Consider the following 72,089-nt stretch of genomic DNA (forward strand, 5'->3'; position numbering starts at 1 on the left):
GAGTTCCGATGGTTCAGTTAGCTTCGGGAGGTGATTTATGACTTAGGGGTGTGATTGGAAGTGGTTTTGGAGGTCCGATGTAGAATTAGGCTTGAATTGGCGAAGTTAGTATTTTGGCGATTTCCGGTTGGTAGGTGAGATTTTGATCCGAGAGTCGGAATGAAATTCCGAGAGTTGCTGTAGCTTCGTTATGTCATTTGGGATGCGTGTGCAAAATTTCAGGTCATTCGGATGTGGTTTGGTTGGGTTTTTAATCAAAAGCGTGTTTCGGAAGTTTTTGGAAAACTTAGGCTTGAATTCGATGAGTTTTGGGTAATTTGATGTTGTTTGAGGTGTTTTGATGATTGGAACAAGTTTGATTGAGGTTATAGGGTGTGTTGGTGCTTTTGGTTGAGGTCCCGGGGGCCTCGGGCGTGTTTCGGGAGGTTAAACGGATCAATTTCATGTTTCGAGAACTTCAGAAATTGCAGGTTTCAGTTGCAGGCACTTTGGCCTTCGCGTTCGCGAAGGGGATCTCGTGTTCGCGAAGGGCCGGGGTTCGTGAGCTTCGCGTTCGCGAGGGTCCATGCCGCGTTCGCGAGGGTCCATGCCGCGTTCGCGAAGGTTTGTGTCAGGACTGCATCGCGTTCGCGAGTGTGTATACGCGAACGCATAGGAGGAACTGGGTCTAATGGTCAGTTAGTCATCGCGTTTGCGATGGGGCAAATGCGTTCACGAAGGTCAAGGCTGTGGAAGCATTGCGTTCGCGACTGGCATGTCGCGTACGCGTAAGGTAAAAAGCTGGTCAACGCAATTTTGTGCTACGCGTTCGCGAAGAAGGATTTTTAAGTGCTGGGCAGAATGTTTTAAAAAAAGCTATTCCGCGATTTTGAGGTTAAGAACCTCCATTGTTGAGCGATTTTGGAGCTTGGGAGAGCTAATTGAAGAGGGATTCAAGGGGAATCACCTGGAGGTAATATTTTTGAACCCAATACTCGTTTTTATTGTGAAATCTACCTAGAAATTCATGGAACTTAAGCTAATAATGGAAGAAACTAGGGCTTGGGATTTTGAAATTTGATTTGGGGATTTGATGGACCAATTGGGGTCGGAATTGAGAACTTTTGGTATGTATGAACTCGTGAGGAGATAAGGAGCCCGTTGATGTAAAAATTTCTGAGTTTCGAGAAGTGGGCCCGGGGCTCGGGTTTTGGTAATTTCGGGATTTGTGCCCGTTATTGATTGTTTTCGCTTGGGCTTTGTTCCCTTAGCATATTGTGATGTATTCGTTCTGTTTTTAGGTAGATTCGACGCGCGTGGAGGCCGATTTGAGGAGCAAAGGAGTCGCGAGCTAGGGATTTCGCTGGTTCGAGGTGAGTAATGACTGTAAATGATATTCTGAGGGTTTGAAACCCCGGATTTGCACATCGTAGTGCTATGTTAAGGTGACTTGCACGCCGGATAGCGAGCGTGGGGTAGAGCACCGTTGGGTATTGTGACTTGGTCCGTCCCGATTGATGATTTTACCGCGTATTTGACTGAAATTTATTTGTTATCTTCATGATTTGGGCTGATTGCCATATTTTGGCTTCGTGCCAACTATTTGAACCCTTCGGGGATGTTCATCACTATTTCCTCACTGTCTTGAATTATTACTTGAACTCAGTCCTGTTGATATCTACTGTTTTTACAACTCAGCCACTTCTACTCAAATTTGAAACTTAATTGATATTTCTAAATGATGTTTTGGGCTGAGAACTACTGTTTTACTAATGCCCGAGGGGCTTGTGATGATTTTTCGGACTGAGTGAGGCCGAGGGCCATATGTGAGGATATGCTGAGTGATATGAGGCCGACGGCCTGAGGTACATTTATATGCCACGAGGTGGCTTGAGTGATGTGAGGCCGACTGCAGAGTGATGTGAGGCGGAGTGCCGAGAGATGATGCCACGAGGTGGCTTGATATTGCGCTTGGGCCGTAAGGGGCCCCTCCCGGAGTCTGCACACCCCCAGTGCGCGTCGTCGACGATATATGGATCGGGATGCACACCAGAGCGGTTACTATATGATGATATTCTGAGAGTGATCTGAGAGAGAGAGAGAGAGCCCGAGGGATGAGAGTGTTATGAGAGTGAGCCCGAGGGGCTGGTACTGTTCTGAGATATTGCCCGAGGGGCGAACCTTTATGTGTTCATCTTTCATATTTACTTGTCATTTTACCTGTTATACTGTGGTACTTGTGCCCGAGGGGCCAATTTTCTGTACTTATCGGCATTAACTATTTTGCAATCATTGTGTAACTGTTGAAAAAGTCATCTTCAAAAGAGGTTTAAACTGAGCTAAGATATTTTCTAAAGATTTCACAGCTTCACTGCTTTTCTCAAAGGGTTTTACACTTTTTCTATACAGCATGATTGTTTGCTTTACGTGATTTCTTACTGCTCAGTTGTTATTTACCTTTATTACTCACTGAGTTGGAGCACTCACTTTATTCCCTGCACCTTGTGTGCAGATGCATGTATTTATACACCCGATAGCGGGGTTTTGGCTGATCGGAGGCAGTGTTGTCTGTTTTGGCGAGGTGGCTGCCATCATTTGCAGCACCGCATTTCATCCTTTGCTTATCAGTCCTACATTGTTTATTTCGCCCTTGTAGTTGTATTTATACTCTAATAGATGCTCGTGACTTGTGACACCACAGTTTGGGCTGTGTTTTGGTTGTATTCCGCACTTTATAAAGAAATCCTTGTTTAGACTGTGGTTCTTTAATCATGCTAAAACTGCTTATTGATATTAACTATTCTGAAATGGCAAATTGGGTTGGCTGGCTGATCTTGTCTTCATGAGAGGCGCCATCACGACCGGATCGGGGTTTGGGTCGTGACAAGTTGGTATCAGAGCCTAGGTTACTAGGTCTCACGAGTCATGAGCAGGTTTAGTAGAGTCTTGCGGATCAGTACAGAGACGTCTGTATTTATCCTCGAGAGGCTGCAGAACCTTTAGGAAAACTTCATATTTTTTAAATTCTTATCGTGCGTCCTTGATTCAGCTTGGAATATAACTCTTTGAATTCCTTCCAAGCATTCGTATGAATGCGCGCATGAGCTCAGTATCAGATGTGCCTTGGTGGCTTTTGATTCCCCGATCGAGGGGCGAGATGTGATCTCTATGAGTTGATGTTTGGCCAATCTGGAGGATTTGAGGCCAGATCCTTGCCTATGGCTTGAGCATCGAGGTGCTGATTGTGTGAGCAAGCGTTCTGAACTTATATGTTCAGTATTGTCCCTATTAGAGGAGGGAGTGTAGGTTGGGTAACTATGGGACGAGTATGTTGTGACTGCAAGATGTATTATATGAATTGGAAGCGGCGAGTTATGGGTGTGCGAAGAATCTTTTCATGTTTCCCCAGTTGATGGTGAAGTAAATTTCATGTTGCGGTATCAGTCCAGACTCAGGAAGATCAAGTGACTGCGTAATACTTGTGACAGTGGAAGGTATACAGAAATGTTAGTTGGAGGCAAAGCAGGTGGGTTATCTCCTGCGCAGTGACCTAAGGTTGTGTGATCCTTACGATGTCTATTAGAAGATCTCATTTGCAAGTGTAGAAAATGTGTTGAAATCTAAATTGGGTCTTCTAGAGAGTGAGCTTGACTGTTGCAAGGATGAATGCGAGATTTGCAGAAGATTTAAAGTACCAGATGGTCTGTGTTTCACGAGCTTATGAAGGATTGAGTCTAATCTCACTATGATATTATGGCAGCAATAGAGTATATGCGTTATGAGTTATTGGGTTTGTTTTGATTTATGGCTTCGAGGAATTGGGTCTGATGGTCAGTTAGTCATCGCATTTGCGATGGAGCAAACGCATTCGCGAAGGTCAAGGCTGTGGAACCATTGCGTTCGCGACTGGCATGTCGCGTACGCGTAAGGTAAAAAGTTGGTCAACGCAATTTTTTGCTACGCGTTCGCGAAGAAGGATTTTTAAGTGCTGGGCGGAATGTTTTAAGAAAAGCTATTCCGCGATTTTGAGGTTAAGAACCTCCATTGTTGAGCGATTTTGGAGCTTGGGAGAGCTAATTGAAGAGGGATTCAAGGGGAATCACCTGAAGGTAATAATTTTGAACCCAATACTCGTTTTTATTGTGAAATCTACCTAGAAATTCATGGAACTTAACCTAAAAATGGAAGAAACTAGGGCTTGGGATTTTGAAATTTGATTTGGGGATTTGAAGGACCAATTAGGGTCGGAATTGAGAACTTTTGGTATGTATGAACTCGTGAGGAGATAAGGAACCCGATGATGTGAAAATTTACGAGTTTCGAGAAGTGGGCCCGGGGCTCGGGTTTTGGTAATTTTGGGATTTGTGCCCGTTACTGTTCTGAGATATTGCCCGAGGGGCGAACCTTTATGTGTTCATCTTTCATATTTACTTGTCATTTTACCTGTTATACGGTGGTATATGTGCCCGAGGGGCAGATTTTCTGTACTTATCGGCATTAACTGTTTTGCAATCATAGCGTAACTGTTGAAAAAGTCATCTTCAAAAGAGGTTTAAACTGAGCTAAGATATTTTCTAAAGATTTCACAGCTTCACTGCTTTTCTCAAAGGGTTTTACACTGCTTCTATACATCATGATGGTTTGCTTTACGTGATTTCTTACTGCTCAGTTGTTATTTACCTTTATTACTCACTGAGTTGGAGTACTCACTTTACTCCCTGCACCTTGTGTGCAGATGCAGGTATTTGTACACCCGATAGCGGGGTTTTGGCTGATCGGAGGCACTGTTGTCTGTTTTAGCGAGGTGGCTGCCAGCGTTCGCAGCACCGCATTTCATCCTTTGCTTATCAGTCCTACTTTGTTTATTTCGGCCTTGTAGTTGTATTTATACTCTAATAGATGCTCGTGACTTGTGACACCCCGGTTTGGGCTGTGTTTCAGTTGTATTCTGCACTTTATAAAGAAATGCTTGTTTAGACTGTGGTTATTTAATCATGCTAAAACTGCTTATTGATATTAACTATTCTGAAATGGAAAATTGGGTTGGTTGGCTGGCCTTGTCTTCACGAGAGGTGCCATCACGACCGGATCGGGGTTTGGGTCGTGACAAGTATTTCGAAGCCAAGGGGACAGAATTCACACCAGGTTGGCCATGGTAACCAAAGCTTTAATGGAGGGAATTGAGGGACAAACATACACTATTGTTCTGATGATTGTCGCAGAAACATACAGGGCTCTGGATCGTTGCAAGAAAGGGTTCAAACATTTTGAGGGTTGTAACTTGCTGCTGCAGAATTGGTTGTTAGAACATCTTTAGAGGGGTCAATACCGCCAAGAGTTTCCACGGAGACCATGGAATGATCACATAGCTTTCCACCATCCGAAAAGAATGACCTTTATCCCAGATAGGTTTGCACAGCCGGAGAATGCTACAAAATGGGCACAGTTTTTAAGCAATTTGAACGAGGACAAGGTTCATTGGATGTTGGAGTGGTTCCCTACTAATGAATTCATCATCAGATCCAGGGATGTTCCGCATTTGGTGTTGATTGGTTTAAGGGGAATACATCCCTATGTTCCTATCAGGGTCATGAGACAAGATGGTAGAAAACAAGTCATACCACGAGTCTCCAAAATGAGTCATTACAGAGCCGATTTTCAGGATGATGCCATTCCATACAAATGTGAGGCCCAGCACATGTGGCATTTGAAGATTATCGTCGAAAAGGACACCATCGAGCCAGATCGATATCACGTAGGTCATGTGTACTTCTACCCATCATGGTTAGAAGATAACATAGTAGGAATAGTCGAGCCAGGGGTTGGTCAAGGGAACATGGTCATAGATGAGGCTACTAAAGCACATGTGAAGTATGAGAGGCTACGCAAAAGACTTCTTGAATCCAAAGCTAGGAACTTGGAACAACACAAGTTAGACATGAATTCAATTAACGAGTGGAGGGAAATAGCTACGAGGTCGACAAAAAGGTTAGAGTATTTGGAGCAGGGTCTAATGGAACTAGAAGGGAAGATGAGTAAAAGGGTCGTAGACTGTCAGAATGCAGAGGGCATCGAAGGAGGACACCTAGCGAGGGCGTACTTGCTGTTGGACATGCACGACCTCGGGAATCTGATCGACGGAGCCAAAAAGGTCAAATATGGAGAAGGTCCCTCTAGGACCAAGTAGATTAGGTTTATCTGTTTTTTGAATCGTTTTGGAGTTCGAATGTAATAAGGCAAATGCCATTAGTAACTCATTTATTTATTTTCGTTTATAGGTTCGTCTTATTTATTACATTAATGAAATGAGGCATTTATCGGCATTAAATCTCTCCAAATTTACTTGTCGTTAGGCTTACCTCGGGCACGATGAGGTTCCCCAAATTAGGACGCGAATTTACATTCTTGCAAAACGTGTTTAAATACTGCAAATACTTTTCAAAATCCTTACTGACTTGTTTACCTTTTGCATTTTTCTTTATTTTGATTATTCCCATCCCATGAGGTTGGTTCGCACATACTGGCATCGTCAGCATATCACACCAGATCCAGAGGCCCTCCACCTCCTTCTCCTCCAAGCAATCCGAAAAGCAAATAAAAAGCTAAGATGGATGATATGAGTGGTGTTAGGAAAGACAATGCTACACATGCTGAGAATATTGAAACTTCATACGGTCAGAGTACTCCGACACATAATGATTTAGTCCTACGATTGGAACAGAAGATACTAGAAATGCGAGGGGAGGTTGAGCAGGTCCGCAATTTGGCAAACCTCTCCCTCACCCCAAACGTCCCCAATCTTAACCGACAAAATACTCAAAACCCAGCACCTCCTCAAAATACACCAAACCAACGTCCACAAAATCCTCCCGCACCCCATCAATACGCAACACCTCCCCAAAATCCTAATCTTCCACCAATACCAACACCCCTTCAACACCAGCATCTCCCGACTCAATACCACAAAGCACTTAACATACTCCTCAGAATACACCAAAACCTATCCCTGATCCGAAAAATTCAACTAACGATCACCACTACACTCAAACCCTCGGCACCTACCAAAACAATCCTATATACATAGAAACCTTACCCCACTCGCTCAACCAATCTCATACACACCAGAATCCGTCGAGAAGGACCTGCTCATTAAGAATATGGCGGAGGAGCTCAAGAAGCTCACAAGCCGAGTCCAGGGTGTTGAAGGAGGCAAAGGAATTGAGGGTCTAAATTATGAAGATCTACGCATTCAACCAGACGTAGAACTGCCAGAGGGTTACAAACCTCCCAAGTTCGAGATGTTCGACGGAACAAGTGACCCAAAGGTACATTTGAGGACGTACTATGACAAGCTCGTGGGAGTTAGGAAAGACGAAAGAATTCGCATGAAGCCATTCATGAGGAGTCTCACTGGAGACGCCCTATCTTGGTATATCAGTCAAAATCCCAAGAGGTGGGTTAATTGGGTATGCATGGCATCGGACTTCATGGACCGATTCAGGTATAATACAGAGAATGCACCGGACATCTTCTACATACAGAACCTCAAGAAGAAACCAACGATCACTTTCTGCGAGTATGCTACTCGATGGAGGTCAGAAGCTACAAAGGTTAGGCCAGCATTGGAAGAAGAGCATATGAACAAATTCTTCGTCTGGGCCCGGGATCCATAATACTATGAAAGGTTAATGGTCATCAAAAATCACAAATTCTCCGACATCATCAAATCGGGGAAAGGATTGAAGAAGGGATCAAGAGCGGGATGGTAACTAATTTTGAGGCATTGCAGGCTACGAACAAAGCATTACAGTCAGATGGTATATCAAAGAAGAAAGAAGTAGGGCACTGATGGTAGCCCAATGTCCAAAATCCCCACTCACATACCAAACACCTCCACCTACATACCAACCTTCACCTCCAAGATATCCTCAACCCGCTACCGCCTATCACACTTATAACACCCAGCCAGCGTATTACCATTCACCTCCAACCAGTCAAAACTATCAAAAACCCAGACCCAATTTCGATCGCAGGCCGCCCAGACAATACACCCCTATTGCTCAGCCCGTCGACCAACTATATGAAAGACTAAAGGCTGCCGGATATGTCACCCATATTCCCGCTTTCGCAATGGAAAACTCCTCCCAATGGATTAACCCGAACAAAACATGTGCGTACCATTCCAGCATAAAGGGGCACACTATTGATGAATGCCACACTCTGAAAGAAAAGATTCAGACCCTGATTGATGCCAAAGTCATACAAGCAAAGGAAGTCGCGCCCAATGTCCGCAACAATCCCCTCCTAAATCATAGGAGTGAAGGAGTAAATATGATAGAAAATGATGAAGAACGGGATCCTAAAAGATCAATTGGGCTTATTCGGGAAGGTGACGACCCTTAGAAGCCTGCAGTCATACTCACTCCTATTGTGGTTCAGATGTAACTACAAGTCGAAGTTGAAGTAGCCGCATCAGCCGCGTTTGAAATCCAAGTGACAACACCTGCGACTACACTTGCTCCATTTGAAGTAGAAATAGCCACACCCTTCACTGTGACGGTAGTATCCACACCACCCTCCAGTTCCAACGCCATACCTTGGGATTATGTTGCCGAAGCTAGGAGAAAAGGAAAAGCAAAAATGGAAGACTCTGGTGCTGCACAGGGGATGACCAGAACTGGAAGGATCTATACACCTAAAAATTTGGGAGGAACAAGAAGGGAAGCTGTTGCCAAACAACCCATCATTGAAACTGGTCCAGATGATCTATAGAGGAAAGTACAGGCAAGAGAATACTCTGTTGTTGATCATCTGAACAAAACCCCTACTCAAATTTCCATTCTGTCGCTGCTACAGAATTCTGAGACGCATAAGAATGCGTTAATGAAAGTGTTGAATGAAGCTTATGTGCCCAACAACATCACCAGCGGAGAAATGGCCAACATGGTAGGGCAAGTACTGGAAAGCCACAAGATCACCTTTCACGAAGTTGAATTACCACCTGAAGGACTAAGTCACAACAGAGCACTGCACATCACAGTACATTTTGAGGACAAATTCATCGCAAGAGTCCTAATAAATAGGGGTTCAAGCCTCAACATTTGTCAATTGACTACTCTGAAAAGGTTGGGTAAAGATTTCCATGAAATACGAGCAGGGAGTATGAATGTGAAAGCATTTGACGGGTCCCAAAGGGCCACAATTAGGGAAATTAACCTTTGTTTGCAAATGAGCCTGACCTGGTTTGATGTTGAGTTTCAGGTATTGGACATATCTGCTACGTATAATCTTTTACTGGGACGACCGTGGATATACGTTGGTGGAGCTATAGCTTCTACGCTACACCAGGCCGTGAAGTTCGAATGAAATCATCAGGAGGTAATCATTCATGGAGACGGAAGTAATCCCATTTACACCAGTCAAATCGTCCCGGTTATCGAGAATAGAAGAAAGTTAGGTGGAGAAACTTATCACCGCATCGAGCGTGTCAATGCAATTGAGAAAGATAAATGGTGGAGCAGCAAAATAGAAAGCATACTGGCATGGTCATGGTATGAACCCGGTAAAGGTCTCGGTAAGAATCTCTAGGGTATCACTAAGCCAATACAACCAAAGCGTCATGGTACCACCTTTGAACTGGGGTATCAGCACACCTGGCATGAGTATGATGATTAGTCGCCACCATGGCATGGTCCCTATTACCCTCTTGAGCAGCCAGTATCGCATCTGAGTTAGACCTTTCATCAGGCCGATACAATATGGGGATCTGAAGAAGAGGAAGCTTTGGCTGGGCAAAGGAACCTGTTTCTAGAAGACGAACATATGGATTGCAATGCAATAGTTGAGGAGGAGGAGGAGGAGGAGGAAGAAGAAGACCTTACCATTCAGACGATGGAGAGGGGAGCATTACTCAGGAACTGGACCGCCACAACATCAAGGGCCAGACGAGTCCCGGAGTAGCATGGCTACTAATGTTATTTGAAAAAACAAGTCTTTTGTGCATTTAGTTTTGAAAACACCTTTCTTTCAGTATTTTGTTTTGGAAAACATTGTTTTGAAGTCATCTAGACGATATTTTGTTTAACCCTGCAGCATTTATCAAATAATTTGATGTTTTATTATCGTTATCTTTCATATTTTTCTTCTACAGCATTACTATTTCTTACCTTGATGAACCAACTACTGATACATGTAATGAGACAATGCAACATAAAGATAGTGACTCGCAAGAAGAAGAAGATGAGATACCTAAGGAAATTGTCAGAGAAGTTGAGAATTTTGAGAATAAGCCTAAGTCCAATCTGGACGAAACCAAGATGGTCAATTTGGGAGATTCTGAAACCATCAAAGAAACTCGCATAAGTATTCACCTGTCACCATCAGAGAAGAAAGAATACACTTGTTTCCTGAAAGAATATGACGATATTTTTGCATAGTCATATGATGACATGACCGGTCTGAGCAAATCCATAGTGGCTCATAAGTTGCCTACCAATCCAATGTGTCCGCCGGTGAAGCAGAAACTCAGAAAGTTCAAACCCGACATGAGCCTAAAAATCAAGGAGGAAGTCACTAAGCAGATCAAAGCCAAAGTCCTCAGGGTAGTTGAGTACCCAACCTGGCTAGCCAACATTGTACCGGTCCCGAAGAAAGAAGGAAAGTCAGGGTATGTGTTGACTATCGGGATTTAAACAGAGCAAGTCCAAGGACGATTTCCCACTACCGAACATACACATTCTGATCAAAAATTGCGCCAAGAATGAACTCCAATCCTTTGAAGATTGCTACGCGGGTTATCATCAGAACTGGATGGACGAAGAAGAAGCATAGAAAATAACTTTCATTACACCATGGGGAGTGTATTGCTATAAAATGATGCCATTCGGTCTGAAGAATGCTGGGGCCACCTATATAAGAGCCATGACAACCATCTTTCATGATATGATACACAAGGAAATAGAGTTATATGTTGACGACGTCATCATCAAATCCAAAAAAGCCACATATCACATAGCAGACTTGAGGAAGTTCTTTGACCGGCTACGGAAGTACAATTTAAAACTGAACCCCGCAAAATGTGCATTCGGGGTTCTTGCTGGAAAATTGCTGGGATTCATTGTCAGCCACCGAGGAATTGAGTTGGACTCGTCAAAGGTTAAAGCTATCGAAGAGTTACCACCACCGAAGAGCAAGAAGGACGCGATGAGTTTCCTAGGACGCCTCAATTATATTAGCCGCTTCATAGCACAGTCCACAGTGATATGTGAACCAATCTTCAAAATGTTGAAGAAGGATGCTGCAACCAGTTGGACCAAGGATTGTCAGAAGGCTTTTGACATAATCAAGGAATACCTGTCCACACTGCCAGTCCTAGTCCTGCCGGAACTAGGGAGACCTTTGCTACTCTATTTGTCCGTACTAGATAGGCCTTTTGGTTGTGTTTTGGGACAACATGACGAGACGGGAATAAGGGAGCAAGCCATATATTACTTGAGCAAGAAGTTCACACCTTATGAAGCACGGTACTCTCTGCTAGAACGCACTTGCTGTGATTTGACATGGACAGCTCAGAAATTGAGGCATTACTTATGTGCCTATACCACATACCTCATATCAAGGATGGATCGTCTAAAGTACAACTTTCAGAAGCCTATGTCTACCGGGAAGTTAGCCAAGTGGCAAATATTGCTGAGTGAGTTCGATATCATCTATGTAACTCAGAAGGCAGTCAAAGGACAAGCTTTGGCAGATCATCTTGCCGAAAATCCTGTAGGAGGAGAATATGAACCACTCAAAACATATTTTCCTGACGAAGAAGTGTCATTCGTAGGAGAGGGCATTGCTGAAGCCTACGACGGCTGGAGAATGTTTTTCGATGCAGTTGCAAACTTCAAAGGGGTGGGTATTGGAGCAGTTTTGGTGTCAGAGACAGGTCAGCATTATCCGGCATCCGCAAAGCTTAGGTTTCTATGCACCAACAATATGGCAGAATATGAGGCTTGCATCATGGGGCTCAACTTGGCCATCGACATGAATATACAAGAGTTGTTGGTAATTGGTGATTCGGATCTTCTAGTACATCAGGTTCAAGGAGAATGGGCTACGAAAAACACCAAGATATTACCATACATGTATCATGTGCAAGAAATGATAAAGAGGTTCACGAAGATAGAATTCAAACATGTTCCAAGAATCCAGAACGAGTTCGCAGACGCACTGGCTACTTTGTCTTCCATGATACAGCATCCGGATAAGAACTTCATCGTTCCTATTCCGGTAAGGATCCACAGTCAGCCAGCTTATTGTGCTCATGTTGAAGAAGAAACGGACGGAAATCCATGGTTCCACGACATCAAGGAATATTTGGCGAAAGAAGGATACCCAGAGCAGGCAAACCAAACTCAAAAACGCACACTGCGCAGGCTGTCCAATCATTTCTTCCAAATCGGAGGAATTTTGTATAGGAGAACACCTGATCTAGGACTATTAAGGTGTGTTGACACCAAAGAAGCTTCCAAATTGCTCGAGGAAATACATGTCGGAACCTGAGGCCCACATATGAACGGTTTCGTTCTAGCCAAGAAAATACTCAGGGCCGGATAATTTTGGATGACTATGGAGATAGATTGAATCTAGTATGTCTAGAAATTCCACCAATGCCAGGTACATGCAGATATGATACGGGTACCGCCAAACGAACTCAATGCAACAAGTGCACCTAGGCCTTTTACTGCTCGGGGAATGGATGGCATTGGTCCGATCGAACCCACTGCTTCGAACAGGCACAGGTTCATTTTAGTGGCCATCGATTACTTCACAAAATTGGTAGAGGCTGCATCTTACAAAGCTGTAACCAAGAAAGTCATCGCAGATTTTGTCAGGGACCGTATTGTTTGTCAATTCGGGGTTCCCGAGTCCATCATCACTGACAATGCCATCAATCTCAACAGTGATATTATGAAAGCCATGTGTGAAACTTTCAAAATCAAGCACAAAAACTCCACAGCATACAGGCCTCAAATGAACGAAGCCGTGGAAGCTTCCAACAAGAATATCAAGAAGATATTAAGGAAAATGGTAGAAAATCACAAGCAATGGCACGAGAAGTTACCATTTGTCTTATTGGGATACCGTACCACAGTCCGCACATCAACCGGTACAACTCCCTATCTGCTTGTTTATGGTACCGAAGCTGTCATTCCCGCCGAGGTAGAAATTCCTTCTTTAAGGATCATACAAAAAGCTGAACTCAGTGATGCAGTATGGATAAGGAACCGCTATGAGAAATTAGCCCTCATAGATGGAAAAAGGATGAATGCAGTATGTCATGGTCAGATTTATCAGAATAGAATGTCCAAAGCTTTCAACAAAAGGGTCAAACCAAGACAGTTCACACCGGGGCAGCTGGTGTTGAAGCGGATCTTTCCACATCAAGATGAAGCCAAAGGGAAATTTTCACCTAATTGGCAAGGTCCTTACATGGTTCACAGGGTACTAACAGGAGGAGCACTCATACTTGCAGAAATGGCCGGAGAAATTTGGCCAAAGCCTATCAATTCGGACGCAGACAAGAGATATTATATTAACATTGTTCACGCTTCTTCATCTGATGTAACTGAACTACGCTTGACCTGATTCCCGTTTAAGAGGGGATACGTAGGCAGCCCTGTGGGTTCAGTCACATCTCAATAAAATTTTCTTTTTCCCCACAACCAGAAATTGGGGCAAAATTTTGAGGAGGACCCTCAAAATTCCGGATCAAGTCCAGCCAACGTCATCATGTGTAAGACGGTTAGAGAGTCGGTTAAGTAACTGGGGCTGAATTTTGAGAAGGATTCTCAAAATTCCAGAGCAGGTCCAACAAACTTCGTCACATGCAGAATGGCCGAAGGATCGCTTACTAAACTAGGGCAGAATTTTGAGGAGGACCCTCAAAATTCCGCAATGTCTCTAAAGTGTCGCGGTCGTTAGTTCATCTAATGTACTTAATATTGCATACTATTATGGTTTTAAATAACTACGTTCATCAAATGCACGCATATTTTTCACGAAAACTTTATTTTTGTGAAACAACCAGATGTTACCCAGGGCAACTCAAACAAAATTTCCAGAGCAAAGCAAAGCGAAACAAGCGGACAAGGTCACGAACCAACCTCCCCCGCAAAACTCACGATCTTTCTTTGGATGCAGGAACAAGGAATAACCACAAGTACGTGTTCCTCAAAATCATTATCTTCATAATAACCGGACCGCCAAGCGCAAATATATCTATAGCTAAGAAATATTCTGCTCCTTTTTACTATTTGTCCATTGCATGAGACTAAGCTCTATCTCAATTCTTGCATGAGGCTAAGCGCTGCCTCCCTATTTGCATAAGGCTAAGCATTGCCTTCTCTTTGCATGGGACTAAGACTTGTCTCAATTCTTGCATGAGGCTAAGTCCTGCCTCATCAATTTCGTAAGGCAAAACTCTGCCTTCCCATCGCATGAGACTAAGCATTGTCTCCAATACTTGCATGAGGCTAAGACCTGCCTCCCCAATTGCATAAGGCTAAGCTCTGCCTTCCCATTGCATGAGACTAAGCATTGTCTCCAATTTTTGCATGAGACTAAGCCCTGCCTCCCTATTTCCATAAGGCTAAGCATTGCCTTCTCTTTGCATGAGACTAAGCTCTGTCTCAATTCTTGTATGAGGCTAAGCCCTGCCTCCCCAACTGCATAAGGCTAAGCTCTGCTTTCCCATTGCATGAGACTAAGCATTGTCTCCTCCATTTGCATGAGGCTAAGCCCTGCCTCCCTATTTGCATAANTACCCGTCGCCCTTACCCCTAAGTTCGACTAAGTAACGGTACCTTAACGTCGTACTTCGTCGTCCCTTACCGGTTACGTCACGTTGACGTAACGTAACGGTCTAGTTCGTACTTCCTACTTAGTTACGCAGTTCGACGTACGTAACCGTCCCGCCCTACCTTAGTTTCGACTAACGTAACGACGTAACGCCTACGCTTCCTCCAGTCGACATGACGTACACGTCCGTGTCCTTCCTTCNCACAGTGTAAGGTACGCTATCGCCCCCATACTGCATAAGGCTAAGCTCTGCTTTTCCTTGTCTAATGACTGGACGTTACCCTATCTGAAACCCAGCACTATTTTACCTTTTCCGGGGCTAAAATCTGTCCCGATCCTATACAAGACTAAGCTCTATCTTGTTTTGCTCATATGCATCACCATGTCTCTGTCCGAAGGCGTCATAGTCCGAAGGCATCATCCTCATAGCTTGAAGACACAATGCATAGCCTGAGGATCTCTCAATATTACACATCATTATTCAAAGACATCATGGTTCGGAGGCACCATTCTCATGGCCTGAGAACATCATTTCATGGCCTGCGAATCCCTAATCTCACGATTCATGGCCCAGGATGTCATGGTCTAAGGACATCATCCTCACCGTCCAAAGACAACCTTCATGGTCCAAAGAGAATTTGCATCATGTTTAATTTCTCGCAATAATCCATGTATATATATTTGCACGCATCGTGTTTTAAGTTTTGCAGGTAATTCAGAAGTTAACCGTTCTTCAAACAGGAGCAACCTTCGCTCCGGTTTCCGCTCATACCATTCATACCCAGTCTTTATTCCGAACGTAACTGACTCCCATCAGTTACTCGCCTTTATTCCATGACCGTTAGAATATCTACCTTGTGATACATCCGTTACATTTCAGATCCACATTCATAACTCCGCATAAATCCATTTGATAATATCCTTCCCAAAAGAACCCTTTCCGAAAACACACGACTATTCCTATAACAATTTCATTGGTTTCATTCACCGTTGGGTCCAGAACTATACACGGCCTGATTCCTGTAAAACCAGGGATATGTAAGCAACTCATAGACCAGGGTTCGGCCTACATTTTTCCAAAAAACATCCCATTCGGTCAAAATCGGGCATTATTTCTTTACCCGATAACTCTTTCATCCTTCCAGGGTAAAGAGGGCCAGATGTTGATACCCAATTTTTTCCTCATATATATATATATATATATATATATATATATATATATATATATAGTGTGTGTGTGTGTGTGTGTGTATATATACATATATATATATATATATATATATATATATATATATATATAGTGCATATTCATTATCATTTGATATACAGGCGTGCACAAGTATTTTTGATAATTTTCCATAATTTTTAAAGACTTTAAATCAATTTGTTTCAACATTTTATTATATAAATATCCAATAATTACCCTACAAATTATTTTTTTGTGATGAGTTAATCATCTAAACTTATCATTTATACCATCATAATGTTTGAGTACTTTTCAGTGCATTTTTATAATTACATTTACATTCTACAAGGCTAAATTGCACACTTTACAATAATAGCCCATATGCATGTATAATTACATTATTTATACAGAAAATGACTTTTTATATTTTTATAATGTTAAGCAATTATTTTAGATCATTTTCATGCACAAGAGATATTTTTGTTATTTGTTAATTATTTTTTATAAATTATTTATTGGTTAAATTGGGTATTTAAAATATAGCCCTCTAAAACCCCAATTTCGGGCCTATACTCTACCCACTTACCCCAGACCAAAATACCAAGCCCAACACCTTCACACCAGCCCAATAGCTTCTGAGCCCAAACCAAACAACCCCTTATTAAAACCCGGTCGATACCCATTTTATACGACCCGCCCCGTTTACCTTTAATCCCAGCCGCTGATCTTTCAAGATCGACGACTCCCGTTCACCCTTCCCTTTTAATTAACCATTCCTAACTCTAATCCCTCATTTTTTCTACCATATGCCATCCTTAAACTCCTAAATGATCTAATCCTTTTCTGAAACCCTAGCGTCGTAATCCCGTTTTCCATTCGATTCCAACTCAGAGAAGGAATCCATAGACGATTTCCTTACCTTATTTGTCGTCTCCTATTACTGGTTAGCCGATTATGGTATTACATAATCACTTGCCTAACATGACAAGTGGATCTATCTTGCTTTGAACCAAATCTAGTTCGAACCTTCACTTCTTTCCATCTATGTTCATTCTTCGTCTCTTTATGGTACAAATCTCTAAGATTCTTTTGATTCTGTGTTTACCCTTAAAATTAGAGTTCAAATCTGTTATGACCTGTTTAATTTTTGTTCTTATTTTTGTTAAAATATCACCACATGTCTATTTTCTTTCCGATTTTTCTGTTAAAAGTTTTGTTTAATTTATTTTCTCTAAAATTAGGGCTTAGATCTTTTAGGACCTGTCCTGTCACGACCCGGATTTTCCGCCTTCGGGAGTCGTGATGGCGCCTACTATTGAGAGCTAGGCAAGCCAATTTTAATTACCTTTCCATTTATAGCATAATTCCTTTTAACAATTTTTCGGCAATAATACAAAAGTAACGAAATTAAATAATAAGCGGAAGTCTCAATATTATAGAAAATTGAATAAAAATGCGGAAAATCCCAACAAAAGCCTCCACCCAAGATTGGTGTCACGGTTTCACAGACGGTCTAAGAATACTACACATAAAGGTCTGAAAGAAATAAACTCGACACTGTCTCTAGAAATATATGAAAGAAACGGGAATATAGATGAAAGGAGACGCCAGGGCCTGCGAACGTCTGCAAGGCTACCTCGGGTCTCGCTGGACTAAAAGATAAGGCAGCTTCATATCCAACTCATCTCGTTGCAGGCGTGCAACCCGATCCCATTTCTCAATATCTCGTGGTAGGCGTACCACCCGCTCCCATTTCAATATCACTCGTGGTAGGCGTACCACCCGCTCCCATTTCCATTAAATCAACAGTTCCTCCAAAAGAAATTTACTCTAACAAACGCAACAATTAATACGAGTTCATAAGACAACAGGTACACGAAAATTATGATTCACTAAGGAAAACAATTAAGGACAAGTAGCAATTAATTATTGATTATAAGGGGGTAATCAGGCAATTTAGTAATTAATATGTTGAATGTCAAGTAGCAATTAAGTCACATAATCATGAAGCAATTAAGGCATAAATTCAAGACATAACGTTGCGCAAGGACACCATAGTTCAATAATAACAAATGACAAGATAAAGGGAAATGTCAACGTAAAGAATCACAGAAATATTGGAATAAGACAAGTAATGCACTTGAACTAATAACAACAAGAAATCATAACAAACTGCAATAAGTGCACGGCATCACCCTTCGTGCTTTTACTCTAATCCTCACCAAGCAATAATATCATAAAATGTGCACGGCATGACCCTTCGTGCTTTTACTCTCATCCTCACCAAGCAATAATATCATAAAATATGCACGGCATCACCCTTCGTGCTTTTACTCTCTTTCCTCACATATGATCAACAGAATTGGCACGGAATGGTACATCGTGCGGCACGACATCACCCTTCGTGCTTTACTCTCTTTTCATAGTTCACATTATCACTCGAGCCAATGCTCCAAAGTTTTACTTATCTCATATACCTTCACAATTTGTGTTTCAACTCGAGCCAACGCTCCACGAAGTTCAAAAATCACAATTTCTTTCACAAGATCTTTAAAACATATAGAAGTCATCAATTAAACCTGGATGATATAACGAAATCCCAACTATTCGCGAGGACTCACGGTCATGCTAGATACCAATGTATAGATACTCGTGACCATGCCTATACATCATACTCGATAATTAGCAAGTTACAATTAAGACTCAACTCCTATTCCCTCAAGCTAGGGTTAAACCAAACACTTACCTCGATGCCTTGAACTCAACTCAAGCCTCAACTATGGCTTTATCCGGTGATTCCACCTCCAATCCGCTCGAATCTAGTCACAAATTACTTAATTGCTTTAATAAACATTAAATGAATCAATTTGAATGCGTAAAAATGAGTTTCCCAAAGTTTTTCCCAAAAATTCCAAAATCGCCCCCGGGCCCACGTGGTCAAAACCCGAGGTTCGAACCAAAACCCGGTTACCCATTCCCCCACGAACTCAAATATGTAATTTTGTTTTGAAATCGGACCTCAGATTGAGGTCCAAATCCCCAATTTTTGAAAAACCTAGGTTCTATCCAAAACCCCCAATTTCACCCATGAAAATCTTTGATTTTAAGGAGAAAACATGTTAAATGATGTTAATGAATGAAAGAACTGAGTAGAAATTGACTTACAAATGATTTGGGATGAAACTTGTTCTTGAAAAATTGCCTAAGGAGTTGTATTTTGAAAGTAGGGTGAAAAATGGCCTAAAATTCGACTAATTATGAAAATTGCTGGGCTGCAGATATGGGAATTGCGAACTGGGTTCGCAATTGCAGGCATGGGAAATGCGACATTTCTGTTCGCATTTGCGAACTCAGGCCTATCAGGGGCCCTTCGCATTTGCGAATAAAGTTTCGCATTTGCGAGCCCTTGACCTTCGCATTTGCGAGGCATGGCTTCGCATTTGCGAACATTGGAAGGCCTGGGCTGGTTTTGCATTTGCGAACCAGCCTTCACATTTGCGTGAGCTGGGCCTTCGCATTTGCGAATGCTGGCTTCGCAAATAGCGAAGCCTGCAGATCAAAGATACCAGATTTTTCAAAAAAAATGCAAAAATGCAATCCGACACCTATCCAAAACTCATCCGAGCCCTCGGGGCTCCAAACCAAATATGCACAACCTCAATAACATCCTACGGACTTACTCGTGCGATCAAATCGCCAAAATAATATCAAAAACAACGGATCAAGCCTCAAAACTCATAATTTCTTCCAAATTTTCATAAAATATCAATTTTCCATTTTAAGTCCGAAACACGTCAAACGACGTCCGTTTTCAACCAAAATTTACAGAAAGCGCTTAAACCATATATAAGACTTGTACCGGGCGCCGGAACCAAAATACGAACCTGATACCATGGTCTTTTAATCAAATTTCATTTTCATTTTCCTTAATCATTTCCAGAAAATAATTTCACACAAAAATTCATTTCTCGGGCTTGGGACCTCGGAATTCGATTCCTGGCATACGCCCAAGTCCCATAATTTCCTACGGACCCTCCGGGACAGTCAAATCATGGGTCCGGGTCCGTTTACCCAAAATGTTGACCGATGTCAAATTTATCCAATTTAATATCAAAATTTAGCATTTTTCTCACAGAATTCATATTTAAGCTTTCCGGCTACGTGCCCGGACTGCACATGAAAATCGAGGCAACCCCAAATGAGGTTTGGCCTCAGAAGCACAGAATGAGTAAGGAAACAAGTGATGACCATTCGGGTCGTCACATGTCCTAGTTCTATTTTGTTGAGTTTCTCCTTTAATGTTCCCTTATGTTCGTCTATATGCACTCTATTACGATTTTGGTGAATTTGCTGACCAGCTTATTTGCCCTAAAATTAGGGCTCGAACCTATTATGATTCTTATTTCTTGTTAAATACTTTTCCATAGCTGTCTATATGCATGTTATCTTCCTTTGATTATTCTGACTGATTTTACTTACCCTAAAATTAGGGTTCCGATTCTTATTTCACTATTCTTACTGATTCTGTCTATCTGTTCTTGCCTTAATTATTTCCTGAGAATCTTTAATTCCCAACCTTGTTTGATTATTGTTATACGCATCTATGCACTTGTTACTTATGGTTTACCTTAAATAAAGTTCTGAGTTTTCTTCCCTTAATTGACTATTAGATGTTTCCTTGATTGACTATTGCCATATTTATGTGCTTAGTCCAGTGCTATTTAAACCTTCCCCCTTTCCCTTTAGGAGACTCAAGCTCTCAATATTCTCACTAAGAAATCTAGGGCTTAGTTCTATAATCTTTCTGCTCTTTCTTTTTTACTACTGGTCTTGGCCGGCTTAAAGCCAAGGCCAAATATTCTGGACTCTCGACTCTGTGGTATAACTTTGGTTTGCTTGCTTAACTGGTGAGTGACTATCCTTTGTCATTTAATCGCTGTATATCCTTGAACTAGTTGTACAATCCTGCATGTTTAAAGTGCATTCTGAGCACGATTCTGCCTGTCTATATGATTCTCTTTTAGTCCTACAGATAATACTATTAGTTCTGAGATTGGTTGTTTTGAATAATATGAATCCTCTTAAGAAAATATGCTCAATCTTCCTCCTGTGTGTTCTGAACCTATTCCGAATTTGAGTACCTCTAGGATAATGTTAGAAGGTTAAGTAGTCAATTAGTCTTAAGCCTTTGAACTTGTTTTGTTACTAGGATTTCTTTTGTTCTGTCGTTTATATGTTTTGATAATTTGCTTTCTAACATGTTTAGAATTCATGTGAGTGTTCCGACTATTTGGTTTTTTCACGTTTTAATAAGGATGTCCTAAATACTAGCATTAAACACTTAGCTTAACTAGACTGTTTTCCAGATTTCAACTTATATGGGCTGTGTGTTTGAGCATGAACCTTGCTTGTTTTCATAATGTAATCCTGCCTACAAGTTCTGTGGTCTAAACTTTGTTCTCTTCTGAAATAAAAAAAAAACTGTTTTAAAACTGTCTCTACCTCTTTTGAATGTTGTCACACTTTTAAAAAAAAACACCCAACCTTAGTCCTTTAGGGTCTGTCCTCAACCACCCCAGTGCAAGCACTACTCAGGGTCCATATGAGACTCTCGTGAACTCCGACGCACTGGAAACTGGTTCCCAATCTCTGCTGAATCATTTCTGAATATGTGATTCTGGTGTGAGCATTGCCCTGGGTCCCTGAGGCCCTTGGGAACTTTGACACATTGGAAACCTGGTTCTATATGTGATATGGGTGAATCACTCGTATTTGGCTATGTTGTACCTGTGAAATAAGCTTCGAAGTTCATTGGTTTGAAGGCCTGGTTCCTAGGTTTATTTGGGCCTAATGAAGGTTCCCTATAGTGTATTTTTATTACTGTTATGTAATTCATTCATTATCTAGTCTGTAATAACATTGTAATTAACATATTCTGGGGTATTTAGTAGAATTGGGGGATTTCTTATTTCCTTTTGTTAAACTAGGTAGAAATCCTGCCTATAGGGATTCATCTATGCTATTAATTCTGCTCATTTGTCAAAACTGTTAAGTTCTACAATGTGTTTTAGAAACCCTGCCAATAAGACTTTCATTGCTAATGTCAATCTGCTTAAACCCGTATGAGTTTTATATGGTTTGTACATTAGCAATCCTGCCTAATAGATGCATCAATATGTGTTAGCAATCATGCCTATAGGACCCCAATGTTTGATTCAATTGTTTGCTGGAAATGTGTACAATTTCTGCCCTTGTGCTGCTTAGATATCATGCCTGTAGGATTTAAATCAATTCAGTAATAGATATCATGCCTATGGGATAAAAATCAGTTTCAAACCTAGAGATCGTGCCTATAGGATTTAAGTCAGTTCAGTAATTAGAAAGCATGCCTATAGGATTAAAGGGAAATACAAGGTTGTGAAACATGTCTATGAAGCTAAAATCAGTGTGCATCTAGAAATCATGCCTATAGGGTTAAAACCAGTTCGACATTAGATATCATGCCTATAGGATTCTATTAATTGGTTCTGAATACAATCGCCACTGTCAATCACTTAGACAATATGCCTATAGGACTTAATAATAATTCTGGATTCTGTAAGCGTGATGCATTACTGTCTGAGGTACCCAGACGATATTCATTAAAATCAGTAGGCAAATAATAGATTCTAATACTCGCCTTAATGAAACTATTTCTATATAACACCGCTCGCCTATTTCTCACATGGATATCCTGCCTATAGGACTTTAAGATGGATAAAGATTGTCAATTAATTGCGTGCATTTACTGTTTATGTGCAGAGGTCATCATGAGCCCATATTTGCTTTGTATTTGTAAGTCCTAACTGTTTTGCTTGTCGCCTAGTCTTTTACATGTTTTGAGCAACCTAGGCTTAGTCTAGAACTATCCCAAATAGAGGTCCTAATACATCCAGGGCCATAGGTAAGGGACGGGTAGTACAGGCATAGGAAACGCACTAAAATCAACTAGAGTGCTTTAAGTAACAACTTAAAGATAGTAATTGGGTAGCAGGAGATGATAGTCTGTGCCCGCCGAATAATATGAGCAACACCTCATCTCGAAGGAGTTACGAAGTATTATTTATGTTGCACGAGGTGATCCTTTAGGCTAAAAACTTTAGGACCCCCCATCAGGTAATTCTCTAGCTTCTTTATTAGACTAATTCATAAACTAAGTTCGGCCGGGACCCACTGTTGTGGACCTCGAGGGGTGCCTAATACCTTCCCCTCAAGGTAATTTCGAGCCCTTACCCGATCTCTGGTGATGCGAACTGGTATGATATGAGTTATCTGCTCTAGGTGCGTTAATGCACCTTAATCCGTTAGGTGGCAACTCTAACCAATTCCTTTTCCCTACCCTCTCAAAAGGAGTTATTAAAATGTCGAAACCCGATTTCGCGAGAAAAAGGGGACGTGACATTATGTTGCGTTGTCTCATTACATGTCACAGTCGTGGGTTCATCGGGGTAAGTAATAATAATGTTGTAGAGAGAAAACGTAAAGAATACTAATAAATACTAAAAATAGCAATGCATTAAATAAAGTTGAAAGCGTCAAACAAGTATGGCTCGATGACTCGAGCAATTATTTCAAAACAAAATACGTTCCAAACAAGATACTGAAAATGTCTTAGATGCTCATAAAATTGCTAAAACAAATAATTGATTCTAATTGCCAGGCTACCCAGGAACTCGACGGGCCCGGGATGGTGCATCAGTCCAATTCTTGAGAACAGCTCCTTCAACCACAATCTGAATGGTAATGTCTTCCTCCTCCTCCTCCTCCTCCTCCTCCTCCTCCTCCTTAACTATCACACTGCAATCCATGTCTTCATCATCCAGAAACAGCTTCCTTATGCCAGCTAAGGCTTCATCCTCCTTAGACCCTCACATCATGTCAGCTTGATGAAATGTCTGGTGCAAATGTGGTACCGGTTGTTCCAACGGATAATAAGGACCTCGCCATGGCGGTGACCAATTTTGGTATTCATGCCAAGTATATTCATACCCAAGCCCAAAGTTGTACCATGACGCTTTGGTTGCACTGGTTTGGTCATCCCTTGGAGATTCTTGTCAAGACCCTTGCCAGGCTCATACCTTGTCCATAGCAATATGCTTTCTATTTTGTTGCTCCACCATTTGTCTTTTTCAATTGAGTTGACGCGCTCAATGCGGTGGTATGTTTCTCCACCCAACTTCTTCCTGTTCTCGATGACTGGAACGGTCTGACTGATATAAATGGGATTACTCCCATCTCCATGGATGATCACCTCCTGATGGTTCCATTCAAATTTCATAGCTTGATGCAGATTAGAAGCCACCGCCCCAGCGACATGTATCCAGGGCCGTTCTAACAGTAGGTTATAGGTAGCAGATATATCCAGCATTTGAAATTCAACATCAAACCAGGTTGGACCCATCTGTGGGCAGAGGTTGATTGTCACGCCCCAAATTTGAGGGACATGACCGGCGCCCAACCGGGTAGCCCCAACCAAGCGAACCTAGGTGCCTTTCCTAACCCCCATGTTACCCCATGTTTTCCTTACTCGATTATTCAAGGAATTTGCCAAATAATTATATAAGAACACTTTTTAATTTACAAAACACATACATACTTACATAATAGTAATGAAATCACCAACTCGTTACCAATGTATGAAAACACGGATCTACACAAGTTTCTAACCCACATCTACTGTCTACGGAGCCTCTAAAAGTACAACAGGATAATATAGTATTTGCCGGTAACAAGGCTCCGGCTATACCTTACACAAAATCAAAAAAATAAGACTCCGAAAACAAGCGGCCTGAGCCACGCAGGGCCCCGAGAGGAAAGGGGCTCACCAAAAGCTGATGGAGGACGAAGGGGAGCTACGATCGGTGGGCTGGAGTACCCGTTACGGATCCACCTACAATCATAACACGAATGTAGCGCCCCCGGCAAAAGAGACGCCAGTACATTTGAATTGTACTGGTATGTATAACAAACTTTACCCTGAGTAACCTCAAACCATACACGAATAACAAACAATAGAGGGAAACAACAATTGAATACATACAAGGAAAAACAATCAAGGCAAACAAGTTGACAATCTCTCCTTTTCCCCATCATCATTTCCACATTTTCAATTTCTCAATGTTCTCATGTTTCATTTCCTCGATCACTTTCCACCCTTATTACCTCGGCCACCCTTATCACCACAACCCATACCTTAATACTTCGTGTTACGACGCGCAACCCGATCCCACCGAGCAATCACAATTCACAAACAATAGCACAACAACAACAATTTACAAGGAGAACAACAACAAGTTTCAGGAATAACAACAACAAATCCCACTAACAACAGCAACACATCTCAAAGAACAACAACACAACTCACACAGAGTTTATATGACTATCAATGCCATTTCCATCTTTTTTAACAGCCCGTTGTGCCATTTAAATCATAGCAATAATTTTCCACAGCTAGCCACAAAGGATGTTACCACAGTTATTTCAATATCACCAATTTCGATTCCTTTCCATCATTTATTCCACAGTTCTTACCACATAACACATTCGCAATTACAACTTGGTTTATTGCCATTTACTTGCACAACCAAATCGGACGTCTTAACCAACAACGTTTAAGGCACAACATTGACATGAATTCACAAATGGTTTACACAAGAAAACACATACTACTCACAAGAGTTTAACTTCACAACTAATCCATGAAGATATCACATACCAAGTATTTGGACACCAAGCATGGCGATTTTACAAAGGTTAAAGTTAGCCATACATACCTGGAGTTGAATCCCTTTTTAATTTCTACTTCCAATTCACCAAAAATCTAGCAACGGCAATATAGCGCACAAATTAATACATATAGCTTAGAATTCAAGGTTCAAAATCACTACTCGAACATATTTAGGTTATTAACCCCTTCTTTGTACAAGTCTTTGCTCCCACCCAATTACTCCCACTAGGTTTATGGTTTTAATGGACATGCATGTATGATTTCAACCATTACAATCAAGAACCAATGCATGAGACTCCCCCCCCCCCCCCACCTTAGTTTAAACCAGAAATTCAATGAAAAATGGTTAGGGATTTTACCTGCAAGAAGAAGGGGGATGAAGATAAGCTTGAGATTTCCCGGCCCGGATAGTTTTGAAGAATCAAATTTTGGAGAAGATGACTTTCTCTTTCAAGACCCTCACTTCCTCTCTCTTATTTTGTGCAGAAGGTCGTTAAAGAATGAGGGGATGGGTGTTTTTATTACAAAGGGGTCGGGTTTTAAAATTTAGAAAAATAGAAGCCGGGCAAGATCTGCGGTCGCATTCTGTGATCGCAGAATCGAAATGCGGTCCGCAGAGTGGACCGCAAAATTGCCCCAAACTACCCATAGATTTCCGACTGAGAGCGTCGGCCACCACGTTCGCCTTCCCTGGATGGTACAAAATGCTCATATCATAATCCTTGAGTAATTCTAACCACCGTCGCTGCCTTCAATTCAATTCCTTCTGCTTGAACAAATGCTGAGACTCTTGTGGTCTGAGAACACATCCACATGGACCCCATAAAGATAATGCCGCCATATTTTCAAAGCAAACACAACTGCCGCAAGCTCCAAATCATGCGTCGGATAATTCTTCTCGTGATTCTTGAGCTGCCTCGAGGCATATGCTATAACTTTCCCATGTTGCATCAACACACACCCCAAACCAACCCTAGAGGCATCCCAATAAACCACAAATCCTTCCGTGCCTTCCGGCAAGGTCAATATTGGTGCCGAGGTCAACCTTGACTTCAGTTCCTGAAAACTTTTCTCACAAGCGTCGGACCATTGGAACTTAACTGCTTTCTGCGTCAACTTAGTCAATGGGGAGGCGAGGGCAGAGAATCCCTCCACAAACCTCCGATAATACCCTGCTAAACCCAAGAAGCTATGAATCTCCGTCGGGGTCGTGGGTCTAGGCCAATCTTTTGCTGCTGCAATCTTCTGGGGGTCTGTATGAATCCCTTCACTAGAAACAACATGACCCAAAAAGGCAACGGACTCCAACCAAAACTCACATTTTGAAAATTTAGCATACAACCGGTGCTGATGAAGAGTCTGCAGAACTGCCCTGAGGTGACCGGCATGATCCTCCCGGCTTAGTGAATAAACAAGGATGTCGACACCACAACATACTAGGTTTTGAGCCAAAAATTTTACGGGGCCTCACATTGATTTCTCCGATTGTGGCCCTTTGAGATCTGTCACATTCATGCTTCCTGCTCGTATCTCGTGCAGGACTTTACCCAGCCTATTTAGAGTAGTTAGTGGGCATATGTTGAGACTCGAACCTCCATCTATTAGGACCCTGCCGATGAATTTATCCTCAAATTATACTGTGATATGTAGTGCCCTGTTGTGACTTAGTCCTTCTGGTGGCAGCTCATCTTCATGAAAAGTGATTTTGTGGCTCTCCAGTACTTTCCCAACCATGTTGGCAATTTCCTCACTAGTGATATTGGTGGGTACATAGGCTTCACGCAGCACCTTTATCAGGGTGTTCCTGTGTGTCTCGAAATTTTGCAGCAGTGATGAAATGGATATCTATGTAGGAGTTTTGTTCAAATGGTCGACCATAGAGTATTCTCTCGCTTGCACTTTTCTCCAAAGGTTGTTAGGGCCAGTCTCAATGACAGGCGGCTTGGATGCAGTTTCTTTGCTTGTTCCTCCCAAGTGCTCAGGTGTATAAACCCTACCGATTCTAGTCATGCCTTGTGATGCACTTGTTTCTTCCATTTCTTCTTTTCCTTTACTTCTTGCTTCCGCAACATAATCACATGGTAGAGCATCAGACTTATAAGATGGCGTAGGTTCCACCATCACGGTGAAGGGTGTGGTTACCTCAACTTCAAACTATGTTGGTGCGGTTACCTCAACTTCAATCGGTGCCTGTGTTTGTACTACAATGGGCGTGAGGGTGACTTGAGATGTTTTGGTTCATCCCCCTCCTGAATGAGTCCAATTGACCCTTCCGGATCCCATTCTTCATCGGTCTCTATCACATTTACTCCCTCAGCTCTGTGATCCGGGAGAGGATTGTTATGAACATTGGGTGCAGCCTCCTTTACCTGTATGACTTTAGTGTCGATTAATGTCTTGACCTTGTCCTTGAAAGTGCGACACTCATCAATGGTGTGACCTTTCATGCATGAGTGATAGGCACATGTCTTGTTTGGGTTAATCCACTGAGAAGAGTTTTCCATAGCAACACGGGAATGGGAGTGACATAACCGGCAGCATTTAGTCTCTCGTATAGTTGGTCTATGGGTTCAGCAATCGGAGTGTATTGTCTGGGTGGTCTGCGGTCGAAATTTTGTCTTGGTTTTTGGTAATTTTGGCGGGCTGGTGGTAGTGAGTGGTAATATGCGGGTTGGGTGTTATAAGTATGGTAGGTGGCAGAAGGTTGTTGGTATATGAGGGGTGAAGGCTGGTATGTGGGTGGAAGTTTTTGGTATGTGAGTGGAGACTTTGGACCTTGGGCTACCATTACAGCACCACTTATTTCTTCTTAGAGATACCACCTGACTACAAAGCTTAATTTGTGTCCTGGAGTGCTTCGAAATTTGTCACCATTCCGCTCTTGATCCATTCTTCTATTCTTTCTCCCAGCTTGATGATGTCAAAGAATTTATGGTTTTCAATAACCTTCAGCCTTTCATAGTATTGCGTATCTTGGGCTCTAACGAAGAACTTATTCATCTGTTCTTCTTCATCTGGTGCATTTTCTGTGTTGAACCTGAATCGATCCATGAAGTCTGACGCCATGCTTACCCAACAAATCTACTTTTTTGGGTCCTGACTAATATACTAAAACAACGCATCTCCCATGAGGCTTCGCATGAATAGTTTCATGCGGATTTGTTCATTTTTACCCACTCCTACAAGTTTGTCATAATATGTCCTCGGATGCACTTTCGGATCACCAGTTCCGTCAAACATTTCGAACTTGGGAGGTTTGTAACCCTCCGGCAGTTCCAGATCTGGTTGAATGCACAAGTCCTCATAGTTTAAAACTTCAATGCCTTTACAACCTTCGACACTTTGAACTCTGCCAGTGAGCTTCTTGAGTTCCTCTGCCATGTTCTTAATGAGCAGGTCTTTCTCGGTTGTTTCAAGTATATATAGTGTTTGTTGAGGGGTGTGGGTGAAGGTTTCCACATATATTGGATTGCTTTGATGAACTCCGAGAATCTGGGCATAAGGGTGGTCATTGGTTGAATTTTGGGTATCAGGAGTAGGTTCTGGTACATTCTGGGGAGTGTGATAAGTAGTGGTTTGTGGCTATTGAGTTGTATGATGATGGTGTTGTTGAGGAGTAGGTACCGGTGGAGGGTTATGGTTCTGAGGAGGTGTGGTGTATTGATGTGGTGTGGGAGGATTCGGCGGTGGATTTTGGTTCTGTGTGTTTTGGGGAGGTGCCGGGTTTTAGGTATTTTGTTGGTTGATATCGGGGACGTTTAGAATGAGGGTAAGGTTTACCAAGTTCCGGACCTGCTCAAGCTCTCCTTGTAGCTCTAGTTTTCTGTTCCAAGCATAGGACCAATTCGTTCTGCGCTGGAGTACTTCGACCATCCGAAATTTCAACTTTTTCTGCATTGTCTTTCCTGATACCACTTAAATCATTCATTTTTCCTTTCCCCGTACTTCTGCCTTTAGGATCAATTGGTGGAGGAGGAGGTGGAGGACCCCTGGATCTAGTGTGATATGCGGATGATGCTAGTATGCACGAACTAACCTTAGGGAATGGGAATAATCAATGAAAGAAAAACAAAAGGTAACCAAGTCAGTAAGGGATATTGAAAGAATGCTTGAAATATTGAACATGCTTTGCAAAATTATGTAATAAATTCATGTCCTAATTTGGGGGACCTGTTGTGCCCGAGGTAGGCCTAAGCAACACATAGACTTGGAGAAACTTTATGCTAATAATTGCGTCATTTCAATAATATGAAAATAAATCAAATCCTTACTAAAATGACAATAATAAGAAAGACTAATGGAATTTGCCTTATTATAATCGAAATTTAAAACTAAGCTAGAAAGCGGTAAAGAACATCATTTCCTAATCTACTTGGTCCCAGAAGGACCTTCCCCGTGCTTGGCTATCTTGACTACATCGGTAAGGTTCCCCAGTTCGCACATATCCAACAATAGGTAAGCCTTTGCTAGATGCCCTCCTTCGCTGACATCCGCGCTCTGACAATCTGAAATCCTTTTTCTCATTTTCCCCTCAAACTCCATCAGTCCTATGTCCAGATATTCCAATCTCTCTATTGATTTAGTGGCAATTTCCCTCCATTCGTAGATTGCTTCCATATCCACTTTGTGTTTTTCCATATGCCTATCTTCAGACTCGAAGATCCTCTTACACAACCTCCTGTACTTGACCTGTGCTTCAACAGCGTCATCTATGATCTTGTTTTTGAGATTAATTCCCGACTTGACGTCTCCTGCTATATCGTTCATCAACCATGATGGGTAGAAGTACACATGGCCGGCATGATACCTGTCTAGTTCAATAGTATCCTTTTCCACGATGACCTTCTGGTTCCACATATGTTGTGCCTCGAACTTGAATGGAATAATGTCCCCTTAAAATCTGCTTTGTGCTGAACCATGTTGGAAACCCGAGGTATAACCTACTTTCTTCCCGCTTGTCTCATTACCCTTATAGGAGCATAAGGATAGATACCCCTTAACCCGATCAATACCAGATGTAGTCTCTCTTGATCTGATGATAAACTCACTGCTAGGAAACCATTCGAACATCCAATGTACCTGCTCGTCTGTCAGGTTGCTGAAGAAACGCACCCAACTTACAACATTTCTAGGTTATGCAAACCTGTATGGGATAAATGTCATTTTCTTTGGGTGATGGTAAGCTATGTAGTCATTCAACGGTCGACGCAAAAACTCTTGGCGATATTCTCCCCTCTAAAAATGTTCTAACAACCAGACTTGTAGTAACAGATTACAACCTTCGAAGTGCCCGAATCCTTATTTACAGCGATCTAGAGAGTGGTACATCTCAGCTAAGATCATGGGGATAATAGTATTGTTTTGTCTCTCGATGCCTTCCATTAGAGTCCCGGCGACCATGGCTAGGCGAGTATCGATCCTTCCCCCTTTCATTGGAAATATCAATAACCCCAAGAAGCAGATGATGAACACAAAAACCCAATGGTGTGTCTAACCCAAAGATGTAATGGTGAGTTCCTCATGATGAAGACGATATGACTTACTGTGCCCGTAACGCTCATAAAGGAGTCCAAACAGGATGTAGGACTTATTCAAACAAAAAAAGACATCATTTTTCTTAAAACCTAACATTTTTAGAAAACCGCGAGGGGTGCGATTTTCTGGCAATAATAACCATGCATTATCCCATGGCAGGTTAGCGAAACCTCCTATTTCCTCTAAGAGAGGAGTCATTTCTATGTCACCAAAGCGGAAGACGGCCCTTTTCTCATCCCAAAATATAGTAGCGGCCTCGATCAATGCCCTATTTGGTCGGATGTCTAGCAAAGACGGCAAATTACCAATAACCCTTCTCACGTGATTCTTGTCACTAGGTGCAAGATTTTCCACCAATCAAGTAGCAAAGGTGGGATGTTTTGGACCATGCCGAACCTGGGGACTTCGTGCTTCATTTTCTGCAAACAAATAAGGTTAGCCCTTTCCCCCTCCACATTCGACTATTTACACAATAATGATCAACATATCGACATATTTTCTCCAAGTAATGCACATAACATGATGGTGTCCATTGGGGTTATGGAAATCCCGTCGAACTTTGGACTAGGATTATCATAGCGGCCTATCACGTTAACAACGTTTTAACCAGTACTAGGTTTAATATGATGCATGTACATTTGATATTGTAGTAAGGTTTCTAGAATGTCCTAGACTGGTACTCTCAAGTGGACAACTTGAGAGGGAAAGGCACGGGACCGTCGACTGCACCGGTGATCGACTAGTCTACAGCAAATAAGCCTTTCTGATTTTAAAAGGGTGATTTTGAAGAGCGCCGACACTCATCAAGCGCCACTATGTATAATTGGCACGAGTGGAGTATGATGTGGACCATGCTTTATGCAGAGATAATAACATTGCCAAGTATTTGCATGATAAACATGTAAAATGATAAATACAATATTAAGGTAAAACATGAAAAACATAAAAGAAAGACAAAGGAAGAAGTTAGTTCGTGGAATAATGAGAAAATGTAATAAAGCAAGTAAGGGAGTAGGGATGGGAGAGGCATGATGTAGCAGTCTTTAAACAATATGAAAAGCAGCAAATAAGGGTGAATAGGGAAAGGGATGTTCATCTAATAGCAAATTTAACAAATAAGATGTAAAAGGGATGCGCATTTTTTATAACAAAGAAAATAATCCACATAAGCTAAGTGCACTATGGTAAGAGCCTAAGTGAAAAATTCCCAGCAGAGTCGCGATGCTGTCGCGCCCCATTTTCTCATGAAAGCGGGTTTCGGCGTCGTGACAACTCCTTTTGGATGGGAGATAGAGTGGTAAAGGAGAAGAGTAGCCACCTAACAATTTTAAGGTGCGTTAGGGCACCTATTATGCAGATAACTCTATTTGACTAGTCAAAGCCACCAAAAATCGGGTAAGGGCTCAAATTACCTCAAACAGAAGGTGTTAGGCACTCTTCGAGGTCCACAACTGTGGGTCTCGGCTGACCGTAAGATTATGTGGATTACAATTAGGCTAAGTGATCAAATAAACAAAGGGAATATAAAGTTCAAGGAATTTAATTACAACATGATTAGTACAGATCTTAGTACGAATATACGGATACAACTATTTAAATTTAATAGCAACATATAAAGGAAGGGGGTCCTAAGTTTTTTAGCCTAAAGGATCAACCCGTGCAACATAAATAATACTTCGCAACTCCCTTGAGGTAGGGAATTGCCCACATTATCCAGCGGGCACAGACTATCATCTCCTGCTACCCGATTACTATGTTAAAGTTGTTTACTTAAATCGCGCTAATTCAATTCTAATCGTGCTCTATGCGTGTACTACCCATCCCATGCATATGGTCTAGGACGTATTGGACCTCTATTTGGGTGGTTCTAGACCTTACTTAGGCTGCTCAGAAATGTTAAAACAAGGTGACATACAAAAACACGTTGGACTTCAAATATGGACAATTAAGGGCTCAAATTGGCCTCCACACTTAAGCAACAAATGCACGCGAGGCAAGTTTTCATGTCATGCAATTCAAAATTAAGAACATAAGCCCTATAGACATGATTTCTATGTGACTATGCATTAAAACATACAAGCAGTTTTAGAGGTTGGGCGCTGTTTAACTCCAAATAATTATACGATTGTTGCATGCTGACTTGAGATTGCAGATTTCTAGTTATTTAACCTATAGGTGTTGTGTCTAGGTGATTTATGCAGTAAGTGATGCTGAAATCTATTGGAGAAAAACCCAGAATTATTCATGATTTTCTGACAGTAGCATAAACGAGCAGCAAACAACGTTCAACATTTTTAGGCGATTAGTAACACCCTATAGATAGGATCTCTAACAATCGGTGATTGGAACCGATTCTATTGTTATACTTTAACCTTATAGGCATGTTTTCTAGGTGAACAGTGTGATGTTGTAGCGAATGAAATGATTAAAATCCTATAGGCATGATTTCTAGTGGATGTGCTGCAGCGATACAAATTGAAGGAAAGTTTAATGATATCTATTTCCTATGGGCAGGTTTTCTAATAACATGTAGCAACAGGGATAATTGAAGCATTTGAACTCATGCTTTGCAGTAGACAAGTAGTGTGAGTGTGTGCTTCTCTTAATGACATAATTTCTACAGTGCACATAGAGATTGAATGGCATATATAGCAAGTAAATCATCAAATCCTATAGGCATGTTTTCTACCTTTGCATGCAAACATTAGAATTTACCCATTCCCATTTTTACTAGCACTCCAATTGTTTATTACAAAGTTATTACAAGCCCAATAATGAATATGATTACAAATATTATACAAATAATGATAGTAGGCCCACAGCAGGCCCAAAAGAAATACCCAGCACTGTCTGGGCCCTTAGCAATTCTCACATAGCATACCCAGATTTCCAACAAGGAGCCATGTTCATCAACACAACCCAGAATCCATAGAGAGCTCAAAGACAAATCACAAAACCATAGATTAACCATATTGTCAAGCATTGAATCACTTAAACCAACCAGCTTAGATATTCGGCAAATAATAGGAAGAAAGGATTGAGTGTCGGGAATAGTTCAAGTCTCAGTAGTAGAGGGAATGACTAAAGGACCCCAAATCCTAGGGTGTCAGAGTTCACAAGAGTCTCAAATGGACCGCGAGAAGTGCTCACACTAGGAGGTTAGTAATAAGAGCCTTGGTGGCCTTGGCTTTCAGCCAGCCAAGAATGAGAGGTTCAGTATAGCATAGGCAACAAATGAGGGAGAGTGGATAATGGTTGAGGGAAAGAAGTTGAGAGGATAATCTTATAACTTAAAGTAGACATAGACAGCCATGTATGAAAAGAGTTAGGGGAGAAACAAGTTTGCAGGATAGACAAAGATTATCATGTACAGATGCACAATACTAGACAAGTTGAACCCTAAAAGGTCTAAATTATGCTAAGAATATATCCCAGTGTCATAAGATAGACATATTAATTCTCATCAAGAACAAAGCAGCATTTAGACATGATAGGGGAACACACATTGTGGCCAGTCAAGTAATCATTGAAGGAACAGGGAATCCAATTAGCCAAAGACATATTACAAGGGAAGCAAATTCCTAGTTCATAGAAGAGGTCTTAACACATATTAGAACACATTGCATATGCAAGACAACCATTGCAGAGATTCAGAACAGAGTGGAATATAAACTCATGTCAAATAACAAACGTAGGCATTCCAGTATTGACCAGTAGACTAATTTACTAAAGAAGGTCCAAGTTATGCCAGGGATTCATCCTAATATCATGAAACAAAACAGTTCAAACATGGTAGGGAAAACAAGTTGAGATAATTGTTCTAAAATTTCAAGCAACCACTAAAGGGGTATGGAATCAGGTGAGCATGCTGATTGACACAATAGCAGAGAAAAAAATCAGAGTTAACAGTGAAAATCTTAACTCAGGTTATTACATATGTGAGGAATTCATCACAGAGAGGACAAAGCAGGTAAGCATACTCATGAGCATTCAGGCACCAATACATTTAGCTAAACGAGCATAGGGGGGTCAGATTATCCAAATTAGACATAGACAATCTCAGAGCTAGCAACATTAAGGGAAGTTAAATGCTAAAGAGACTTAAAATGAGTGTAAAGTTAACAGAGATGTGCATAAAAGTAGCCCAGAAACACATTAAGTCCTAGATTTTAGAAGCAAGGACACATGCAAATCAGAGACACATAAAATTAAATTGCAAAAGGTCAAGCGACTTACCAGTTAAACATACAACAATAAAGAACAAAATTCCACAAGAACCCGGAATCTCAATGCGTCAAAGTTTCCAAGAGTTTCAAAAGAACCCAGGGCAATGCTCGCACCAAGAGAAAGTTCGAATAATAGAATCTCAGTGGCCTTGGCTTTTAGCCGGCCAAAAACAAAGTACAGAACAAGAGAATGAGGGAATCACAGAACCAAGCTCCAATTTTAGTGAAAGTATATCGATTCAGGTCTTAAACAAAAAGGGGAATGGGAAGGGGTTTATACAGTGACATAAATTGTACAAGTAAACAAGGAAACATTGTAAAGTCAAACATAAATAAGGAATTAATCACATGCAGAATCAATAAATATCGGATTAGGGGAAAATAGGTAAACCCTAGTTGACTGAAATCAAAATTAGCCAGAAATCTTGGCTAATCGGACCCATATAGCCTGGTCATGATGTATATGGACTACATACTGTCCAAATTCAAGCGATTGAAGTTGCATGGACGGATTCCAAGAGAAAGTACTTGCCATGTTTAGGCAAGTACTAGGTGATACCATAGTTTTGTAGAAAATAACAAGATAGCACACAAAAGGTAAGGAAATCGTGGAAAGAATCCATGGTTGAGACGGATTTGGAGAGATTTGAAAGGGCGGCTAGGGTTTATGTGGAGAGGAGAAGAGAGAATTTTAGGGCGGCGGGTTAAAGATAATGAGAGGATTAGGGTTGGGGTGGGTAATTAAAATGAGGGGAATAAATGAGGGTCGTTGATCTTGAAAGATCAACGGCTAGGATTTAAAATGAACGGGGCAGGTTAATTAAAACGGACACAGACTGGGTCTTATAAAGGGATCGTTTGACTTTGGGCTGGGGTTACTGGGCTAAGGTATTGGGCCATTTTAGTCAAAAAATTGGTATAAAATTGGGCCAGCCTTTTAAACACACATAATTTATTATATAAATGATTAGTGAATGAATAAAAAATATTTTTATGCACTAAAATGATTTAAAATAATGATTTAGCATTATAAAAATATAAAATGCTATTTGAAAAGGTAATACAATTAAGGAGTATTTGTATATGAATATAGGCTATTATTGCAAAATTATGCAAATAGCTCTAAAATGCTAACGTAATTATATAAACAAATGAGGTGAAAGTATTATGAGACATATATGAGGATACAAAATAGTAATTTTGGATGATTATGTCATCACAAATAATTTAAAGGGATAATTACTAAATATTTATGTAATTTAAATGCAAGAAAATTAATTTTAAAGCTCTAAAAGTTATGAAAAATTATAAAGAGTGCTTGTATAGATGTGTAAGCTAAATAATGATGCAAAAATAATATTTTGAAAGTATATATATTGTTTGAAAAAATATGAGGGCAAAATTGGGTATCAACACTCAATCTGTCCATATGTGCCATAATCATAACAATCCAAGATACTAATTTATCGTAAAGGAGACATGCTCACAATTCATCAATAAGGTACACAAGAACAGACTAATAAAATGTGGATGTATGCTCAAGATGTGAAACATAACTATGACTAAATCAATTAAAGCAAGAATTCCACATTACCGCATCTTGGCTAATTAGGAGATAATAATTCGAAAAATAGTCTCTAGAATGATAGGATAAGTTCACGTAGTCATACAAATGATTAAACATATATCATATAAAGTACACAATCCAAACAAGGCAAATTAGAAGTCTAAAGTTTAATGTTGTTATGAATCATACATAGCACCCGCATATACGCTCATCACCTTGCATATATGTCATTTTTCACATATTACAATTAGACAAATAAGGTCAAATTCTAAGAGTTATTTCTTCACACAAGATTATGCAAGGTACATACCTTAACAAGCCCAAATAAACCTTCGAAAATCGCCTTTCCCCTAGAAATCACCTCCAACTGGCTTGAATCTAACCAAAAATAACTCAATAATGTCAAACAAATCTATAGAAATTAATTCCAAATGATAAAACTTTAATCTTTATTCAATTTTCAAAAGGTCAACAAAATCAACACGGGCTCACATGGTCAAAGCCCAAGTCAAGTAGTATATCCCAACTACCCATAACCCTACGAGTCCAAATATGTATTTAGATTCTAAAATAAAGTCCAAATAATAACTCAAAACCTCAATTTTACTCTCTTAAGTAGTAGTAAACTCCCCCCCCCCCCCAAATTACCTCAAAATTTCGTGTTTGGGTGTTAACAATCCATGTGGATTCTTGCCCAAAAATGAGTAGAAACTTGCCCCAAAGTCTTATATGAAAATCTCCAAGCAAAATAGGCCCTCTCCAAATCTAAGATTCAAAATATGAAAGAATGGGCTAAAATCCCGAAATTCAACACTCAAATGCAATGCCTAGGGTTACTCTTCGCGAATGCGGCATGGGCCTTGCGTTCGCAAAGCATAAGATCTGCCTCTGCCCAAAACGCACATCGTAAACAAGACATAGTCATCGCGATCATGAAGGCCAAACAACCCAACTTTCTGTGAACGCGACCAAACCCTCGCGAAGGGAAAGACCAAATCCCCGAGCTCCCACTCTACATTATGAACGCGACCCTCCTGGTGCGAACACAAAGAACCAATATGCCAGCCATCGCGAACGCGACCACCCAGGCATGAACGCAAAGAAAAAATCCTCCCCAGCACTAAATCCTTCATTGCGAGCGCGAGGCTCTTCTTGCGTATGCGATGAACACCAAAACCAGCAAAATCAGCCAACTCCAATCATGCTTCGGATGGTCAGAAACCCATCCAAGTCATCCAAGACCCCGTCCAGTCATACCAACAAGTCCATAAGTACTATCCAAACCTATCAAAATTCTGCAAACATATGCAATAATATCATATCAGTGAATCAAATATCAAAACACAAGTTGACCTTCCCTTAAGTTCAACAACTTCCAAACTTTTAATCAAGCGTCCGATTCAAGCCTAACCAATCCGGATTACATTCAAACTTTGCAAACAAGTTTCAAATAATAAAACAAACAAATTCCAAGTTCTGGAGCAACAACCTAAATCCAATAACATCAAACTCAACTCCCTATCAAACTTAGGAACACTCCAAACCTTCTAATTGCCAGCTTTCACCAAATAGAGCCAAAACATCCTAGAAACCTCCAAATCCAAGTACGAACATACGCCTAAGTCCAAAATCATCATACGAACCTAATGGAACCATCAAATCATAAATTCAAGATCATTTATATAAAAGTCAAATCTTGGTCAACTCTTACAACTTAAGCTTCCAACAATAGAACTAAGTGTTCCAATTTACTCCTAAACCTCCCTGAAAATAAGACAACAATGTTTGCAAGTCACAAAATTACAAAAAAGCATACGAGAAATATCAAATAGGAAAATAGTGCTCAAATACACAAAACAACCAGTTGAGTCGTTACAAGCGAGGTCTGGAGCGAGCTCCACGGTGCCTTCGTCGATTTTTGCTTTCATAATCATTTCTTACAACAACAACAAGAACAACAACAACCCAATAAAATCCCACATGTGAGGGGTCTGGGGAGGATAGTGTATACGCAGACCTTATCCCTATCCTGATGGAGTAGAGAGGCTATTTCCAATAGACCCTCGGGTCAAGAAAACGAAACATACAAAAAGAGACAATATATCAGTACCATCAACAGAAACCATAGATATAATAACAACATCATTAGAACCAGAAAATAGATGAATCATAATAAATAACCAGTAAATAAGGCCCGGTGCTATGAAAATGGAAGAGTAATGTGAACACAATATTAACCACTAGCAGTCTTAGACAAACCCTATCAGACTAGCCTCACACCCGGTACGAAGTAGAAAAATGCTCAACTATCTCCTAACCTACTACCCTAATGCTCGACCTCCACACCTTCCTATCAGAGGCCATGTCCTCGGAAATCTGAAGCCTCGCCATGTCCTGCTACTTTCATCTTCTGTATATGTGAGTTCTTAAGTGGCTAACACTTCACCCCATACAACATGGCCGGTCTAACCTCCGCTCTATAAAACTTACCTTTGAGTATCAATGGCACTTCTTTATCACACAGGACTCCAGATGCTAACCTCTATTTCATCCATCCCACATCTATATGGTGTGTGACGTCCTCGTCGATCTCCCCGTCCTCCTGGATAACAGACCCAAGGTACTTGGCACTGCCTCCTTTGGGGATGACCTGTGTTCCAAGCCTTACGTCCCTGCCTGCTTCCCTCAACTTGGCGCTAAACTTGCACTTTAGGTATTTTGTCTTAATCTCGCTCAACTTGAAACCCTTAGACTTAACGGCCTGTCTCTAAATCTCCAATATCTCGTCAACACCACCTCGATTCTCATCAATCAAAAATATATCATCAGCGAATAACATACACCATGGCACCTCCCATTGAATATGTTGTGTTAGTGTGTCCATCACCAAGGCAAATAAGAACGGGCTGAGCGTAGATCCTTGATGTAACCCCAAAATAATCGGGAAATGCTCCAAGTCGCCTCCCACTATCCTAACCCAAGTCTTAGCTCCGTCATACATGTCCTTGATCGCTCTAATGTAAGCTAATGGCACATCTTTTGCCTTGCAGCATCTCCAGAGAACCTCCCTAGGGACCTTGTCATACGCTTTCTCTAGGTCAATAAACACCATGTGCAGATCCTTCTTCCTATCTCTGTATTGTTCCACCAACCTCCTAATAAGCTGGATAGCTTCTATGGTTAAACGACCTGGCATGAACCCAAACCGACCGTCAGTTATAGACACTGTCCTCCTCACCCTGACTTCCACCACCCTCTCCCAAACTTTCATGGTATGACTTAGTAACTTGACACCCCTATAGTTGTTACAACTCCGGATTTTTCCTTTGTTCTTGTACAACGGTACCACCGTACTCTACCTCCACTCATCGAGTATCCTCTTCGTCCTGAAAATAGCATTAAATAGCCCAGTCAACCACTCCAAGCCTGCTTTACCCACTCACCTCCAAACTTCTATCGGAATTTCGTTTGGCCCGATTGCTCTATCTTCACTCATCTTACATATAGCCCCCACGACCTCCTCGACCTTAATGCGCCTATAATACCTAAAGTCCCGGTGACTATCTGAGTGCCCTAAATTACCTAGCACAATATCCCGGTCTCCCTCTTCGTTCAGAAGTCTATGAAAATAAGTCTGCCATCTCCGTTAATCTTAGCCTCCCCCGTCAATACTCTATCATCCTCATCTTTGATTCACCTCACTTGATCTAGATCCCAAGCCTTCCTCTCTCTCACCTTAGCAAGCCAAAATATCTTCTTATCCACAAATTTGTCCTCCAGTTCCTCGTACAGACGACCGAACGCTGCATTCTTAGCCTCCGTGACCGCTAAATTCGCCTTCTTCCTCGCTACCTTATACCTCTCTCTGTTCTCTCTCCTCTCATCTTCGATTATGCACCCTACTAACTTCAGCTACGCTGCCTTCTTTGCTTGCACTCCGCCTTGCACCATTTTATGCCACCACCAGTAACCTTTGTGCCCACAAGAGAAACCCTTCGAGACTCCTAACACCTGTCTCGCCGCCTCTCTTACATAGTTCGTCGTTGTCGTCTACATAGCGCGCGCGTTCCCACTATTCCATCAGGCTCCCAGAGCCAATAAACTCCTATCCAACTCCTGAGCTTTATCCTTAGTCAAGGCTCCTGATCATCGATCATCCTCAAACAAACCTCTTCTTCCTCCCTATCATGATACCGACGTCCATCACTAAGAGCCTATGCTGCGTCGAGAAGATCTCACCCCGGACAACCATGAAATCCTTTCAGAACTCTCTATAGCACCTCCTGAGGAGTAGATAATCAATCTGAGTCTTCGCCACTGTGAGCAGGTAATTTTTTCCCCACAGAAAAAATTCCTACTAAATCCACAAAAAATAGTTTTTTCCTAATTGTTTTTGAATTTATAGAATTTTAGGATTTTTCTTTTAAATTGCTTGTTTGCATTTAGCTACATTTTCATGCATATTTAATACTTTAAAATCACAAAAAAAATTATAAAAATTATTACATTTTAATTTCATGTCATCTTAGGTTTAATTTGCATTTTTAGGAATTAGTTACATTTTTAGGAATTAGTCACTTTTTAATTGTTAGAATTAATACGTCAAAATCAAACAAAATATCTTTTCAAATTTTACATGTATTTGTTAATAGATAAATAGAATTAATTTTGCTAATTAGATTTAACTTAGGTTTTAATTAGGTAGAATTTACAATCACAATTAAATTACAAGAAAGGAAAAGGTTTTTTTGAGCTTCAAAGATTGGCCCAATAGCCCTATTACCCACACTCCAGTCCAAATATTTTACCCCAATATCCATTACCTACCATTAAAATAACCCTAGGTCTATTTCCCCGAAGAAGAATCAGATCCCTTCCCCATTTTTGAAGACCTTATCGCCGTTTTCCCTTTTTCTGGTCCCTCATCTCTCGCTCAGCAACGGGCAGGAGAAGAACGAATCCCCCTCCCTAAAAACCTTAGCAGCCACCCCCATCTCCCTTACTCCTAAGAGCAGCCACCCCATCTTCGAATCTCACACTCAAAAAAGACGGAAAGACGGAGAACGTAGAGAAAAATTCCTCCACACTACTCATTCTTACCTCTCTCCTTCTCACCTCTTTCATTCGCACCTCTCTGGTTCATTCACATACACCTTCATACGCTAAAACTAAACAAACAAAAATAACAGAAAAACTTCAAAAACAGAAAGGGAAAATGGCAATGAGTAAGGAATTTCGAAGCTGCTTTAACTTTACTGCTCTACTCTATAATTTCTGGGTTATCAAGGAGTGATTTGGTGTTGGATTGCTGCCTAGTCGCTTTTCCAACATAGGGTCTCCACTCCCTAGTTGAAGTTTATTTTAGACATAGGGTCTCCACTCCCTAGTCTCTTTTGCAACATAGGGTATCCACTCCCTAGTTGATGATTTTCCAACATAGGGTCTCTACTCCCAAGTTGATGCCAACATAGAGTCTCCACTCCCTAGTTGATGATTTTCCAACATAGGGTTTCTACTCCCTAGTTGATGCCAACATAGGGTCTCCACGCCCTAGTTGATGATTTTCCAACATAAGGTCTACACTCCCTAGTTGATGCCAACATAGGGTCTCCACTCCCTAGTTGATGATTTTCCAACATAGGATCTCCACTCCCTAGTTGATTATTTTCCAACATAGGGTCTTCACTCAATAGTTGATGCTAAAATAGGGTCTACACTCCCTAGTTGGTGAATTTTAGACATAGGGTTTCCACTCCCTAGTCGCTTTTCCAACATAGGGTCTCCACCCCCTAGTTGATGATTTTCCAACATAGGGTTTCCACTCCTTAGTTGATGCCGACATAGGGTCTCCACTCCCTAGCTGATGATTTTTAGAAATCGGGTCTCCACTCCCTAGCCGCTTTTCCAACATAGGGTCACCAATCCCTAGTTGATTTTATTTTAGACATAGGGTCTCCACTTCCTAGTCGCTTTTCCAACATAGGATCTTCACTCCCTAGTTGACTTTATTTTAGACATAGGGTCTCCACTCCCTAGTCGCTTTCATTTTTAGATATAGGGTCTCCCGATCCCTAATCTCTGTTTTCTCAGGGTACACCAATCCCGAATTTTCATTTCTTTCAATAATGAAGTATTATAGAGTTTTATTACAAATAACTCACGAAATTTTCCTAGTGAAAACTTGGGCAGAAAAATTTCGTTCGTTTCATTTGTTTTGGTGCCTGAGTAGGTTTTTACCTTGAGGCACAAGTTTCGAGACGACCAAAAGAAGAAGTCTCGATCCAAAATAAATGAAAAGAAGAAAAAGAAAAAGAAGTGAACCCAAAGCGCAGAAGCATAGAAAAGATATGGACTGCTCAAGATATGATTGAAGTCACAAGCTTTGCATGTCCTGTCTTGATCCGAAAAAGCTGAAGAAGATTGAACCAGCACATGCAGCTAACAAGCATCAAGATTCAGATCAGAGTCTGCCTGAAGAACCAGCCAACACTCAAGATCAACCTTCAGAAGACTCATAGATAGGAATCTTGTAACTCATAGCTAATAGGCTTAGTTAGTCTTTTTCATTTTTGACTTTGGTGTAATAAGGAGCTCAGCAAGCAGCAACAGCAGCAATAGTGAAATCACATCTTCTCGGTAGTCCCAGCTACCAAAACTTCCAGAACTGTGCTGACCCGATTCCTTTATAGCCAAGGATATGTAGGCAACCTCCGAAGCAAGGTTCGGTCAAACTTTTTCAAAACGCTTCCCATGGACTATCTGTCACGACCCGGATTTTCCACCCTCGGGGGCCGTGATGGCGCCTACTAACGAGAGCTAGGCAAGCCAATTAACAACTACCTCTCGTTAGTAGGCGCCATCACGGCCCCCGAGGGTGGAAAATTCGGGTCGTGACAAGTTGGTATCAGAGCCTAGGTTACTAGGTCTCACAAGTCATGAGCAGGTTTAGTAGAGTCTCGCGGATCGGTATGGAGACGTCTGTATTGTCGTTAAGCTATATTTATCTATACATTTATGTTTAATAATTGTTAAAGAAACGGATTAGGTTAGTTGGTTGGCCTTGTCTTCACGAGAGGCGCCATCACGACCGGGTATGGAAATTGGATCGTGACAAGTTGGTATCAGAGCCTAGGTTACTAGGTCTCACGAGTCATGAGCAGGTTTAGTAGAGTCTCGCGGATCGGTACGGAGACGTCTGTATTTATCCTCGAGAGGCTGCAGAACCTTTCGGAAAACTTCCCATTCTTGGAATTCTTATCGTGCGTACTTGATTCAGCTTGAGATATAACTCTTGAAATTCCTTCCACACGTCTGTATGCGCACGCGAGTGCTCAGTTCTGTATGTGCCTTGATGGCTAGTGATTCCCCGATCAAGGGGCGAGATGTAATCTCCGTGAGTTTGATGTTGGGCCAGTCTGGAGGACTTGAGGCCGGATCTTTGCCTATGGCTTAAGCACTGAGGTGCTGATTGTATGAGCAAGTGTTCTGAACTTATATGTTCAGTATTGTCCTTATTAGCCGGAATGGCGGTTGGATATCCATGTGATGAGTATGTTAGTACTGCGAGATGTATCCATGTGATCTTGGTAGTGACGAAGGAGTCTGCTGAATAATAGATGAGCTGTTAAGTGTTCGATTCCTATTGTGATTGATGTGTAGCCCAAATTAAGGGCGCGTGAAGAATATTTTCGTGTCTCCTAGTTGGTAAGTAAAGTGCATTACATGTGGCGGTATGAGTTCAGACGCAGGAAGACTAAATTGACTGCGTAATGTATGTGATGGTGGAAGGTGTGCTGAAATACTAAATTGAGGTGGAGCAGGTGGATTATCTCCTGCAGAGTGTTCTTAAGTGGTACGATTCTTATGTGTATTATTAGAAGATCTCATGTGTAATTGAAAAGTACGAGTTGAAAGTTGATAAATTCGGGTCGCTTAGAGGGTGGACTCAACTGATGTGGGGATGAATGCGAGATTTGTAGGGGATTACAGTACTAGATGATCTGTGTTTTCACAAACTTGTAGATGATTTGAGTTTAATCTCACTATGACATTGTGGCATCATTAGAGTAAAAGTGTTATGAGTTGTTAAGTGTGTCTTGATATATGGCTTCGAGCCAAGTTGGGGAGGTTGCTGTTGATTAGTTGATTGCACGGTTATCTGATATGTTGGTTACGTCTCGAGGTATGCTGGCGAATCGGTTCTAGTTGCAGAAATTAAGCCGAGGATGGGCGAGTGAAGCAAAATTTCGACAAAGGTTATATTATGTTCCATAGAGTATGAGAATTACGGAATGTCTAGAGTCGTTGTTGGTGAAGAATGCTCGGTGCATAGAGCAGGAAGTTGCTTGGTTGTATTGGGATACGGGTCTCATTTTACGGTATCGGAGTGCCAATAAATCACGAGTGGTTCTGTTCGTTAAATCAGGTAATTTGCAGATGAATAAGAGAGAATGACTCTCGAGAATGATTTTAATGTGTTCAAGAATCTACATGTAGCACTCAGGTGTTTTAAGGCTGTGTATGTGACTAAAGACAGTGTTTTCAATAAAAAATGTCAAGACTTGTGGTATTTTTATGTTGATCATGGGATCCTATGTGTCGGTACCTGGAAAGTAAAGGAAGCGAATTTAGACTCGCAGAAAGTTCTTCAGAGTAAAGTATTCGGGAATGTGGTATTTCTGGGATCAATTGAGAGAGTATTCAGTGGCCTATGGGTCTTAGACAGTGTGGTCTTATGTCCGAGTCTCGTGTGGTAAGCTTGGATTGAGGCATTGCGATGCTACACGAGGGAGAAATATCAAGTGGATGATGAATCAAAAGGGAAATTAGATAGATGGAATAGCTTGATAGTAGACCGAATCGGTATGGTAAGGATATGATTAATTCTTCGTATGTGTTCAAGGCAATGGACTTTTACAGGTATTGTGCAGCAAGGCTCTTGAGTTCTGACAGCTTGCTTGGCTTGGTTCGGGTAGAAGGATTCGGTCCTGGCAGTTTAGCTTGTGCAATGGAATTGTAAGAGAGTTCTTGATGAGTGTTACCGTGGTTTAGAGACGTATATATAGTCTATGGGCATGCGAAGCATGGAATGTGTAATGATTTCTCTTCTACATGGGATTGAATGGAGAGTTCATGACTAATGGAGTACATAGATGTTGGTGGTTAGGAAAAAGGGAGATGGAGTTCTCGTGTTATCCTAGTGGGTTATGGTATATGCGGTATGTGGTGAAAAATTGAGATTTGCGTGTTCGAGGATTCAGTTCAGTTAAGAATGGAAAGTCATTAATTCGTAAGCAGCACGGGAAGCTGTAGGTGATTAAAGAATTGATCTTCAGACGATTAAGGAAATGGTATTGCTATTCTAGTGATTTGACGGGGGTATATGTTCAGTAAAAAGGGCAAGGTGATGTAAGCTGAGGATGCTACGTTAGTATGGCGGTGTTTCATGCTTGATCGACTGCTGATATCTGAGTGTGGTTGATGGCACAGGGGAATTTTAGAACATCTTTCGTGGAATGATTGGGTACGTGAAGTGTGATATGTGTTCATACGGTGGAATCTGGGATCAGGTTCAGTGATTCGTGTGCTATACGGAGTCAGAGAATGGGAGTTCTCATGTTCCGGCTATGCAGTGGTTGTAAACCGTGTGTATCGATACCGTTAGCGACCCGAGCGGATCTTTCTTCGTTAGTATGTTAGATTTTGGATATGATGTTGAGATGTAGACTGGTTGTCTCAGTGTTGGGTTATTCGAGACTACTGTGCCATGGACTATGTCGGAAAATGCCACAGGCCGCGTGGCGAGGTACATCGGATTATGTTATAGCAGAGTGTGTTGCATTCCAAATGCCAGCGGACGGCTGGGAAGGATTGCTTTTCTTAATTGAGCCTTCGTGGCGGATGTCAGTTCAGAGGTTCTACCATTGATTTAGTTCCGGTATTGAGGGACTTTTTCGGATGCGTTTCTTGTGGCCGGGCATGTCGCCGGGTGAGCTTGTGGATTTCGGTATTTATTTGGTGCCCAGCACCGTATTGTACGGCTCTGGCAGGAGTCATAGTAGTAGAGGGAGCAGCTTCAGGCTTCCTGGTATTGAGTTCGTAGGCAGGCCAATGTGGCTACGTATTTAGGCTTGAATTGGCGAAGTTAGCATTTTGGCGAAATCCGGTTGATATGTGAGATTTTGATCCGAGGGTCGTAATGGAATTCTGAAAGTTGGAGTAGCTTCGTTAGGTGATTTTGGATATGTCTGCAAATTTTCAGGTCAGTCGGACGTCGCTTGGTTGGGTTTTTGATCGAATGCGAGTTTCGGAAGTTTTTAAAGAGCTTAGGCTTGAATCCGATGAGAATCGATAATTTTAGTGTTGTTTGATGTGTTTTGATGATTGGAATAAGTTTGAATAATGTTTTAAGTCATGTTGGTGCTTTTGGTTGAGGTCCCAGGGGGCCTCGGGATGATTTCGGATGGCTAACGGGGAGTTTTTGGAATTTCATACAGCTGAAGGCATGCTGTTTCTGGTATTCTCGCTTCTGCGGGTCTTGGACCGCAGAAGCGGAGCCGCTTAAGCGGAGCTGTGATCGCAGAAGCGGTCCTTGAGGGCTTGGCAATTTTCGTAGAAGCGGAAGGCAGTCCGCAAAAGCGGACATCGCAGGAGCGGGTGGTGACCGCAGAAGCGGTCCTGAGGATTTTAAGTTAGACCGCAGAAGCGGTTATTTTGCGCAGAAGCGGGAGCCGCAGGTGTGGTATCCCAACCGCAGAAGCGAAACCTGGCTGAGTTTAAGTGAACAGTGTTTTCACGATTTTGAAAGAGAAGAAACATTTTGGACTTCAGACTAAGGAGATTTTGGGCGATTTTTGAAGAGGGTTTCGAGGGCTATCATCAGGTATGGATTCTTAGACTTAGATTATGATATTATGGTGTAAAATCATGGATTAACACTGAAAATCCAAGGAATTAAAGGTTAAAAATGGAAGTTAGGGTTTGAGAAAATTATGATGTAAAAATGGAATTTGGAAGGTCAAACGAACTCCGATTTTGGTAAATTTTATATGTATGGACTCGTGGCGAGACGAGTAATCCGGTGATGTAAATTTCGTAATTTTTCGAGAAGCGGTCCCGGGGCTCAGGTTTTGCTAGTTTCGAGATTCTTGCTAATTTTCGATTGTTTTCGATTGGGTATTGTTCCCTTAGCATATTGTGATGTATTCGCTCTTGTTTTGGTTAGATTCGACGCGCATGGAGGCCGATTGAGGGGCAAAGGCGTCGCGAGCTAGGGATTTCACCGGTCCGAGGTGAGTAATACTTGTAAATGATATCCTGAGGGTTTGAAACCCCGGATTTGCACATCATAGTATTGTATTGTGGTGACTTGCACGCCAGGTATGAGCGTGGGGTAGAGCACCATTGGAGATTGTGACTTAGTCCGTCCCGGTTGTTGGTTTTATTACGTAATTGACTGAAACTACTTGTTATCATCATTATTTGGTTTGATTGCTATATTTGGGCTTCGTGCCAATTGTTTGAATCCTTCAGGGATTGATATCACTGTTTTTGCATTACTTTGCATATTATTTTATCACAGTCCAAGGTTTAAAATACTGTTTCGCAAACTCAGCTATCTTTCTAAGATTTGAAAACCTAAATGATATTTTACTGACGTTTTGAGTTGAGACTGTTATTTTACTATTGCCCAAGGGGCTTATGTGCATTTCTGGACTGAGGATGGATCGGGCTGCGCGCCACAGCGGCATGATATTGATATTGCACTTGGGCTGTAGGAGCCCCTCCGGAGTCTGAACCCCCACAGTGAGCGCGGGTACCCAAATGGATCGGGTTGCGCGCCGCAACGGTCATATGCATTGCATTGCATTCATACATTGGTTCCTATTTGTACTACGTGTCATGACATTTAGCACTCTCATATCATTGGCATCCATGCTATTGCTTGTACTGTTTACCAGACGCCCTGGTGTTAACTGTTTGTGGAGTGTTGTGCCCGAGGGGCTGTCTTATGTGCGGACTTGCACTATCTGATTACGCGTTCATTAAATTTTTTTGATTGTGGCATTGCTTAACTGCTTTGACTAGAGAGTCGGGATAGATCTGATCCTGAGTGAGTTATATNGAGCCAGATAGTTTTCTAAAGCATTTTCACGATTTTACTGTTTTCTCAAAGAGTGGTATTGTCCTATATAGCATGATGGATTGCTCTTACGTAATTTCTTGCCTCTCAGTTATTATTTACTCTTATTACTCACTGAGTTGGAAGTACTCACTTTACTCCCTGCACCTCGCGTGCAGTTGCAGGTATTGTTCACCCGGTAACGGGTTATTAGCTGATTGAAGGTATGGCTATTGTAGCTGAGTAAGGTGACCGCCAGCGTTCGCGGCACCGGATGTTGTCTTTTGATTTCCAGGATTTTTCCTTATATATTATTATTGGCCCTGTAGTTGTGTTCGGGTTTCTTTAGATGCTCGTGACTTGTGACACCCCGGTCGGGTTGTGTTGGGTTGTACATACTGGTTATTATTGTCGTTAAGCTATATTTATCTATACATTTATGTTTAATAATTGTTAAAGAAACGGATTGGGTTAGTTGGCTGGCCTTGTCTTCACGAGAGGCGCCATCACGTCCGGGTATGGAAATTGGGTCGTGACACTATCCAACGGGCAAAAATTGCTCGTAATTGCTCACTTTATCTTTGCTCGAAAATTCTTCATGTTTTCGAGCAAAGGAGGGCAGCTGTGAGCACGTAATTTTTGCCCTACAGAAAACATTCCTACAAAATCCACAAAAAATAGTTTTTCCTAATTGTTTTTGAATTTATAGAATTTTAGGGTTTTTCTTTTAAAATGTTTTTTTGCATTTAGCTGCATTTTTATGCATATTTAATATCTTAAAGTCATAGAAAAATCATAAAAATTGTCACATTTTTATTTCATGCCATCTTAGGTTTAATTTATATTATAGGAATTAGTCACTCTTTAATTGTTAGAATTAATACGTAAAAATCAAACAAAATATCTTTCCAAATTTTACATGTATTTGTTAATAGATAAATAGAATTAGTTTTGCTAATTAGATTTAAGTTAGGTTTTTAATTTAGGATTTAATTAGGTCACAATTAAATTTAAGAATATACTATCCTACTTTTCTCTCTTACTGTTCATCAGATTGTTCTTTATATTTATTGTTCTTACTTTATTGCTCTTAGCCCGTCTCGAGGTCACTAAGCTCGAGGTCACCACTGCAGAGTAACATTGGTTTGATTCACTTATTTCTTTCATTTCTACTTTATATTTCTTGAATACTAATTGGTATTAAATTTAATCACATATCTTTAAAACCACAAATCAAATTAATTGTTACTCGTATTTTCGAGGTAAACAATCATACTATGTAATGAATGGATCTCCATTCCTTTTGTTCATGGAGGTCAGGCATAGCCCCCTCTTTGTAATCATGATGCTTACCCCACTGTGGGTTAAAAAAAAATTCTAACCAAGGCAAGCTAACATCATTTGATTGAAATAATGGGATAAAAGATTTGCATGAAAATGCTGAACTCAATCATCAGTATCTCTTTGAGCATAAATAACAAAGTGTAAACTCTCTTAGCTAGTAATCACATAAGAAATTTAGCTCACATCATGAGAACATCATATCCGAAACAAAAACTAGTAGAATATGTAGCTTGTAGTTAAGAGTGAAGGTATCTGGTTCATTCCACCTTATTCCTTGGTGATTACAGTTTAACGAATGTGTATATGCAGACTAATTAATAAGGACTATTTAACCCTCAAGGTCTTGGGCACAGCTAAAAAGCAGTTTTCTTCGTAACCTTTTCAGAATGTTAAATAAATAGGTAAAGGTTTGTTTAATTCTTACCTTTTAAGGTCATTCCCGTAAAAGTGATCTAAAGTAGAGAAATTTTAAAAAATATATTGTGGTCTAACAATTTTATTGTAACCTCGAAACTAGATTCCTAAATGGTTATTCGTAATTGAGTTTTATTCTAATTAATTAATATTAAAATTATCTTACGTGAGAAGCTGCACAAAATCAAGGTAGATATGATGAATTGGTATACTGGAAAGAGGTATTCTCTAATTTTGAATACCTCTTTCACAATTATTGGAAACAGCCAATAGTTGCAGCAGAGTTGATTAGGGAGTGAGTGACACAGTCTAGAGGGCCAAAAAAAAGTTGAGAATTGTCTGTCTTTCATAAAATATTTTTTTAATTAGTTATCTATTTTTTGAGGCTTTATATCTGAAACTGACAAAATCTCAGTAGAGATCTACACTAAATCGACATTGCATGTGATTAAGAAGAAGAAGAAGATGAGTTGAAGGAGAGAATCAGCTAAGAAGAGGAAGAAGTCTGTTATTTTCACTGTAGAGGTCGGTGCAGTGTACCTGCCTTTAATACAAGACCTCTCACACAAGTCACGTGTGTGATGAGGGTAAAAAGACTAAAATACCCCAACTATTTAACTAGTATCACTACTGATTATTCAACACTCCCCCTCAAGCTGGAGGTTGGAAGACATCCAACACTCCAAGCTTGGAAACTAAGGAATGATGTTGAGCTGCAGACAATCCTTTTGTGAGCAAATCTGCAAGTTGCATTGTTGAACTAACATGGTGTGGTGTGAGGAGCCCAGACTTGATTTTCTATCTTACAAAGTGACAATCTGTTTTTGATTGTGTTTGGTTCGTTCATGAAAAATTGGATTTTCTGCAATATGAATGGCTGCCTTGTTGTCACAAAACAACTGGACTGGTTTAGAAATTGGCATCTTCAATTCTTCTAGGTGTCCTGATAACCAGGCAACATCTGCTGTCACTGCTGCCATGCTTCTATATTCTACTTCTGCTGAACTTCTACTAACCGTTTGCTGCTTTTTTGATTTCCACGAGATTAAGGAGCTCCCTAACTTTACAATATAACATGTCACTGATCTCCTAGTATTGGGACAGGCTGCCCAATCTGCATCACAGTAGGCAGTCAATGTGTCAACTGGCTTTGCCTGCAGAAGAACTCCCAAACCTGGTGCACCTTTTATGTATTTAACTACCCTCAAAGTTGCATCCATGTGAGATTGTTTTGGACTTTGCATGAACTGACTCAATGTTTGTAATGTAAAGTTGATGTCAGGTCATGTGATTGTCTAATACAAGAGCTTCCCAATCAACCTCTGGTATGCAGTAATGTCCTTTAAGTCTGGATCTCCTAATCTTCCCACATGAGCATCAAATTCTACTGTGGTGAGTTTTTGATTCATCTCTAGAGGTGTTGAAACAGGCTTAGAACCACTCATACCAACACTTGAGATCAACTCAAGTGCATATTTTCTTTGATTCAGCAGAATTCCCTTTTTTGATCTGAGCACCTCAATACCAAGGAAGTATCTTCGCTCACCCAAATCTTTCACCTTGAATTGACTCTGCAATGTCCTTTTAGCATCATTAACTAACTTGGAACTGCTTCCAGTGATCAGCAGGTCATCTATATAAACAAGTATAATGACCAAATCTGAACCCTACCTTTTACTGAACAATGAATGGTCATAATTGCTCTGCAGATAGACATGTGTAACTAATGCCTCTGTTAACTTAATGTTCCATTGTCTTGATGCATGTTTCAGCCCATAGAGTGACTTCAACAATCTGCACACTTTCTTCTCCCCTTGTTTGTGAAACCCTTGTGGTAGTCCCATGTATACTTCTTCATATAAGTCCCCTTGTAGAAAGGCATTATTCACATCCACTTGATACAAATCCCATCCTTTGGATGCAGCAATACTAATGATGGTTCTAATAGTTACCATCTTTGCTACTGGGGAGAATTGTCTCATGGTAGTCCAATCCCTCTTTCTGATTGTAGCCTTTTGCTACTAACCTGGACTTGAACCTTTCTACCTCTCCATTTTCTTTATGCTTTATCATATAAACCCACTTTGACCCAATAGCCTGCTTTCCTGGTGGTAGGTTTACCAGCTCCCATGTGTTATTCTCTTCTAGTGCAGCTATCTCCTATTGCATTGCCTTAATCCGCTTGTTATCCTGTGCAGCTTCCTTGAAGGAACTAGGCTCAATGTGTGCTGAGAAAGCCTTTAAGTATGACTGATATCCTGTAGTAAGGTTAGCATATGAGAGTCCTTGAGAAATAGGGTATAAGCTGTTTCCTGTGAATTTCTCTGGTGCCACATAGTCCTTCATCCATATAGGTGGCCTAGAAACTCTTACTGATTTTCTAACATTCATTGCTTCTTCTGCTGGTGATATTTCTTCAGTTTCCTCAACTATATCTGCAACTAAGGGATCTGAACTCATGCTGATGTCTGCTTCTTCCTGGTTCAGTGGTTGTGACTGATCTATGCTGCCCTCATTCAATTCCTCATGTAAATGCTCTTGTGATTTTGTGTGTGTGATATTTGGAAGTATGTCTCCAGTTTGTGTAGAGGTGTCAGGAGGATAAAGTTGTGAAGAAGATTGTGTAGGGATACCAATAGGTGTTAATTCAGGAGGATCTTGGGGGAATATATCATCTAGATCTGAAGTCATTCCTTTGAAAGGAAATACTTGTTCTCTAAACACAATATCTCTGCTTACCAGAAATGTTCTATTCTCCAAATCATATAGTCTGTAACCCTTCTGAGTCTCTGAATAGCCTATCAGTACAGCTCTCCTTGCTCTTGGTGCAAACTTGTCCCCTCTAGGTGGAGTGCTTGCAAAACATAAACATCCAAAAATTTTATGATGGTCAATTCTTGCTATCTTTTTGTATAACATCTCATAAGGTGACTTTCCTGATAGAACAGAAGTTGGCCATTTGTTTATCAAATAAACTGCTGTCTTAACACAGTCACCCCAGAATCTATTTGGTAAGGAGCATTGAAATTTTAATGCTCTAGTTACCTCCAGTATATGCTTTTGTTTTCTCTACCACCCCATTTTGTTGGGGTGTATATGGACAGCTGCTTTGATGCACTATCCCCAATGAACTCATTAATTCATTAAACTTAGAATTAAAGAACTCAGTACCATTGTCTGACCTTAATCTTATTACATTCAGATTAAACTGGTTGTGCACCATAGTAAAGAAATCCTTTAGCACAACAAACACCTCATACTTCGACTGCAACAAACTTATCCAAGTATATCTGCTAAAATCATCAACTAGTGTTACAAAGTAATGTTTCTTATCATATGTTGGTATCCTGTGAGGACCCCAAACATCTACATGCACTAATTGGAAAATCTGTTCTGTTTTATTGCTACTAGGCTGGAGAGGAAGTCTATTCTGTTTAGCCAAAGGACACACTTCACAGCTATGTTGTGCCCTGGCATCTATCTTATTCTTTAGCAGAGGAATATGTTGTATTGCAACAGCTGAAGGGTGGCCCAACCTGAGGTGCCATAGTGCTGAATCTTCCTGCACTTGCACAATGCTTCCTGCTATAGGTGGAAATTCCTTACTGACCTCCTTTTTTAACAAATATAAGCCATTGTGTTCTTTACCAATCCCCAGAACCTTCCCACTGTAGAGACCCTGAAATACACAAAAATGTGGGAAAAATGCAGCACAACATGATAACTCCTTAGTCAGTTTAGACACTAACATTAGATTGAATTTAAAATCAAGGACATGTAGAACATCTCTCAGTATCAATTCATCTAACAACTTCACATTCCCTGTATGTTCTACATGACATTTCCCCCCTGTAGGTACTTGTGCAGCACTATTATTTTGATTTTCAACCTTTCTTACATTATCTAGTACTTCTTTATGAGGTGTAACATTATGTGAGGCACTAGTGTCAATTATCCAATCATAATCAAATACCTTGGACAAAAAGGAAGTTATACCTGTCATTAAGGTATGACATTCACCTGGATCAGGATCTGGTTTGTTTATGAGGCTCAGCAGTTGCTTGTACTGTTCTTCTGTGAAAAAATGCCCTTGCATCTGAGAAGTAGTGTCAGAACTTCCTCCTTCTCTTGTTGATACATTAGCATATCCCTTTACTCCAGTGTTTTGAGACTTCTTCTTACTTTTAAAGTCTGGTGGATAGCCAATGATCTTATAGCAATTTTCCTTCAAGTGACCTTTATACCCACAGTAATCACATATGAGGCCTGGTTTCCTTGCAGCCTTGAAGCCTTGCCCTCTTCCAGCTAGCATAGTTAAAGGTTCCTTATCTGAACCAGCTATACTAAGTGTACGTTGACTTTCTTCTTGAACTGCCAATGCATAAGCTTGATTCACAGTCAATACAGGTGTTTTCAGAAGAATTTGACTTCTCACATGACTGTAACTCTTGTTCAAACGAACGAGGAATTGTAACAAACGGAGGTTTTTGAACTGATCCAAAAAAAGATCTAGTTTCCTCACAATCACACCCTGCTCCTGGTACCATTAGATTCATTTCATCCCATAAATCTTTCATTTTAGTGTAATAAGTTGTTACAGAATCTGTTCCCTGCCTTAGGGTTCCTATTGTTGTCTACAAATGATAAAATCTAGTAAGGTTCGATTTGTTAAATCGTTCCTTAAATTCATTCCATACCTTTCTCGCATCAGATTTGTAGATGATACTAGGCTGTAATTCAGCAGAAACAGTGCACCCGATCCACGAAAGTATCACAGCATTATATCGTTCCCATTGATGCCCTAATTCACCTCTATAAGAGCTTTTCAAACATGTTCTGTCGATGAACCCTAGCTTATTTTTCACCAACAATTTTATCCTCATCGATCTGCTCCATAATGCATAATTCTCAGGTCCTGTGAGCTTGATGTCAATCAGTGTTATCCCGGGTGTGTCTGTTTGTTGCAAAAACAACGGGTGATTGTGATCAATTTGTAGATTTTCAGTTTCCGCCATGACAGACCAACTCAAGCTTCCACAATGACTGCCAATTTGGAATTTTGAAATCCTTGATCTTACTTCAAATTGCCCGCTCTGATACCATGACAAAATCTCAGTACAGATCTACACTAAATCAAGATTGCATGATTGAGAAGAAGAAGAAGAAGATGAGTTGAAGGAGAGAATCAGCTAAGAAGAGGAATAAGTCTGTTATTTCCACTGTAGAGGTCGGTGCAGTGTAACTGCCTTTAATACAAGACCTCTCACACAAGTCATTTGTGTGATGAGGGTAAAAAGACTAAAATACCCCCCAACTATTTAACTAGTATCACTACTGATTATTCAACAGAAACACCCTTCCTAGAAGGTAGTCAAGAAATAATTATCAGGTGTATTCAAGTTTTGTTTGTATGGTAATATTTCGCAATTTATTACCAAAAAAAATATCTTAGTGAATACACTATTTCTTACATACACGTATATTATTCATGACCTATTAGACCTTTTTTATTAGTTCATATAAGAAAAAATATTTACTTTTTATAATTAATATTTAATTTACAAAATTTAAAATATGTAATTGCTATTTGTACGATCATACATGACACTAGAGTTATATTACGTTATGACGATGCAGATTTTTAAATTTGCTTTATTATTGTCTAATTATGTGTGATACTACAATCTTAGTAACTAGTGAAAAGAGACATTACCCACTATTGCTTTTAATCTTTTCGTGAATTTAATTGCTTGGAGTGGCTGAAAACAAGAAGTTAAGAACTTCCAAGTGGACATTCTCCTTATCCAAATTAAATAACTGAATGCGATAGTAGCAAATCTAACTAACTTTTCCTAACAGCCATTACTTGAATACAACGTTTCCCTATATTGCATCATCAAATCATGTACTGAGCAAACATTAAAATACAACCAATGGATGCTATGCATCACCCATACTACACCAGCATTCAACCTTTTAAATTTTTTTCCTTTTCTTTTATTGTTTTTCTTTTTCTTCTCCATAATCTATCAGTATAATTGTTTTAACAGATCTTTGTCTTTCTCTTTTAGTTAAAATCTGTTTTCCTCTTAATTCCATCAACATCCCATGATACCTTTTAAAAATAAAGTATTTTCAGGTAAATATACCAAATTTCAGTTTTCATCCACTAGGAAAATTTTCTTTGTTCTTGCAAGTTTTGCTATTTTTAGTAATTTCCTCATCTTCAACTCATTATAAAAGCCTAAAATAGGTGATCTCTAGCCTATCACATCTCTTCTATTCACTATAGAAAACTAAACTAACTACAAATTAAAATGTCTTTTACAAGAACAAGCTGTATTTCTGGGCTCTTGCTCTTGTTCCTAACTCTTGCATGTGAAGCTAGGGTTCCAAGAAATAATAATGCAGGGTTCATAACAGTGAATGGTGCTCATTTTGAACTCAATGGATCACCCTTTTTATTCAATGGTTTCAACTCGTATTGGTTGATGCATGTTGCTGCTGAACCTAGTGAGAGGTACAAAGTCACTGAGGTTCTTAAAGATGCATCTGCTGCTGGTCTTTCTGTTTGTCGCACGTGGGCTTTTAGTGATGGAGGTGATAGAGCATTACAAATATCATCTGGAGTTACGATGAACGTGTCTTTCAAGTAAAGGTTTATGTTCAGTGCACTAAGGATTTTTATAGGTATCTGCATATCAAGCCTGACATAGTAACCTAGAAAACAGAATAATAACCCAGTATAAATAGTAAAATTACGCTGATGATGTGAATATCATCTGCACCTAGTTAGGTATATAAATTGAATTCCTTAACTAAATATTTTCTGGTTAAATCGTCAAAGCAACTCAAATTGAATCAATAGTTACATATATACTTATTTTTAATTGTTTCTAAATTTAGGGTTATTGTTGTATATTTTATGGATTTAGGGGTTGGATTTTGTGATCTCTGAAGCTAAGAAATATGGTGTCCGCTTAATCTTGAGCTTTGTAAATAACTGGAACGACTTTGGAGGAAAAGCTCAATATGTTCAATGGGCAAGAAATGTTGGAGCACAAATTAGTGGCGACGATGACTTCTATACTCATCCGATGCTCAAAGATTATTACAAGAACCATATTGAGGTATAGGCTAACAACGTATAAACCTTTTTCACTTAAACATCAACTATATGATATTCGTGCAACATTTTTCTTTACCTACATAATATCTTTATTATTCAGTAAACTAAAAAAGTTGGTGTATGATGGCTAATAATTTTATGTTTTTGTGAATCGTTTCAGAAAGTTATTACAAGATTCAACACTATTACTAGAGTTGCTTACCGAGATGATCCAACAATCATGGCATGGGAACTCATTAATGAACCACGCGACCAAGCTGATTATTCTGGAAAAACTGTTAATGTGAGGTCCAATTGATACCTTTTAATTCATTTCCAAATTAAATGGATATTTGAATATCAATGACTAACTTTTTGGTGTATCATTACAGGCTTGGGTTCAAGAAATGGCAAAGTTTTGTAAAGTCAATAGACAAAAAACACTTATTGGAGATAGGAATAGAGGGATTTTATGGTGATTCAGTTCCTGAAAGGAAGGGAGTTAATCCTGGTTATCAAGTCGGAACAGATTTCATAAGTATCCATCTTATCAATGAGATTGATTTTGCCACTATCCATGCATACACTGACCAATGGTATATTCACAGTTTTCTCCTCACAAGTTCACATGTTTTTATTGTAATACCTTATAAATGACTTGATTGTATAAATTTATAGGGTATCAGGACAAAACGATGAAGCACAATTAGCATGGATGCAAAGGTGGGTAACAAGCCATTGGGAAGATGCAAAAACTATACTAAAGAAACCTCTAGTGCTAGCTGAATTTGACAAGTCTAGTAGAGGTCAAGGATACAATCTTAGTTCAAGAGACACATTCATGAGTAGTGTATATAAAAATATCTATAATTTGGCGAAAGAAGGGGGAACCATGGCAGGAAGCTTAGTATGGCAACTAATGGGCACAAGGAATGGAGAATTATGATGATGGTTATTGTATTGTTTTGGGACAAAACCCTTCACCTACAGGAATAATTTCAGGCCAATCGCATGCCATGATAGCTTTGGCTAATCTAGTTCATAACCCTTTAGAGTGAAGGCATGAAGAACATTATTATGAAGGATACCACAGAAAATAAGTTCTATAATAGGACGTTCTTCAATTATATTTTTTAATTTTGTGATTTACAATAATCAATATATAATAGGATTTGAGTGATTTTAATTCCATGATTATCTAGTACTAATTGAAGCTCACATTACCAACCATGTGAAGTTGATTAAACTCAATAATGTAATTTGCATAAATGAAAAAGGAACGTTACGGTTTTGTCTTCCTATTTTTCAGTTTGAGTACAAGTTTATTATATGTGCATCTCAGTTTGATTTTTACAAATTGGTTAATTTACAAGTTAAAGTACAAAATTAAATTGAATTGTAATAAGAATCGGATATCATGTAGTTCTCACATACTAGGGAAATTAACCTAAATAGTCATTTGTCCAAAAAAAAAAGCCGACATACACACACACATATATATTGGGGATTGTAATATTTTTGGCCGAGTATACCAAAATGTGTTAAACCCCTATATATTAAGCAAACAATAGTCGGATTTGAGAAAGAGTCATTTCTCCTTGAAAGCTATATTATATTAAAGAGAAATTTTCATAAAGCACTATCTTTTAGTGGTAATTAGCTATTTATAGATATTATTTGCTACATTACGGATTGTAGATACGTTTTCTGTTGCTATAAGATGTATTAGATGTATTTAAGCTACTGTATTCATGAATACAATAGCAAAAATAGGCGTGAATCAGGGAAGTCGAGCTAATCAGTTGTTGTATTCGAGTGTATTCGACTGTATTCATGGCGTGAAACATGGGATTACAGCTGTACAGATTACTGTATTCGACTGTATTCACGACGTGAAACAGGGGATTAAACTGTTTTTAAACGGAAAGTGTATCAATTAACATAATAGACTCCTAATATAACTCAACAAACCCAATTATAACACACAAAATTTGTATTTCCGGTTATAAAAAAAATTCTCAACTGAAAAATACCCCAAAAACATAGCAATCTTCAGAGAAATTATATAATACATCTTAACACATAAATTATATTAAGTAAAAAAATATATGAATACATTCATGGCATATAGCGAGACAGTGAATACAATGAAATACATAGAATATAGCGGGATACATTAAAATACAATAAAAAAAGACAGTGAATACAATGAAATACACGGAATACAGCGAGATACATTGAATTATAATGAGAAAAAAAAAGACAATGAATACAATGAAAATACATGAAAATACAGTATGATACGTTGAAAATATATGGAAATATATTAATAGAAAATCAAGTTGCTTAGCCCCAAACTCCGTCGTCTTTGTTCAAGAACAAACCCTAATTTCCGCCTTGTAGCCAATTAGTCCTTCCATCTTCAAAGATCTTGCACGCTCAAACCTGGAGGAAGTGACTGCTTCAACTTGTCGGCCTTCTCAAAGTCGGACACACAGAATATGTAGAGGTACTTGGAGCAGCGAACCTTGAATTTGACCATATCCTTATTCTTCTTGATCTTGACAGATCGTGCATCCTTCCTTCTTGCTGTGAGAAGGAAATTGTCACGACCCCGGTTCACCCTCCATGAACCATCGTGACGGCACCTAGTCTCTACGACTAGGTAAGCCTAACAATGCGAAAACAAACAACATTTGCGAAAGAAATAATTAAAACCCGAAATAGTGAAATAAAACAGTGTTTGAAATGTCGCTCGGCATACACAATATCAACTCTCGAAACTAATAACATTTCCCAAAACCCGGAATCTCATGATCACAAGCTTTTGAATGTCTACAAGTATATAACTCCAGCATCTCTAACAAAGAAAGGAAATACAGAAGGGCTAATACTTAAGGGAAGAGTAGAAAGGGACTCTTCGGTCTGCGGATGCGGCAGATATACCTTGGAGTCTCTACAAGCGCCTCGCCTCAAGCGTGATAAGTCTGAGTCGCGGTACCTGGATCTGCACATGAAAAACATGCGCAGGAAGGGCATGAGTACACCACAGCGGTACTCAGTAAGTGCCAAGCCTAACCTCGGTCGGGTAGTGACAAGGAAGGTCAGGGCTCTACTGAGATTAAATGAAACATGATATATAACAGAATAAGATAAGACAGTACAGTCGAAAGCTAACAGTAAGAATTTAATACAGGAAAATAAGGATATCAACAACTGAAACAGAGACAAAAACAATCACAAGGAATACCACTCTTCACAAAGATAATAACCGGGATCTCTTGGCATCCCGAGGATCTCTTAGTATCCTCAATATATGCCAGGGATCTCTTGGTATCCCGAGGATCTCTGGGTATCCTCAATATATGCTAGGGATCTCTTGGTATCCCGAGGATCTCTTGGTATCCTCAATATACGTGCTGGGGATCTCTCGGTATCCCGCACTTCAGTTCAAATCTAAAACATGTACAGGGGATCTCCCGGGATGCCGTCCCGTAGTCCCAAAGTAAAACACACAGTAATAACACAAAGAAAACTCAATTAAACTCAACTTCACACCAAGGTAAAACAGGTAATTCTAACCAAGCATGCTTCACATAATACAAATAAGGCAGTTTAAGCAGATAAAGCAATTAAGTCAATTAGACATGCTCCTCTAAGCTAGCAGCAGGCTTAAATTTCAAGTAATGTAAGCAGGAAAGGAAAAACACAATTAAAACTACTTTAGTGAAAACAGGATTTTCAACAATTAGCACAAGTACGCACTCGTCACCTCACGTACCAGGCATTTCAATTATCATAGTACCAATCCTAAGGGGAATGTCTCCCATACAAGGTTAGGCAAGCCACTTACCTCGAACCGGGTCAAAATCAACCCGAAACCACGTTCTTGCCATGAGTACTCGACTCCAAATGGCCCAAATCTATTCGATTCAATTGCATAATGTAAATAACACTTCAAGTAACTAATTCTACAATTAAATTCTAAGCTAATACGCGAAATTAGGTAAAATGACCAAAACGCCCTCCGGGCCCCGACTCGGAATCGGTAAAATTTACATTTTCAGAATCCTCATACTCTTACGAGTCTAACCATACCAAAATTATTCAAATCCAATGTCAAACACCTAGTCAAAACTCGAATTCTAGGTCTAAGAACTTTCTTCCAATTTTCATCTCCAATTCGAAATTAAATGATAAAACTAACAATAGATTGATGGAATACAACTAGAAAGGGATAAAGAATTGTTACCCAATGATCTTCTCTTCAAAAATCCCACAAAATCGCCCTCTCCCGAGCTCCAAATCAATTTTTCTAACTTTTGAAACTAAACCCTCAAAATCCTATTTTTCTGCCTAGCAAATCCGCTTTTGCGGTCAAGGGACCGCACCTGCGGTCCCGCTTCTGCGGAAAGACAACCGCACCTGCGAAACTCATTAATTCACAAATCCGCACCTGCGACCTATTTACCGCATCTGCGGTCACGCAGGTGCGTGGACACTTCCGCACCTGCGCCTCCTAGACTCTCCTCATCTGGCCGCTTCTGCGGCTTAACTACGCATCTGCGGGAGTCGCATCTGCGGCCTCTCAACCGCAGATGCAGTTATGACAGCAGCCCAAAGAACTTCAACTGCAAATTCCAAGTGTCAACTTCCCGTTAACCACCTGAATTCATCCCGAGGCCCCCGGGACCTCAACCAAAAGCACAGACAAGTCATATACCACTATCCAAACTTATACCAATCCTCAAAACACCTCAAATAACATCAAATCAACGAATTAGCATCGAATTCAAGCCTAAGAACTTCAAAACTCCCAAAATACGCTTTCGATAAAAAAGTCTATCAAACCTCGTCCGAATGACCTAAAATTTTGCACACACGTCACATTCAACACTACGGAGCTACTACAACTTCTGGAATTCCATTCCAACCTTCGGATCAAAATCTCACTATCGAACCAGAAACTTCGAAAATTCAACTTTCGGCATTTCAAGCCTAAATGAGCTAAGGACCTCCAAAACACAATCCGAACATGCTCCTAAACCCGAAATCACCCAACGGAGCTAACGGAACCATCGAAATTCCATTCCGAGTCTGTCTTCACACTGCTCCGACTACGGTCCAAATTCTAAAACTTAAACTCTCATTTAGGGACTAAGTGTCCCAAAACTCTCCGAATTTCCAAATAAATCTTTCCGGCAACTCACAATAGCAGAAACAAACACGGGGAATGCAGTTAATAGGGGATTGGAGCATAAATTTTTAAAACGACCGGCCGGGTCGTTACAGAAATCCCACACTTAAACATTCGTTCGTCCTCGAATGAGCATAGAGACATACCTGAACTAGTGAAAAGATGAGGGTAACGGCTGCGCATATCCTGCTCGGTCTCCCAGGTCGCCTCCTCGATCGGCTGACCCCGCCACTGAACCTTCACTGATGCAATGTTCTTTGACCTCAGCTTTCAAATCTGCCTGTCCAATATCGCCACTGGCTCCTCAACATAAGATAGATCCTTGTCCAACTGGACTGAACTGAAATCCAACACGTGCGACGGATCACCGTCATACCTCCGAGGCATCGAAACATGAAATACCGGATGAACTCCTGCCAAGCTAGGAGGTAAGGCAAGCTCATAAGAAACCTCTCCAACACGCCTCAATATCTCAAAAGGGCCAATAAACCTCGGACTAAACTTCCCTTTCTTCCCAAATCTCATAACGCCCTTCATAGGCGAAACTCGAAGCAGAACCCGCTCTCCAACCATATAGGATACATCACGAACCTTCCGGTCCGCGTAGCTCTTCTGTCTGGACTGGCCTGTACAGAGTCTATCCTGAATCACCTTGACCTTCTCCAAAGCATCCTGAACCAGGTCCGTGCCCAATAATCTAGCCTCACCCGGCTCGAACCAACCCAATAGAGATTTACACCGCCTACCATATAAGGCCTCATACAGTGCCATCTGAATGCTGGACTGATAGCTGTTGTTGTAGGCAAACTCCGCCAATGGCAAGAACTGATCTCAAGACCCTCCAAACTCAATCACACACGCACGGAGCATATCCTCAAGAATCTAAATTATGTGCTCGGACTGTCCGTCCGTCTGAGGGTGAAATGTTGTGCTCAACTCCACCCGAGTACCAAACTCATGTTGTACGGCTCTCTAGAACCGTGATGTGAACTGATTACCTCTGTCTGAAATGATGGAAACTGGAATACCATGCAGACGGACAATCTCCCGGATATAAATCTCCGCCTACTGCTCCGAAGAATAGGTAGTACTCACAGGAATGAAATGCGCGGACTTGGTCAGCCGATCCACAATAAGCAAAATGGCATCAAACTTCCTCAAAGTCCGTGGGAGCCTATATACGAAGTCCATGGTGATCCGCTCCCACTTCCACTCTGGAATCTCGATCTGCTGAAGCAATCCACCCGGTCTCTGGTGCTCGTACTTCACCTGTTGGCAATTAAGGCACCGAGCCACAAACCCAACTATATCTTTCTTCATCTACCTCCACCAATAGTGCTGTCTCAAATCCTGGTACATCTTCACGTCACCCGGATGAATGGAATACCGCGAACTATGGGCCTCCTCTAGAATCAACTCCCGAAGCCCATCAACATTGGGTACACAAACTCAACCCTGCATCCTCAATACCCCATCATCACCAATGGTCACATCTCTGGCATCGCCATGCAAAACCTTGTCCTTGAGGAGAAGCAAATGAAGGTCATCAAACTGACGCTCCCGGATGCGATCAAACAAGGAATACCGAGAGACCACCCAAGCTAGAACCCGACAGGGCTCTGAAAGATCCAATCTCACAAATTGGCTCGCGAAGGCCTGAACATCCATCGCCATGGGCCTCTCTGCTGCTGGTAAATAAGCCAAACTCCCCACACTCTCTGCCCGGCGACTCAAAGCATCGTCCACCACATTGCCCTTGCCCGTGTGATACAAAATAGTGATATCACAGTCCTTCAGCAGCTCTAACCACCTCCTCTGGCGCAAATTAAGGTCCTTCTGCTTGAACAGATCCTGCAAACTCCGGTGATTAGTATAAATCTCACAAGGCACACCGTACAAATAATGACGCCAGATCTTCAAGGCGTGAACAATGGCAGCTAACTCGAGATCATGGACAGGATAATTCTTCTCATATACCTTCAACTGTATGGACGCGTAGGCAATCACCCTACCGTCCTGCATCAATACGCTCCAAGGCCAACTCTCGAGGCATCACAATAGACCGTATAAGACCCCGAACCGGTAGGCAATATCAAAACTGGGGTTGTAGTCAAAGCTGTCTTGAGCTTTTGAAAGCTCTCCTCACACTCTTCCGTCCACTGGAACGGAGCACCCTTCTGGGTCAGCCTGGTCATAGGTGCTGCAATAGATGAAAACCCCTGAACAAATCGACAATAATAACCCGCCAAGCCAAGAAAATTGTGGATCTCTGTAGCTGAGGATAATTTGGGCCAACTCTGCACTGCCTCCACTTTCTTCGGATCCACCCGAATACCCTCACTCGAGACCACGTGACCCAAGAATGCCACGAAATCCAACCAAAACTCACATTTTGAGAACTTAGCATATAGTTTCTTTTCTCTCAAAGTCTGGAGCACTATCCTCAGGTGCTGCTCATGATCTTCCCGACTCCGGGAATATACCAGAATGTCATCAATAAAGACAATAACGAATGAGTCAAGATATGGCCGGAATACACTGTGCATCAGATGCATGAAGGCTGCTGGGGCATTAGTCAGCCCAAATGACATAACAAGGAACTCGTAACGACCATACCGAGTCCTGAAGGCAGTTTTCGGGATATCTAGCTCCCGAATCTTCAACTGATGATAGCCTAAATGCAAGTCAATCTTGGAAAACACACAAACACCCTGTAACTGGTCAAACAGGTCATCAATACGGGGCAAAGGATAATGGTTCTTCACTGTAACCTTATTTAACTGGCGATAATCAATACACATACGCATAGAACCATCCTTCTTCTTCACAAATAAGATAGGAGCACCCCAAGGTGATACACTAGGCCGAATGAAACCCTTATCAAGTAATTCCTATAACTGTTCCTTCAACTCCTTCAACTCAGGAGGAGCCATACGGTATAGAGGAATAGAAATGGGCTGAGTGTCCGGCAGCATATCAATGCCAAAATCGATATCTCTATCGGGCGGCATGCCCGAAAGGTCAGCTGGAAACACATCAGAGAAATCACGTACCACTGGGACTGAATCAACTGCAGGGGTGTCAATACTGACATCTCTCACATAAGCTAGATACACGTCACACCTCTTCTCAACCATACGTTGAGCCTTAAGGAATGAAATAACTCTACTGGAAGTATGATCTAAGGTACCCCTCCACTTAACACACGGTACACCTAGCATAGCCAGCGTCACGGTTTTGGCGTGATAATCAAGAATAGCATAATGGGGCGACAACCAGTCCATGCCTAGAATAACATCAAAGTCTACCATGCTGAGCAATAACAAATTGACTCTGGTCTCAAAACCAATAAGAGCAATCAAACACGACCGATAAACGTGGTCCACAACAAGAGAATCTCCCACAGGAGTAGAAACATAAGCAGGAGAACTCAAAGAATCCCGAGATACACCCAAATGCGAAGCAAAATAAAAAGACACATAAGAATAAGTGGAGCCTGGATCGAATAGAACCGATGCATCTTTGTGACAGACCAAGATAGTACCTGTGATGAAAGAATCGGAGGCGACCGCCTTAGTACGGGCAGGAAGGGCATAGTATCTGGCCTAGCCTCCCCCTCGAGGGCGACCTCTACCTCCCCGACCTCCACCTCTAGCTGGCTGAGCAGGTGGGGTAGAAACTGGTGCTGTGATCATAACCTGAGAACTCTGCAGGGCGCGCTGTGGCTGAGAAGTCTGTAGAGGTGCAGCCCTCCCAATCTAGGGTAGTCCCTTACCACATGGCGTGTGTCACCACACTCAAAACAAGCTCTCGGAGGACGTGGCGGCTGTGACTGACTCGGGCCAGGTCTGCTGGACTAACCACTGGAAGCACCCCGTGCAGGAGGCACACTAGATACTGGAGGTGCATAATAAGGCTCCTGGGGTCTGGGAGGAGCTGGAATACCACTGGCTGCTGGAAGAGCTGAATGAACAGGGCGACTCATATAACCCCTACCATGACGACCTGCAGCTGGGGCACGGGCACCAGAATAATGGCCCGACTCTCGAGACCTCTTGGCTTCCCTCTCCTCTCTATCCCTAGCATGCATACCCTCAATCCTCCTAGCAATGCTCACCACCTGCTGATAAGAAATATCCATCTCCAACTCATGAGCCATGCTAGATCTGATGCTGGGAATAAGCCCTTCAATAAACCGGCGAACCTTCTCTCGAACAGTAGATACCAAAGCTGGTGCATGTCTAGCCAAATCGTTGAAACGGATAGCATACTCTGAGACAGTCATAGTACCCTGGCACAAACGCTCAAACTCTGCGCTCCAAGCATCCCTGAGACTCTAGGGGACATACTCTCTCGTGAACATATCTGAAAACTGAGCCCAAGTCAGGGAAGTTGCCTCATCCGGACTGTCTAACTCATAAGCACGCCACCACTGATAGGCGTCTCCTCGAAGCTAGAAGGTAGTGAAGGAAACCCCGCTCGATCCTAATATACCCATGGTACGGAGGATACGGTAGCACTCCTCTAGAAATCCAAGAGCATCCTCTGAGGCTAGCCCGCTAAATGTAGGAGGCTGATATTTCTTGAACCTCTCAAGCCTCTTCTGCTCCTCCTCTAAAAATACTACCCTCTCCTCAGGCTGAGCTGGGGCTACCGGCTATACAGGGATAACCTCTGGGACCTGATCGACATGCACTCGCTGCTCAGGAGTGCGGACGGCGGGAGTATGTGCTCTTCCCCCATCCTGGGATGTAGCTGCAGCAAGGGGAAGCAATCCTGCCTGAGCTAGACTGGTGTACATAGTCATAAACTGCGCCAGACTCCTGGAGTGCTGGAGTAGTAGTAGCAGACGTATCAGGTGTCTGGACTCCGGCTAGAACTGCTGGTGGCACCTCGGGTAGCTCGTGCAGGTGCTCTGGCTGCACCACGTGTGCATCCTCGGCCTCTACCCCGGCCCCGGCCTGTGACGGCTCCAGTAGGGGGCGCGGGTGCCTGATCATCTCGGGTAGCACGTGTCCTCACCATCTGTGAGAGAATAGAAGACAGAAGTTTAGAATTATGATATCAAATTCTCGCACGACAAGGAAATCAAATGAAGTGGAATTTTTTTAACAGTTACATAGCCTCTCGTAGACAAGAACAGACGTCTCCTTACCGATCCGCAAGACTCTAATAAACCGGATTGTGATTCATGACTCCTATGAGCCTAGTGCTCTGATACCAACTTGTCACGACCCCGGTTCGCCCTCCGTGAACCATCATGACGGCACCTAGTCTCTACGACTAGGTAAGCCTAACAATGCGGAAAATAAACAACATTTGCGAAAGAAATAATTAAAACCCGAAATAGTGAAATAAAACAGTGTTTGAAATGTCGCTCGACATACACAATATCAACTCTCAAAACTAATAACATATCCCAAAACCCAGAATCTTATGATCACAAGCTTTTGAATGTCTACAAGTATCTAACTCCAGAATCTCTAACAAAGAAAGGAAATACAGAAGGGCTAATACTTAAGGGAAGAGTAGAAAGGGACTCTTCGGTCTGCGAACGCGGCAGATATACCTTAGAGTCTCTACAAGCGCCTCGCCTCAAGCGTGATAAGTCTGAGTCACGGTACCTGGATCTGCACATGAAAAACATGCGCAGGAAGGGCATGAGTACACCACAGCGGTACTTAGTAAGTGCCAAGCCTAACCTCGGTCGGATAGTGACGAGGAAGGTCAGGGCCCTACTGAGATTAAATGAAACATTATATATAACAGAATAAGATAAGACAGTACAGTCGAAAGCTAACAGTAAGAATTTAATACAGGAAAATAAGGATATCAACAACTGAAACAGAGACAAAACAATCACAAGGAATACCACTCCTCACAAAGATAATAATCGAGGATCTCTTGGTATCCCGAGGATCTCTTAGTATCCTCAATATATGCCAGGGATCTCTTGGTATCCCGAGGATCTCTGGGTATCCTCAATATATGCTAGGGATCTCTTGGTATCCCGAGGATCTCTTGGTATCCTCAATATACGTGCTGGGGATCTCTCGGTATCCCGCACTTCAGTTCAAATCTAAAACACGTACAGGGGATCTCCCGGGATGCCGTCCCGTAGTCCCGAAGTAAAACACACAGTAATAACACAAAGAATACTCAATTAAACTCAACTTCACACCAAGGTAAAACAGGTAATTCTAACCTAGCATGCTTCACATAATACAAATAAGGCAGTTTAAGCAGATAAAGCAATTAAGTCAATTAGACATGCTCCTCTAAGCTAGCAGCAGGCTTAAATTTCAAGTAATGTAAGCAGGAAAGGAAAAACACAATTAAAACTACTTTAGTGAAAACAGGATTTTCAACAATTAGCACAAGTACGCACTCGTCACCTCACGTACCAGGCATTTCAATTATCATAGTACCAATCCTAAGGGGAATGTCTCCCATACAAGGTTAGGCAAGCCACTTACCTCGAACCGGGTCAAAATCAACCCGAAACCACGTTCNGATTTCATTTCTTGGAATTGGAAAGATAACAGGGTTTACATTCAGGAATTTAAAGACAAGAAACTAAAAGAAACATCCGAGTTACACCCTGAAATAACTCGGGATGCAGAGAAGGTGGCAGGGCTAGTCTACCGGGACTCCCGCCTGATCGGGCATGGCGTAGCCTTCCAGTTTTGGAGTTTAGCATCTGGTCCCATATAGAGCACCTCAGCGGTGCTAGTCCCTTCCCCTGGCTGAACCATGTTGGTTTCATAAAGCAGTTGTCTCATAGCTCCACATATATTTTCGATTTCCTCAGCTGTGAACACCTCATCGTCCCTTTCTTTGCCATACTTGGTCTTGACAAAAGTATCATAGAGATGTGGCAATGGTTGTGGCAGAACCCATCCTTCTTTCTTTCTTTCCTCGGCCCATTTCTCATCATCTGGGGTAGGGTGGAAACCTATTCCGAAGAACTTTTCTGCTGTGGGTAGAGTTACCGGCTCAGATATTCCTTGTAAAGCTTTTCCCAACCCTTTTCCTGGCTTGAAACCGTGTCTAATCGTTTCTCTGGCCACCATGATTGAAGCATTAGACAGGAAAGGCTGAGGACAAGGATTTCCCTCCTCATGCTGATCTGCTACCACAATTTCAAAGGCTTGATAAACAATATGCTCACTTCCTTCCCTCGCCTCCAAACATGGGATAGATGGGTCACGATAAATGGACTGCTCGTCTTCTCCGTGGACCACGATTTCCTGGTCTTCATACTCGAATTTTACCATTTGGTGGAGGGTAGAAGGCACAGCTCCTGCAGCATGGATCCAAGGCCTTCCCAGAAGAAAATTATAAGATGTATCCATGTCCAACACCTGGAAGGTCACCTCGAACTCTACCGGACCTATGGTCAATATCAAATCAATTTCACCGATGGTATCCCTCTTAATACCATCAAAAGCTCTCACACAAACATTATTCGGACGAATCTTTCCTGTCCCGATTTCCATCCTTTGCAATGTGGAGAGGGGCAGATGTCAACCCCCGATCCTAAATCCACCATGACTCGCTTGACATAATAACCCTCACACTTGACAGTCAGATGCAAGGCTTTGTTGTGAGCTGCGCCTTCCGGAGGCAAGTCATTTTTACTAAAAGAGAGTTGATTGATGGCGAAGAACCTTTCTGCCATCCTTTCGAGCTGCTCGACTGAAGTTTGAATTGGCACGTACGCCTCATTCAAAGTTTTCATCAAGAACTTCTGATGTTCGGAGGATTTCATCACCAATGATAGCAGGGACACCTGTTCAAGGTATTTCCTTAATTGATCCACTGTTTCATAATCAGGCATCTTCATTTTTTGGAAGAAGGCTTCTGCTTCCTCAGCACTCACTGGCTTCTTGGACGGAAAACGCTTCCGAGCGGCATTGTTTACCTCATGTACATTCGAATATTTCTCAACAGAGGTTTTCCATGGAAGTTCCCCCGAAAATTCTTTGCCCTTGTATGTGACCACTATTTGCTGATAGTTCCATGGCACTGCAGAGGGATCTGTCATTGGCTTCTGTGGTACGCGTCCAATAACCACTGGCTCATTCAGCCGAGGCGGTTTAATTGTCCCCCGCACCACATAGGCTCCTTTCGGTACGTATATTGGCGTTTCCCCTTTCACTTCAACCTTCCTTGGAGCACTGACAACTAATGGTTTTTCTTGGCGTCCTCGCGAAACATAGAGAATTCCGTTCTTAGGAGGTTCCGTCTCTACCTTTGTCTCAGGTTTATTCTCAGGCTCAGTTTTGACACTTTTATTCTTCTTCTCCCCTTTCCCTTGCTTCGGGGGTACCCTGGGTTTCTTTTCGGCGTCGGCAATGGCAATTATAGCTTTTAATGCAGGATCAAATTCTCTGTCTTCACAGATCATCCCGATTACCGGCCCGTTATTGTGAGTGGGCAATGGGTTATTAGTCACATTCGGGGTTTCTTCATCCCTCAACACTATTTTCCCTTGTTCAATCAAATCTTCCCCAACTTTCTTCAATGTCCAGCAGTTATCAGTACTATGCCCTTCAGCTCCTGAATGGTAGGCACAATGGACCCCTCGTTGATAAGCTGGAGATTCAGGGTTCTGCCTGTTTTGGGGAATAGGATGTAGCAAATTCATCTGAACGAGTTTCGGGAACAGACTGGAGTAAGGTTCACCAATCAGCGTAAAATTTGGTCGTCTGGGTGGTTCCCGAGAGCGGAAGTTATTTTGCGGTGGTCGGGGATTATATTGGTTCTGGTGAGGAGTTTGATTTCTTTGGAATGGAG

General features: G+C 41.2%; 1 protein-coding gene and 1 pseudogene across 1 annotated transcript; one reads left to right on the forward strand and one right to left on the reverse strand.

Moving 5' to 3' along the window:
* Positions 1–53,145: 53,145 nt before the first annotated feature.
* LOC109216310 lies at positions 53,146–56,000 on the reverse strand. The gene is made up of 3 exons (XM_019380454.1): positions 55,683–56,000; positions 54,168–55,522; positions 53,146–53,989 (listed from the first exon to the last, which is right to left on the reverse strand). The coding sequence occupies exons 1-3, from the start codon at positions 55,998–56,000 to the stop codon at positions 53,146–53,148; spliced, it is 2,517 nt and encodes an 838-aa protein (XP_019235999.1).
* Positions 56,001–57,302: 1,302 nt separating this feature from the next.
* LOC109216311 lies at positions 57,303–59,151 on the forward strand (annotated as a pseudogene).
* Positions 59,152–72,089: the final 12,938 nt, after the last annotated feature.

This window comes from Nicotiana attenuata, unplaced genomic scaffold (genome assembly GCF_001879085.1).
Source record: "Nicotiana attenuata strain UT unplaced genomic scaffold, NIATTr2, whole genome shotgun sequence".
Classification (NCBI taxonomy): Eukaryota; Viridiplantae; Streptophyta; class Magnoliopsida; order Solanales; family Solanaceae; genus Nicotiana; species Nicotiana attenuata.

Bases quoted from the DNA above. Each gene is read 5' to 3' on its own strand.
- LOC109216310 (XM_019380454.1), bottom strand. From the start codon at position 56,000: ATGGCGGAAACTGAAAATCTACAAATTGATCACAATCACCCGTTGTTT. The intron at 55,523-55,682 runs GTATGGAATGAA...TAATGGTACCAG, and splicing joins ACAAATCTGATGCGAGAAAG to GAGCAGGGTGTGATTGTGAG. The intron at 53,990-54,167 runs GTCAGACAATGG...CTTACCAAATAG, and splicing joins CTGAATGTAATAAGATTAAG to ATTCTGGGGTGACTGTGTTA.